The sequence below is a fragment of the Heteronotia binoei genome, chromosome 6 (genome assembly GCF_032191835.1).
Source record: "Heteronotia binoei isolate CCM8104 ecotype False Entrance Well chromosome 6, APGP_CSIRO_Hbin_v1, whole genome shotgun sequence".
Classification (NCBI taxonomy): domain Eukaryota; kingdom Metazoa; phylum Chordata; class Lepidosauria; order Squamata; family Gekkonidae; genus Heteronotia; species Heteronotia binoei.
The window spans coordinates 137,255,064-137,310,808 of NC_083228.1; the positions used below are offsets into that span (position 1 = coordinate 137,255,064).

A 55,745-nucleotide genomic window follows, 5' to 3' on the forward strand; every position below is an offset into this window, starting at 1 on the left:
ATTTTGGTGTCAGTGGTTTTTGAATTACCTTGAACAATGGAACTGTTTCTTCCTGCCAGAAATCCCTCCCTGATGACTTCGCAGAAGCAATGAATCAACAAAGGTTCATTAGTGGCAGGGAATGTAAAACAACAACGCTTCCTCTATGGCAGGGGTGGCTGAACTTCCTAAACATGAGCCACATAGAATAAACGTCAGATGTCTGAGAGACACAAGACATGAACAAATATTTCACACATGTCTTTATTAAAACTCTTAATAAATACTTTCTTTGCACAGAAAGATAATATATATATGCGCTTTACAACACAACCATGCTAGAAGGAGACTTTTTTAAAAAAAAACAAAAGCTGGGAATAACAGTCCCCATAAGACCAGCATAGGGAAAGGTTAGGGAATTATTTTCTGGCCCTAGCAGGAGAAGGAAACACACATGCACCATATAAATCACTGGCCACTATTTGCATCATTATGCATCTCTCTTTGCCTTGACACCAAGATTAGTAAATACAACTCTTACAAGAGCTATGAAGCTAAGGGGGAACCTTGCACAGCTGTCTTTAATTCTGATCCTCCTTCCAGTGGCTCCCTCGGCTCTTGCACTCTCTTTCCCCACTCTAGGTCTCCAGGCAACCTCCATGGTAGAGGAGAAGAGCTTGCAAACCTGCCTATTTGTTCCTCCTTCCCATCTTCACACACAGTGGGAATAGTCACTTACTTATGGGTCAGTGCTCAGAGGCTGACTGATGTCCAAATGCTAAGCATGATTGGTTGTTATAGATTTTCCAGACTGTGTGGCTGTGGTCTTGACTAAGCCTGAAAAATCTACAACAACCAATGGACTCTGGCCGTGAAAGCCTTTGACAGCATACTAAGCACGATTACTTGAGAGCAGGGCTTTTTTTGAGCAGGAACGCACAGGTGTGGCCTAATACGCAAATGAATTCTGCTGGGCTTTTTCTACAAAAAAAGCCCTGTGCAAAACAATGGTGACATCAGGGGGTGTGAGCTAATATGCAAATGAGTCCCTGCTGGGCTTTTTCTGCCAAAAATGCCCTGCTTGAGACTAAGCCTGCATTAAGTTCCTCCTCGACCTCTGGGAGCCACACAATGTGTGTGAAATAGACACATGTGGTTCCTGAGACACAGTTTGGCCACCCGTATTCTACAGAATGTAAAAAGGGTTTGCTGCAGAGGAACAGACAAATCCAGGGCCAAAAGTGATTGGACTCTATAACTTAGTTTAGTTTAGTTTAGTTTATTTGTGATTTATATCCCGCCCTTCCCACCAAGTGGCTCAGGGCGGCTTACAGCATATAAAATCTAACATGAAAATATAAAAATTTAAACAGTTTACACAGTTTACACAGTTAAAACATTAGAAACATACAGCAGTCTTATAAAACTACACTCAGTTTCAAAAGCCGGTTAGTTGTAAGCCAGCCGGAAGAGGACTGTCTTACAGGCCCTGCGGAATTGGGCAAGATCCCGCAGGGCCCTCACCTCTTCCGGCAGCTGGTTCCACCAGGAAGGGGCCATTACGGAGAAGGTCCTATCCCTAGTAGATTTCAAACTTAACAGAAGGGTTCATTTTCCAGACTGCTATGCTTACTGGGCAAAGTGAACCACCGTCTGAAGTGTTTGATCCCCCCCCCCAAAAAAAAAATGATAGCAGGAAGCAGACAGGATCAATGAAGGTCCCAGATAACAGCGGAATAAAAGGCTTTCTGTTTAGAATGTACAAACGGTGGCTTTCCTTTTCTACAGAACATCACCTGGGGTTCCTTCCCTGTCATGTTCTTCGCTTAAAACCAATGTAATGATTAGTGATTAAAAACAATATACATACATACAATGCAGATAGATCCAGGTGGGCAGCCGTGTTGGTCTGAAGCAGTAGAACAAAGCAGGAGTTAAGTATCACCTTTAGGACCAACAAAGTTTTATTCGGAATGTAAGATTTCGTGTGCTCGAAGCACACTTCATCAGACAATAGTATAGAACAGCAAGCAGTCCTTAATATATAGAAAGCGGGCAGTGAGCTAGTACGCAGAGTCAAGGAAATGTTTTTTTAGCAGATTAAAAGAATCATAAATGGAGGTCTGGTGTTTGTTAGTTAGTGTTAACTGGGCTGAAACAACAACAAAAGGTAATTTAAAGTAGATGGACATCAATCTCTTCCAGAGAGCCAGTTTGGTGTAGTGGTTCAGTGCGTGGACTCTTATCTGGGAGAACCGGGTTTGATTCCCCACTCGTCCACTTGCAGCTGCTGGAATGGCCTTGGGTCAGCCATAGCTATTGCAGGAGTTGTCCTTGAAAGAGCAGCTGCTGTGAGAGCCCTCTCAGCCCCACCCACTTCACAGGGTCTGTTGCGGGGGGAGAAGATATAGGAGATTGTAAGCCTCTCTGATTCAGAGAGAAGGGTGGGGTATAAATCTGCAGTCTTCTTCTTCCTCATTCGTGAATCAGTGTGACAGGCAGCTCATCCAGTGGGAGAGAAGGGAAAGCCAGTAACTGCCGGAACTAAGGTTGGTTGCCTTTTACTGACTGAATCAGCTTTGCTAGTTAGCAACAGCCACTCTGGCAGAAGAGAGGAGCGGACTCAACCAATGGTTTGCAAGAACTCTTGACTGATAGTTTGATGGGCCAAACATTGATGCACCACAGTCCCACCCAGTCCCAACCAATCAGGTTGCTCAGAAATCCTCACAGTATTTCTTAGGTAGGGCTATAGTTCAGTATGCAACTCTTTTGCATGTGGAAAGTCCATGCCCCATCTCTGCTGCTTGGCAGTTGTGCGTTCAATGCACTGGTTCTGTGCTACAGTCCCTTCATAAAGCCCCCATCCCAATTTTTAAATCTGAGAGATTCTCTAATTTGAACTAAAATCCTGTGCATTGCTCTACCATTGCCACAGTAGCGCTTGTTCTGCTGGGCTACTATGTTCCTTGCAAGCTAGCACCCTCTGCACAGTTGACTTGACTGCAGAGATTCTCTAGGAGAATCTGACTGCTGCCTGGGGTAGGCTTTCCCATCATAGATGGTGCCCATAGAGTTGAACCTCTGGTCCAATCCTTTTGGAAGTTGGGGGTCCTGCAAATTTGGTGCCTCTCACTTAAACCCCCTTCACTTCCCAAGTCAATTTCCTCACTGTAAGTGATTGATTGCTTTTTTCCCCATCATAGGGGAAGAGGGTCCTATTTGGGTGCCCCTAGAATTGGACCCCCTGGTCCAATCTTTTTAAAACTTGGGTGATCTGTGGGGGGAGAGGCTCCTGCAGCAGTCCTGCAAAGTTGGAGCCTCTACCTCAAACCCCCTGCCTCCCAGCTGCACTTCATTATACCCTATTTTGCAGTGGCCACAGGGTATAATGGAGGAATAGGGGCACCCTCTTTGGGTGCCCCTAGAATTGGACCCCTTCCTCCAATCTCTTTGAAGCTTAGGTGTTATATGGGGGAGAGGCTCCTGAAGCTTCTCGGGAAATTTGGAGTCTCTACCTCAAACCCAGTGCTTCCCAGCCGTACTTCATTATACCCTATTTTGCCATTGACGTCAATGGCCCATAGGGTATAATGGAGCTGAATTGCTGCCGAATTTCGGCGGCAATTCGCGCCTGCTGTATACAGCTCCCGAATCAGATCAGAGAATCTGATTCGGCTCTATATGGAATAAATACAGTCGAAACAGGGGGTGTATTCAGTTCGGCTGTACTGAATGCACACCCCTAATACCGAGTGCAGATACTACTGCCAAGGCAAGTCTCCCCCATCCTATAATTATGGAATAGATTTTTTCCTACCTAAATGCAGAAATTTACATTTATCCTCATTAAAATTCATTTTAATAGTTTTTACCCAGTTTCACAGCTTATTAAGATCTTTCTGTACCCTGTCTCTGTCTTCTACTGCATTTGCTACCACTACCAATTTAGTATCATCGTAAGCATTCCCTCTATTCCTTCATCCAAATCATTTATAAAGATGTTGAGCAAAACAGAACTCAGGACAGATCCCTGAGGTATTCCACTTGTCACTCCTCTTCTAGAGGATGAGAAACCATTCACAGTCACTCTTTGGGTGTGATTTGTGATCCACCCAACAGTAATAGGAACCAAACTACATTTTACCAACTTGTGAACAAGGATAGTATGTGGAACCTTATCAAAAGGCTTACCGAAATCAAGATAAAACAAGATACATACATTTGGACTTGAAAGGCAAAGGGGATGCCCCACGTGTTAAGGAACCTACACACATACACTATAAAAGATTGGTGGGGGGGCACTTCTCTAAGGGACATGTTACTTTTCCTTAAATGAATACAGAAATCTCTCTTACCTTGAATGTCTGGATGATTCCTATGAAGACCAATGACAATTTCATAGCAGTGGCAGCGATTTCTGTTTGTGTAATGAAGTGGTCAAAATACACTGATCCAGGTTCTCTTCATCTGGGATCATTCTCACTCTGTTGTTAGTGAGAGAAGAGAGAGAAAGAATGAGGATTTACAACAAATTCTAGGCATTTTAACTACAGATTTGATTCATGGATAAGACAGGGATGTAAATCATCATCATCATTTTTCATTTCTCTAGCACCCATAGCCAATGCTCTCTGGGTGGTTTACACCAAAATAGTAAAGTACAATAAATGCAATAAAAAGATATTAACGATAAACATTAATATCACATAAGAACGTAATATTAACGATAAACATTAACATTACATAAGAACACTAAAAGAGTAGTAACAGTAAAGAACAATTGACCAAGGCACCAAGCTATTCACAATGGGCCCCTGAATGACCCCAAATGCAAAAATGTATCAAGAACTATCAGACCACTTGGACTAGTTAAGAAGATCTGAGAAGAAAAGGAGAGTTATGACAGCTCTTCTAAGGGTCCCTGCATAAAGTTTAATATTGCCACCTGGAGAAACGATGTTGTCCATATCAGAAGCTGCATTCTACTGGTAGGGTAACAAGGCTATAGATTGGATACAGGTCTGACCTGGTACGTATTTGTTGTTCTACACTAACTCTACAAATTCTGTATCTATTTGTTCTACTTCATGCCAAAGAACAGAAAGTCCCAGGTGAATTTACAATTAGGGAACAAGCCAACAGTGGAGGCTTCCGGGGTCGGAACATGGTGAGCTGACCTGTCACAGGGAGGGACTGTGGCTCAGTGGAAGAGCATCTGCTTGGGAAGCAGAAGGTCCCAGGTTCAATCCCCGGCATCTCCAAAAAAGGGTCCAGGCAAATAGGTGTGGAAAACCTCAGCTTGAGACCCTGGAGAGCCACTGCCAGTCTGAGAAGACAATACTGACTTTGATGGACCGAGGGTCTGATTCAGTATAAGGCAGCTTCATATGTTCATATGTTCACAGAGGGGCAGCACGAGTTCTTTGTTTTGGACATAAAAGGCATTTTAATGCCTGCTGTCTACCTGTTTCCAGTAAAGGAACTTGTCTAGGACATGCTTGTTATCTCGAGGGGAGAGACTTTGACTGACGAGAGACCCCAGGAGGGGTTTTTTTTCCGGCTTTGAAGAACCACGAAGAGAGATTGCATCCCATCATCTACAAAGAATCTCTGGAGTCATTGAATTGACTTAAACTCATCAAGGTTCCAGCCTCCTATAGACTATAATAACTTCTGAAGGAAAACTGGACAGTAGGAGCAAGAACAGATGGCACTAAAGTAAAAGATTCTTATCTATCACTCCGGGAGCAAATTAAGACTGTTTAAAAAAAAGTGCTAAGATCCAGAACTATTTGTCAAAGTAAGAAATTAAGGAGAAGTGGAAAGAGGTAAAGGTGGAATTTTTGGAGCTAAGAGGAAGCAGTAAAGTGCAGAAAAATACTTGCTGTTTGGAATTTTTGTGGCTTTGAAAAAAAACCCAGACATAACAAAGCTGCAGAGTCTCATGACAAAGCAGGAAGTGATGACTCCTTCAAGTATCGTGAGATTTACAACCATAGAGAATGGGACTTCATTGCCAGAGAGTCAGGAAGCAAGTGGCGAAAGAAGAGGAACGTCAAAACATCCGGGTATATTCCAGAACCAGAAACCATAGAGAATCATCGGAGGCCATTATAGAAAGGCCAAAGTTTTATTAAAAATAAACTGGATTTGGACTATAAAAATGTTTAAAACCAACACAAATAATCCTCAAATGGCAAAACAGTTTGGACTATATATTTGGAAATAAAGAGTAAGCCCTAGAAGAAAAAGGAAAACATCGCAGCCGCCATTTTGGGGAATTTAAGAACTTTTAAAAATTAATATCTGGAGCTAGGAGGCTCCTATGACGGCAATTTTGACCTTGCTGGAAAGGGCTGGCTCCAATCTATTGAATGCAACCATTGGATTGTGGATTGGTGAGACCAACTAAGATCCCATTATAAGCAATGGGCAGACAGTAATGTCTGATCAGAAGCTGGGATCTAGGGTTACACGTTTAAGAGCGGCCTCAGTGGGAGAAGGGAAAATGTCTAAACAAGTCTAAGAATAATTGGATGCTATGGAACAAGATTATTAAAGGCAATGAAGGAATTAATAACAGGCAGTGAAAAGAAATTAACTAAAGAAATAACCAAAGAAATCAACTCTAGTGCTGAAGAATTAAAGAAAGAATTTAAGAAGAAGATTGAGGAATTTAGAAAAGAGTCTCAAGCAACAGCAAAAAAACCTGAAGAGATTGAAGTTAAAATGAAAGACCAAGATGCTACTTTCAAGAAATTGCAGGATAAAGCAATATTGCAAGACTGCAAGTTAATGGAGAACATGTTTCGTCTAAGGGGAGTGCCAGAGGCTGACCAAGAGGATTTGAAGAAGTATATGGCTACAATTTTGACTGAATTTCTGGAAAAAGACCCAGTTGAGGTGGAACGTATGTGTGACTATATATATAGGGTCAACTCAGAATTTGCCAGAAAGTGCAAGCTACCCAGGGACGTGGTAGTGAAATTTATTATAAGGGATGTGGTGGGAAGGATCTTAACCAAGCAGTTTAGTAGCCCAATGGTTGTGGAGGAAAGCAGAGCGAGAATCATGAAGGAATTGCCGAGAAAGGTCATCAGTGACAGAAAGCAATTCAAGAAACTGACTGACAAGCTAAGAGAGAAGGGCATAAGATATAGATGGATTTTACCTGAAGGTCTCATCTTTCAGTATAATAGACTGAGTAAAACAATAGTGGACACACAAGGCATGAATGAATTTTTGGTGGACAATAAAGATCTCTTTCCTCTTTCAGTATAAGTGAAATTACAGCTTCTTTCCATGTATTTGGTACCCTCCCCTCTTGCCTGATACAGTTCATCAATTTTTGAAGTTTGGGTACTAATACTTCTGTCAAAACTTTATAAAATTTTGCTGAAATTGGTTTTTTAAAGACAATGAAGGTAGATACATTGCGGTGGAGGTGTTTATTAATGAGATAAAGACCTTGTTGCTGGGACTATATGCCCCTAATGGGGCAAAAGATGCTTTTTTCAAAGACATTTTGCAGCAACTTGACCAAATGACTTATGAGCATGTAATGTTAATAGGAGACTTTAATGGAACTATTAAGAACTCTTTGGACAGATCTGGAAATAAAAAGAATAAAGATGGCAAGTTGCCAAAGTCTTTTTTAAAAAAAAAAATTAGGAAAGCAAGAAAGTTTGGAAGATATTTGGAGAGAGTTCAGTCCTAAGGTATGAGATTATACTTTTTTCTAAACAAGGCATGACACTTTCTCGAGAATTGATATGATATGGTCTATGAAGGACCTGGGACTTATTACTAATAAAATAGAGATTCTTCTGAAAATAGGTGCAGATCCATTACTGTGGTTAGCAAAAGGAGTGAAAAAGTGTAGAAGATGGAGACTAAATGAAGATTTGTTGCAAAAAGTTGAAGCAGTGAAATCTCTGGAAAAAGAAACTAAAGCTTTCTTCCAGATGAATGAAGATCAAGATGTTAAAATTCAGACCGTATGGGACGCATACAAAGCTGTTATGAGAGGAATACTAATTTCACTGAATAATAAAGATAAAAGAGCCAAAGAAAAACAAATGAAGGACTTACAAATAGAAATAGGCAGAAAAGAAAATGACCTGAAGAAAAGACCGGGGAAGAAAAAGATATTGCGAGAGATTACAATTCTACAGAACCAACTGAGACACCTATTGAATAAGGAAGTGGAGTGGAACTTAAAAACTATAGACCGATTTCACTTCTGAATAATGATTATAAAATATTTGCTAGAATTCTAGCAGAACGACTCAAACAGCATTTGAACATTTCTATTCAACAGGAAAAAGCAGGATTTCTCCCCAGAAGGCAAATAAGAGATAATATTAGAACAGTTATAGACATTGTAGAGTACTATGAAAAACACCCAGAAAAAGAGGTGGCTTTATTTTTTGCGGATGCAGAAAAAGCCTTTGATAATCTTAATTGGGATTTTATGTTTGCAGTGATGAAAAAATGGAATTAGGAGCCGATTTTATAAGGATGATTAAAGCAATGATTTGACTGAACAAATGATAATCAGCAAAGGTACAAGACAAGGCTGCTCTCTATCTCCACTGTTGTTTATAATGACCCTAGAGGTCCTACTGACTCAAATTGATGAAGATAATGAGACAGAGGGTCTGAAGTTGAAAGGTTTTTCCTACAAATATAGGGCATTTGTGGATGACATGATGTTTATCAATGAAAATCCATTACAAGTAACACCTTTGTTGTTGAAAAAAAATTAAGAGTTTGGTGAGCTAGCAGGCTTCTATATTAACAATGAAAAATCTAAAATCCGTAGTAAAAATCTGTCATCATGTAAACAGAAGGAGTTACAAAATGCTACTGGTTGTGAAGTTGTGTCAAAACAAAGTATTTGCGTGTGGAGATTACGATGAGGAACATTGATCTATACAAGAACAATTATGAAAAGCTCTGGCATAAAATTGAAGGGGATATGCTAAAGTGGAATAAATTGAATTTATCCATGTTGGGGAGGATATCTGCAGTTAAAATGAATGTTTTACCAAGAATTATGTTTTTCTTTCAGACTATTCCAATAGTGAAAGATAAGAAACAATTCCATCTCTGGCAAAGAAAGATTTCAGAATTTATTTGGGTGGGTAAAAAACCAAGAATTAAGATGAAAATTCTGACAGATGCGAAAGAAAGAGGAGGCCTTCAAGTACATGATTTATTGTTGTACCATGATGCAGTTTGTTTGGTTTGGATTAAGGACTGGATGACTTTGATTAACAAAAAGCTATTGGCATTAGTGTCAAGTCTGTTTATAACTCTGCCTCAGTCAAAGAGCATTCTGGGTAGAACCAAAGTATAATCAAATGCTGCTAGCTCATACTCTCCCTACCCCCTCCTTTCCTGTAGAGGGTAGCTTTGCTTTGAAATGGAAATATGTGAAAGTCTTATCTGTGCCTTCTCAGGCCTGGCTCACGGAAGGGAGTCAGGAGCCCACTACGATCAAGGCCATGCAAGCCTGGGAACGAATTGGTAACATCAATGTGTGAATGTTCCCTGCATAATCCCCCCCCTTAGGAATTCCTTTGAAGTATCCCTTATATGCAATGTATCTACAGTATGTTCTTTAATCTTTTCAATGCTTGGCTCAGGCCTCAAGTATCAGTATCAATAAAGTGGTTTCTTTGTATCAACAACGACTCATTATTGAATCTGCCGACTTGACATTTTGAAAAGACTACCGATCCGAAGCTCAACCGCCCTGGCAACTTTGTAACCAGATGGCCGAAAAGATTCCAGGAGATGGGGAGCTTCCCAATGAGGAAGGAGAGCCGGAGGCCCCTTGGCACATCTTGGACACCAGGAGAGCTGCCGCCTCCCCTCCACAGTTCCACCTCGTGATCACCCCCCGGCAGTACCAGCCGCAGACCTCGACCACCACCATGGATGAGGCGCCGGCCTGCTGGGACGCCATCATGACCCGCCACATGAGGAGGGTGCGGATGACCGAACCAGAGCCCACCAACCCGAGCACCATCGAGCCGGGCGAGGTGGACAGCATCGTCGTTGTTCCGGTGCCGGAGGACGATCCAGAATGCATGGAGGAGGGAGAAGGGGAACCACTGCCGAGGGACATGCACGAGGAGGACGCCTGCATGTTCCGAGCCATGGTTCGAAAGGTCGATGGGGCGATCAAGGGGATGAAGGACGAGATGCAAGCGATGACCGCCCAACTCTCCCACGCCCTGGGTTTGGCGGGGTCCCGGAGGTCCCAACCGGCCCCTCAGGCTCGGGCCCCTGCAGCTCCGCCGCCGGTGCCAGCGGCTCCCCCAGCGAGAGGGCCGATGCCGTGACAAGTGGGCCCAGCAGCCCTGAGAGACAGGGGACGAGGCAGAGAGCTGGAAGTCACCTTCGACAAGGACCCGGAGGAGGTGGGCTACTTTGCCATCCAAGCGAATAGCTACATGTACTACTGGGGAAACACCTTCCCCAACGAGTTCAGCAGGGTGGATTACTTAGGCTCGAAACTGAGAGGGGCCGCGAAGAGGTGGTACGTAAGCCTATACGAGGCCATGAGCCCCGAACTGGACTATGTGAAAACTTTCCTCCAGGCTTTGATGGCCCAATACGAGGACCCCCTTCAGGAGATGCGCGCACTGGCGGCCCTGAGGGACATGCAGCAAGGGTCCTGATTCATCAACTGAATATAGCACCTTAACTTAATTTTAGCTGTAACCTAATATAACTGTTTTAAATGTATGTATTAATCGTATTTTAAAATTGTTTTATAAATCATGGTATACCATGTCGTGTTAGCCGCCCTGAGCCTGCTCTGGCGGGAAGGGCGGGATATAAATAAAAGTTTATTATTATTATTATTATTATTCGAGAATACGCCGCAGAATTCCGGGCAAACACCGCCAAGGTCCGGGGATGGAGTGAGCTGATGAAGATCGAGCACTTCACCCGGGGCCTGAACACCAGTGTACTGGATCGGGCCCTTACCCAAGGCAGGCCCACCACACTAGTGGGCTGGATACAACTAGCGGGGGAAGTCGAGACCAACATGAAGCGCGTGGCGATGCAGCGCCAGCACCAGTTTGGGAAGGGCCCGCAGAAACCTCTCCCCCCCCCCAAGGCAGAGCCTAAGAAGCCCGCAGGGGGAGGAGGAGCAGCCGCAGAGCCACGTAAATGCTTCAGGTGTGGCGACCCGAACCACCTGGCCTCCAACTGTCCTACTCCCCCCAAAACCCCACAAGGAAGGGTGAAGAAAAGGAAGATGGTCGTTGATTGTGCTGATTGTTCTGTGGAATGTGCTGGTTGTTCTGTGAATTTCTGCAATTTATAGTCTGTAGGGTGTTTTGCAAAGCTGGATACCAAGATTGGTGGATGGAAATGCCTTCTTCCTTTCTGTTAAAGTTGTGCAGGTGTTTGTAAATCTCAATAGCTTCTCTGTTCAGGTGGGTATGATAATGTGAGGCCGTAGAAAGGACTTCAGTTCTTTCAAAGTGGATGACGTGGTCTCCTTCTTGAAGTGCATGTTCAGCTACAGCTGAATTTTCTGGCTGAAACAACCGACAGTGTCTCCTGTGTTCGGTGAGGCGGGTGTTGATACTGCATTGGGTAGTGCCAATGTAGACTGCACCACAGGAGCAGGGTATTTTGTAGACTCCAGGGGTTGAAAGTGGATCTCTCATATCTTTGGCCGAGCGCAGCAAGTGGCGGATCTGTTGTGTGGGTTTGAAGACTGTGTCAACATTGTGGCGTTTGAGAATTTTGCCAATGCGGTCGGTGACAGATTTTATGTAGGGCAGGAAGGCTGTACCTACATTTGTGTGTGGCTCGGGATTTGGAGTGGATGGTCTCTTGGGATGGAGGGCTCTTCTAATTTCTTGTAGGGAGTATCCATTGGCCTGCAGTGATTGGTTGAGGTGGTGTAGTTCCTGCTGGAGTTGGCTTGGTTCACAGATGCGTGATGCTCGGTGGATGAGGATTTTTACAACTGTACGTTTTTGGCGAGAATGATGATTGGAATTCTTATTTAGATAGCGGTGGTGTGCGTGGGTTTCCTGAATACAGTGTGGCCGAGTTTTCCGTCATCTTTCCTGGTTATGAGGACGTCAAGAAAGGCAAGTTGACCATTCTTTTCTTTTTCCATGGTAAACTGGATACGAGGATGGACTGAATTCAGATGAAGGAGAAAGTTATTCAAAGCAGCCTCTCCATGACTCCAGATGGCAAAAACATCATCCACATATTGGAGCCAGCAACGTGGTTTTAGGAGGGCAGATCTTAGTGCTGTATCTTCGAAGGTTTCCATGTAAAAGTTAGCGATGACAGGGCTAAGGGGGCTTCCCATGGCAACTCCATCGATCTGTTCATAAAAGTTATTGTTCCATTGGAAGTAGGTAGTGGTGAGCACGTGGTGGAATAGGGCAGTGATGTCATCAGGAAAGATGTGTTGTAGTTGAACAAGGGTTTCTTTGATGGGAACCATGGTGAACAACGAGACGACATCGAAGCTTACTAAAAGATCGCTGGGTTGGAGTTTTAGGGGTTTGATTTTTTCCAAAAAATGTGATGAGTCCCTGATGTAAGAGGTAGTGTTGCCCACAAGGGGTTAAAGAAGGCCGGTCAAGTGTTTGGCTATGGCGTAGATAGGTGAGCCGATGGCGTTGACTATCGGTCGAAGAGGAACATTGGGTTTGTGGATCTTAGGGAGGCCATACAGTCTGGGGGGGCAGAGCTTCAGACTTTCTGAGCAGGCGTTGATCCTCAATCGGTATTGAAGAGCCTCTGATGAGCAGATTTGTTTTCCGAAGTATTCTTGTGGCGGAGTCGCAGTGAAGTAAGTAATGAGTAAAAGAATAAGAATAATAGTTATATTGGAGTTAAGATAAAGTTAAGTGAATAATCACTTTTAGCTAAGATTCTATATATGTGAATTTTTACTTTTAAAAGGTTTTTAATTTGTTTTGTATACCGGCGGAGGTCACAATTTGGAGGGTGGGAGGGGTAGGAAATTGTGTAACGTATTGATGAACTATATTTAGATTTTGGTAGTAGATTACTTTTCAATATATTGCAAAATAAAAAAAAATTGTTCACTACAATTAGGGAACAAACCAAGGCCACTGGGTGTGAGAACTGGGGGTACAAAATTCAGGTGGCACAAGTAGCTCAAGGACCTGTGAAGCCATTGTTATGCTGTATTCAGCAATATTTCTAACTTTGGTGCTTTCCACACTAGCCGTGTGGAGGCTCCAGGATGGCTCTTTTTAAGCCGTCCGGATTCAGAAGGCCTCCAAGCCACCCCAGAACGCCCATCTCTTCTCAGCCATTGAGTACTTTTTGCATTTGAAATGTCTAATTGGTAACTTAGAAGTCTCCTCCGCCTCCTTATAAAAATTTGATCGTACTAGCATTTCCCTAAGTGTCCTACCTCTTTTCCATCCTATGACAGGCACATTGCAACACCCAGGTAAGCTGGCGATCATATGCCAATGCTTATTTATTATGGCTCTAATTGGCTCAGTCTACTGGGATATTGAAAAGCACATGCATTCATGTTCTTCTGTTTCCTCTCCTTATCATCCAATATCTCCCTTGTGTAATGAAAACAAAAGATCTCCAGCACATAAATAAGAATTTACTAAATATCTCCAGCACATAAATAAGAATTTACTAAATATCTCCAGCACATAAATAACAATGTACTAAATATCTCCAGCACATAAATAATACACAAAACATTAGTATTACTTATGAGAAAAATACAAAATACACACACTGTTGCCAATAAATACAATTCAGAATAACACAAACCAAGCCACCAAGTTACATTACAGTTCCAGGCTTCCAAGGAATATGTAAAGACTTATACAACACTCAAAGGTGATAAAAATATATTCTCCACCTGTGCATAAAGTATGTTCCCAATCGAATTTCGATCGTTATGTTTCCCGTTTTGATTAATATCTTTGTCAAGAGATGCACACACAAATAACTAAAAGCCTTTACTCTGATGCTCTCTAAACCATATGTCAGCTTCAAAATATTAATTTTAATATTGCATATCTCTGGAGCCTTAATAATAATACTTTTATTTATATCCCGCCCTCCCTGCCGGGGCAGGCTCAGGGCGGCTCACAACACATAACTACAATGTACAATGAAAAACCATACATGATAATTACAATTACAATTATATAAAATCATCATTAAATCATTAAAACAACTTTTATTAAAATTAACATTGTGGTGCTATAACTTAGGTCTTCTATAAAATTCAGTGATCAAAACATATCCAGTGAAACTTTCTTGGCTCGGTATTAAGTGAAGGCTATTTTGAAGAGGTAGGTCTTGCAGGCCCTGCGGAATTGGTCTAAACATCGCAGGGCCCGCACCTCCTCCGGGAGTTGATTCCACAGTAGTGGAGCTGTAATGGAGAAGGCCCGGTCCCACGTAGTCTTCAATCTGGCCTCCCTTGGCCCAGGGATATTCAGCTGGTTCTTTCCAGCTGACCTCAGCGCTCTCTGGGGTTCATATGGGGAGAGACGGTCCCTCAAGTAGGCAGGTCCTCGGCCATATAGGGCTTTAAAGGTAATAACCAGCACTTTGTAACGAACTCGGTACACCACTGGCAGCCAGTGCAGTCCGCGCAGCCCCAGCTGTATGTGCTCCCATCTTGGGAGTCCCAACAACAGCCTAGCCGCCATGTTCTGCACTAGCTGCAGCCGCCGGGTTTGGCACAAGGCAGCCCCATGTAGAGGGCGTTACAGTAGTCCATTCTCGAGGTGACCGTAGCATGGATCACCGTTGCTAGGTCTCGGCGCTCAAGGAAGGGGGCCAACTGCTTCGCCCGCCGAAGATGAAAAAACGCGGACTTGGCAGTGGCCTCTATCTGTGCCTCCATTGATAATGAAGGCTCCAGAAGAACCCCCAAGCTCTTGATCCTATGGGCCGCTTTCAGCGGCACACCGTCAAAAACCGGAAGGGGGATTTCCCTTCCCGGTGCACTGCGGCACAAGCAAAGGACCTCTGGATTCAACTTCACCCCACTCAGCCTGAGCCAACCTGCCACGGCCTGCAATGCTAGGTCCAGGTTTTCTGGGACACAGTCAGGCCGGCCGTCCATTAGTAGATAGAGCTGGGTGTCATCTGCATATTGGTGGCACCCAAGCCCAAACCTCCAAGCAATCTGGGCAAGGGAGCGCATGTAGATGTTAAATAACATCGGAGAGAGAACTGCACCTTGTGGCACCCCACACACTAGTGGGTGCCTCTAGGACAGCTCTCCCCCAATTGCCACCCTTTGTCCCCTTCCGTCAAGGAAGGAGGAAAGCCACTGTAAGGCCGACCCCCTAATCCCTGCATCGGCAAGCCAGCAGGCCAGTAGCCAATGGTCGACCATGTCAAACGCAGCCGACAGGTCTAACAACATCAGCACCACCACGCCGCCTCAATCTAGATGCCGCTGGAGGTCATCCACCAAGGCGACCAGCACTGTCTCCATCCCATGACCCGGACGAAAGCCGGACTGGTGGAAGTCTAAGGTGGAAGTGTCATTCAAAAAACTCTGCAACTGTAGCGCCACTGCCCTCTCAATAACTTTACCTAAAAATGGTAAGTTCGAGACCGGTCGGTAATTCGCCAATTCGGCCGGATCTGCTGTACTTTTTTTCAAGAGGGGGCGGACCATAGCCTCTTTTAAGGATGTTGGAAATTGCCCTTCCAAGAGGGATCTATTTATGATATCCCGTACAGGATATCTAAGCTCCCTCTGGCAAGATTTAATTAGCCAGGAGGGGCATGGGTCAAGATCGCAAGTTGTAGGGCGCACAGTAGAGAGAATTCCGTCGACTTCCCCTAGGCTGAGTGCGTCGAAGTGGTCCAAGATAAAATCAGAAGACAGGCACGGAGCCTCGGGTTCTTGTACTGTATCCAATGTGGCGGGAAGGCCCTGGCGGAGTGACGAGATTTTATCTGCAAAAAATTTCGCAAAAGCCTCGCAGCTTATTTCCAATTCTCTCGCATTTGGTCTGCCTTGAGGCAGAATAGTCAAATTCTCAATTATCTTAAATAATTGTGCTGGGCGCGAATTTGCAGACGCAATCCTAGCCGCAAAGTAATCTTTCTTTGCGGCCTTGACTGCCATCTCATAAGACTTCATAAACGTTCTGTAGGATGTTCTCGTCGCTTCGTCACGAGTATGCCACCACCGTCTCTCTAGTCGTCTGAGTCCCTGTTTCAGCTGCCGTAGCTCCAAGGTGTACCATGAAGCCAGCCTATTACGGGGATGCAGAGGACGCCGGGGTGCGATCTCGTTGATGGCCCTGGATAGCCTGTCGTGCCAAGTCTCTACCAGGCCATCAAGGGAATCGCTAGGGGGCCAGGGATCCCGCAGAGCCATTTGGAACCGCTCAGGGTCCATCAGACTCCGCGGGCGAGCCAAAATAGGCTTGCCGCCCGTACAGGGTTGGGTTGGCACACGCACACGAGCCTTGAGGGCTAGGTGATCCAACCTTACAGCCTCTGTAATACTAATGACTCAGTGGTACATATTTTATGCTGGGCCATTAGCTCTCAATGAAAGAGAGCATAAAGTACGGTATGTACCTATTCAGGCAAGAAGTTTCTGCCAAACAGTCAAGTCTTTCTATTGGCTCCTTGGATGTTATAACACCCAGTGGTGTTTTGTGTGCCTCCTTTGAATTCATAAAATCACAGAATCATAGAGCTGGAAGGGATCTCCAGGGTCATCTAGTCCAACTCCCTGCACAATGCAGGAAACTCATAAATACTTCCTCCTAAATTCATAGGATCTTCATTGCTATCAGATGGCCATCTAAGCATGTTTAAAAATCTCCAAGGCCCCCCCCACTGGTTTTTAGCTTGGAGAGGAGGCGGCTGATATGATCACAATCTTCAAGCCCTTGAAGGGCTATGTAGAGGATGGTATGGAATTGTTTTTTTGTGGCCCCAGAAGGTAGAACTAGAACCAATGGGTTGAAATTAAATCAAAAGAGTTTAAGGCTCAACATTAGGAAGAACTTCCTGACCGTTAGAGCGGTTCCTCAGTGGAACAGGTTTCCTCGGGAGGTGGTGGGCTCTCCTTCCTTGGAGGTTTTTAAACAGAGGCTAGATGGCCATCTGACAGCAGTGCTGATCCTGTGAATTTAGGGGGAGGTATTTGTGGATTTCCTGCATCGTGCAGGGGATTGGACTAGATGACCCTGGAGGTCCCTTCCAGCTCTATGATTCTAATCTTGCATGAGACAGAGCTCCCCCCTTCAGTTAAAATGAGAATACATTCTTTGCATTCTCTGTGAAGAAATGAACTTTTGCCTCATGAAAGCGCACAGTGGTATAAATGCTGTTAGAGTTAGAGCATTGTGTTTGTCTCTTTTATACTCAGCTGCAGGTCTTTTTTTTTTTTAGCAGGATCACACAGGAACGCAGTTGCGGCTGTCTTGGTGTGAGAGGGTGTGGCCTAATATGAAAATGAGTCTGGCTGGGCCTTATCTTTTAAAAAAGCCCTGTGTGAAACAATGGTGATGTCAGGGGTGTGTGGCTCAATATGCAAATGAGTTCCTGCTGGGCTTTTTCTACAAAAAAAAGCCCTGCTCAGTGATTTAAGGCAGGGGCGGCCAATGGTAGCTCTCTGGATGTTTTTTGCCTACAACTCCCATCAGCTCCAGCCATTGGCCATGCTGGCTGGGGCTGATGAGAGTTGTAGGCAAAAAAAACATCTGTTAGCCGCCATGTTAAAACATGTTGTTAGCCGCCCTGAGCCTGCCTAGGTGGGGAGGGCGGGATATAAATAAAAATTATTATTATTATTATTAATTATCTGGAGAGCTACTGTAGGCCACCCCTGATTTAGACTGCTCACAGCGAATGTAAATGTAGCTATTATACTTGCTTTTTTCCCTCAGAGAGATTTTCCCCTCTAATAGTTAACACGTTGCTCCTATCTGGCTGCATTCCAAACCATGATGCAAGAGCGTCAGTTGAAAGCTGATTTAACAACAGTCAGCTAGAAAAAAACAGCAAGGGAGGGAGCAGTTCACCCATCTAGCTGACAGATACAAAGAGAAAGAGAAAAGAGGCAAGGGCAATGCTGAGGTTATGGACCCTGTTGGTTGCTGTGTTGATGTTTCTCCTGATCCTCCACTTCCTGAAACTGTCGCAATCGTGCAAGGCCTACCCTCCTGGGCCTCTTCGGCTTCCTTTCATTGGAAACGTTTGGAAAATAGGATCAACGTTTTCTCAAGATATGTTGATTAAGGTATGTCAATCTAAATGGCAGAGCCGGCGCGTCCATTAGGCAGCAGGAGGCGGCTGCCTGGAGCACGGCTCGGGGGGGGGGCACTCGTTTCGGCGCGCCTGCCCACCCTTGCTTCCTCAGTGAGCTCGGCTGCAGATGCGAGGGGCAGAGCGACAGCATGCGTGCATGCCTGCTGAGGCCAGAAGGAGGGATGGTGGCTCAGTGGTAGAGCATCTGCTTGGTAAGCAAAAGGTCCCAGGTTCAATCCCTGGCATCTCCAAAAAAGGGTCCAGGCAAATAGGCGTGAAAAACCTCAGCTTGAGACCCTGGAGAGCTGCTGCCAGTCTGAGTAGACAATACTGACTTTGACGGACCAAGGGTCTGATTCAGTATAAGGCAGCTTCAAATGTCTCTATGTCCCCACTATGGTCGCCTCCAAGCTCGCCCTCGCCAAGGAAGTGAGGGGTGGTGGGGGTCATCTGGCTTGGGGCACCAGCCTGGCACCAGCTCCCAGCGTTGGCACCGGTAAATGGTATCCATCAATGAATCAAGAGATAAGAACATGGGGGGTTTTAGCTTTTTTTCCTGCTGTGGTTAGTCGATGGCATGGCATTCTGTCTCAGGTGTGTATTCTGCACTGCAGAGCACACGTTGAGAGTATTCATCAATGAATCAAGAGATAAGAACATGGGGGTTTTTAGCTCCTGGCTCTGCCCCCAATGTCTCCAGGCTCCATCCCCAAAGTCCCCAGATATTTCTTGAATTGGACTTGGCAACCTTACACGATCACAAATGATTCCTATGAGAAGGAAAAATGGGAGGAGCCTAAAGAAACCAAGGTTGTTCCATAAACAACTCTCTAAATACTTGAGAAATAAAAAATACTCATTTAGGAAATGGAAGGAGAGCCTTATAACCAAGGATGAATATAAGCAAATAGCCACAACAGACGCCCTGTGAGGTAGATGAAGATATTGGATTTATATCCCGCCCTCCACTCCGAAGAGTCTCAGAGCGGTTCACAATCTCCATTCCCTTCATCCCCCACAACAGACACCCTGTGAAGTGGGTGGGACAGGACAGGGCTCTCCCAGCAGCTGCCCTTTCAAGGACAACCTCTGCCAGAGCTATGGCTGATGTAAGGCCATGCTAGCAGGTGCAAGTGGAGGAGTGGGGAATCAAACCCGGTTCTCCCAGATAAGAGTCCTTACACTTAACCACTACACCAAATTGGCTCTCCAAGAAGAAGACTGATTGATACCCCGTCCTTCTCTCTGAATCAGTCTCAGAGCGGCTCACAATCTCCTATATCTTCTCCCCCCACAACAGACATCCTGTGAGGTGGGTGAGGCTGAGAGAGCTCTGACAGAAGCTGCCCTTCCAAGGACAACTCCTGTGAAAGCTATGGCTGACCCAAGGCCATTCCAGCAGCTGCAAGTAGAGGAGTGGGGAATCAAGTGGAGGAGTGGGGAATCTGCACACTTCACCACTACACCAAACTGGCTCTCCAGTTTGGATTAGTGTGATTTGAGTTTCTTTTGTTCCTTACATTTTTTTTAGTGGCCATGCACTCATGCTCCCATGCGCCTGGGGCAGTTTTTTTTTTTTTTTAAACAATACTGCTGAGCACCTAGAGTGGATTGACAGGTTAAAGCCACCAAACCACGTCACGCGCTCTCTGGCATTCAGAAGCTTGGAAAGGTGGATAGCATGTGGGAAAAGAATTTGCTACCATTTCCTAAGATGTGTACATTTGAGCTTGATTTTTTTAATCCATTTGCAAGCCATCCCTATGTCAGCTTAAACTGCCCATCTGGACCCAGTCTTTTTGGTGCAGGGGAGAGGGGAGAAAAAAGAAAGCTTTCTTAGAAAACAGCTGCTCATGGAGATAAGGTCCATTTATTGCGATGCGGTGGCTAAAAAGGCAAATGCAATTTTGGGCTGTATCAACAGAAGTCCAGTGTCCAGATCACGTGAAGTGATGGTATCACTTTACTCTGCTCTGGTAAGAGCTCACCTGGAGTATTGTGTTCAGTTTGGGGCACCACATTTTAAGAAGTATATAGATAAGCTGGAACGGGTCCAGAGGAGGGCGATGAAAATAGTGCAGTTCCACAAGGCCTGCAAGACTGTCCTCTTCTGGCTCAGGGGTCCCAACCCTCCCGCTCTAGCGGGGGACCCCAGGTTTCCGAGCCTCTTCCCCCGCTCCCCGCAAAAACGGAAGCGGGGGAGAAGCGGCGTCCTCCTGCTGCTGCTGGCGGCGTTGGGGGCTGCCGGGGAGGATGCTGGGGGTGAACAGCATCACCAGCGGGGGTTGAGGGGGCCGCCTGCGCTCGCGCTCCATGTGCTCCTCATCGGCTGCTGTGCTGCTGGAGGCGGCTGACCACGCGGTCGGTGTAAAGGACGGGCTTGAGGGTGCGCGAGCGCTGTGGCCAGCCGTAGCAGAAGGTCTCCACGCCCCGCCCGTTGCGCCCGTAGCACTCGCGCACCCTCAAGCCCGTCCTTTACACCGACCGTGTGGTCAGCTGCCTCTAGCAGCACAGCCGCCGCCACCCCCCCCCCCAAGTCCCAGCAACCCCAGGTGAGTAAGCGCCCTGCCCTGCCCTGCCCCGCAGCGGCACGGGATGGAGGGAGGCCAGGGGGATGGAGCTGCCGAGGCCCGGTGGGTTGTCCTTGCCGCCCTCCCTTCTCTGCTGCCTTCGCGGCTTCCCCGAGACGGGGCGGGCGGCTTCTGCGGCCCCACACCCTCCTCGGAGGTCCAGTTGCCCAGCGGTGTTTCCTGCAGAAACTGCCGGAAGAGCAGGGCCGCCTCTTCTCGGCTTCATTTTAGCTGCTCCTCCGAGATGGGCTCAGCCTGAGCCCATCTCGGAGGAGCAGCTACAGTGAGCGGAGAACAGGCGGCGGCGGCAGCCGTCCCCCCCCCCAGCTCCACCCCAGTGTCTCCTGGCTCCACCCCCAAAGTCCCCAGATATTTCCGAAATTGGACTTGGCAACCCTATCTGGCTGGCATACAATTGACTGGCACCGGTATTTAAGAGCTGTGGAAGAAGGCCATTGCCATCAGAATAGCACCAATTTAATAGCCTGTTTTTTCTGTTTTAACTGTTTTAATCATTGTTATTTATTACCGAATATGTATTTTTAATACTTATTAATTTTATTGTTTCTGGAATTTTATGCCGTAAGCCTCCCTGAGCCTGCTTCGACGTGGAGGGTGGGGTATAAATCAAATAAATAAATAATAAATGGTGAGGGGTGTGAAGACCAAGTCCTATGAAGAAAGGTTGAAGGAGCTGGGGATATTTAGCCTGGAGAGGAGGCAGCTGAGAGATTATATGATCACCATCTTCAAGTACTTGAAGGGCTGTCATAGAGAGGATGGTGTGGAATTGTTTTCTGCTGAATAAACAATTTTATTAGTAACATATGGTAGTAGAACTATAACTACAACTTATAAAAAGCTTAATATATATTAAGAAAAAGACCATCATTCTACCCCACATCTTACTTTCTCCCACCCCTCCCCCAATTACTTGACCCCCGCCAGTGTTATTTTCTTTAAAAAAACAGATATTAAAGGTACCCTTAACTATCAAGAAAAAAAATGAAACAAAAAAGAAACATAGGGAAGAAGAACCCCCTTCAAGAGTTATATTGTTATCTTAAAAATCTTAATCCTCAAAAATTGTCCAATGTCCTTTTATTTTCCACTCTTTCTCTACATATCTTCTGAATTTCTTCCACTCTTGGTTAAAAAGTTCTAAATCACAGTCTCTTAATTTTCTTGTTAATTTGTCCATTTCACTCCATGACATAACTTTCATAATCCAGTCCCATTTTTCTGGTATTTTTTCTTGCTTCCACAACTGCGCATACAATGTCCTAGCAGCTGAGAGCAAGTACCATATTAATGTTCTATCTTCTTTTGGAAATTTTTCCATTTGTTATATATCCTTTCAAATCATCATTCTCTTCCTCAGGTACTCCTCTCAAACGTAGCTGATTTTCCATTAATTTGCAGTCGTGAATCGTCACTTTTTCTTGTACTTTCAGCAAGGTGGTATCATGTGTTTTAACTTTCTCCTCCACCTCCTGTACTTTCTTGTCTATTTTCCCAATTTGGTTTTTGAGGTCATCCACTTCTTTTTTAATCACTGTAGTAAGTTCTTCCTTCAACTCTTCCATCATTTTCTTAACTCCTTTCATAATCCTGGCTTCCATAGCCTCCATTTGGTCTTGCATTTTTTCTAATGAAAGGGCTCTTGTTCGGAGCTGCCTGGGCTCTGACATTTAAGCAAAGAGCAAGGGGGATGCAATTAAAATACCAAAAATTTCCGTCGCACAATTTGCAAGTTTGACTACCAAGTTCAGAAGGTCTAAATTTTCTCTCTCAATTAAACTTTGTTCTGTTTTCTTCTGAGCTTCCCAGGCCCAGATATAAATTTTTGAAGAATTTTTCCCCTTTAAAAAAATGACGAAATTTTTGACCTCACCAATTTAAAATCTGACAGTCAGGTTCAATAGAGCAGGGCTTGCCCTTTCCAGCAAGCCCAATTTCGCTGGTTTCTGAGCCCCCAAAGCAAAGATATTTAACAAAAAAGTCTTTAAAAAATCCAAAATGGCGGCCGCGATTTTTTCTCCTTTTAAAGATTTTTTTTCCCCTTTTAAAATCACCCCAGGAGCCCACCAATAATGTAGTCAATAGTTCTTATCTTCTTACCCTTTTCCCTGTCGTTTCTGTCACTTTTTAAAGTCCCAAATCTTTTTAAAACGATGTTTTAAATTGGACCTCCCAGCAATGGCTGCCGATGTTTCTCTATGATGTAGAGTAGGCTTTTTTCTTTACTGCTTCCTGTCTCTGTCACCTTCAACCTTATAGATTGCTTGACGCACTTCCTGTCTTGCTCAGTAGAGTTAGAGGACTGTTCCAGTATATTCCTGCGCAGTATGGTTGTTTACATTCCACAAATCGTAAGTAGACACAACAATGATTTCTCTTCAATTTTTAGCAGTTTTTAACACTGTCTTTTATGTCAAAATAATCCAAACTTCACCCTTCCCTTCTTCTACTTGCAAGTTTTATATTTTCCCCTTATTTCCACCTTTAAAACGTCTCTTTAGTCTGTAAATAGCTCCGGAGTGAAAGAAGAGTTTCTGTACCTTTTTTCCTCTGTTTATCCAAGTTCCACTGGTCTTCCAAGACTTTAGTTGTTTAAAAATGTCCCAGAAGGTTAGGATCGTGACGAGCTTATGCCAAATCGATGGCTCTGAGAGATCTTGCAGACGATAATTTTGCAAACTTCTGAGACTCCTCAAAGCCTCAAAGGACCCTTCTCCAAAGCTCCTTTTCAGCCAAGGTAAATCTCTTCTAAAGTTTTTAGTGCAAGTCTTGGACCTTTCTCTCACTGAGAAAGGTAGGCAGTGGGCTTTGGTTTGCCCTCCACTACCCCGAACAAGACCTTCAGCTTGCTCCCGTTACGAGAGACAACTCAGCTCGCCATTTTCCTCCCCGGAAGCCGGTGTGGAATTGTTTTCTGTAGCCCTGGAAGGTAGGACCAGAACCAATGGGTTGAAATTAAATCAAAAGAGTTTTTGGCTCAACATTAGGAAGAACTTCCTGACCGTTAAAGCGGTTCCTCAGTGGAACAGGCTTCCTCAGGACGTGGTGGGCTTTCCTTCCTTGGAGGTTTTTCAACAGAGGCTAGATGGCCATCTGACAGCAATGAAGATCCTGTGAATTTAGGGGGAGGTGTTTGTGGGTTTCCTGCATTGTGCAGAGGGATGGAATGGAGGTCCCATCCAACTCTATGATTTATTTATTTACTTTGAACTTATATCCCGCCCTCTCCACGACAGGACTCAGGGCGGCTAACAACCACCAAGGAGTATATTAAATCAATAAAACCACAGAATGCTAAAACTATACAATTATGAATATTACAGAATGGTGCTATTCACAACTTCTTGTGGCAATTCATGGTTTCCTCAGTGGGCCAATTTAATTTCTGTTAATTTCATAGATGGTTTATCGTCAATGGTCTTTGAGAAATTATCTAATTTATCACAGCTGGTATTCACTCAGTTATAAGGGTGGCAGCCATCTCCATTCAGATGTCGTAGGCTAATAGGAATAATTCTGTTTTACAGGCCCTGTGGAATTGGGAGAGATCCAGCAGGGCCCATATAGCCTCGGGGAGGGTGTTCCACAACATTGGTACTGCCACCGAGAAGGCTCTGGCTCTTGTGGAGCTCAGTTTGACCTCTCTTTGTTCGGGGATGGAGGGAAGACTTTGGCCTCCCAAATGCAGTGCTCTCTAGGGGACATGTGGGGAAAGGCAGCCCCATAGATAGACAGGCCCGCAGCGATGTAGGGCTTTATAGGTCAATACCAGCACTTTGAAGCAAATTCGGAATGCAATGGGCAGCCAGTGCAGCTCTTTTGGCACTGGTTGAATGTGTTCCTGTCAAGGGAGCCCCATTAACAACCGTGCTGCAGCATTTTGCACCAGCTGCAGCTTCCGAGTCACAGTCAAGGGCAGCCCCTTGTAGAGGGCATTACAGTAGACCACTCTCGAGATGACCATAGCATGAATCACCATCACTAAGTCGCTACATTCCAGGAAATGGACCAGCTGCCATACCTGCCACAGATGAAAGAAGGTGGATTTAGCAGTGGCTGCTATCTGGGCCTCTATAGAGAGGACTCCAGGTGCACTCCCAGACTCTTGACCTTTGGTGCTCGTAACAATGGCACTCTGCCAAAAGCCAGCAATGGGGTCTCCCTTCCCGGGCCGCCACGACTCATTGGAGCTTATTAGTTTGGTGTAATGGTTAGTGTGCAGTTTGGTGTAGTGGTGAAGTGTGCGGACTCTTATCTGGGAGAACCAGGTTTGATTCCCCACTCCTCCACTTGCAGCTGCTGGAATGGCCTTGGGTCAGTTTGGTGGAGTGGTTAAGTGTGCGGACTCTTATCTGGGAGAACCGGGTTTGATTCCCCACTCCTCCACTTGCACCTGCTGGAATGGCCTTGGGTGAGCCATATCTCTGGCAGAGGTTGTCCTTGAAAGGGCAGCTGCTGTGAGAGCCCTCTCAGCCCCACACACCTCACAGGGTGTCTGTTGTGGGGAAGGAAGGTAAAGGAGCTTGTGAGCCACTCTGAGACTCTGAGATTCGGAGTGGAGAGCGGGATATAAATCCAATATCTTCTTCTTCTTCTTATTGTCTATGAAAGTAAATTTGGGCAAGGAAAAAGAAGTGAAAATCAGGTTTGGAAAGGTTGGGTTATAAGAGAACTGGCTGAGAGAAGAGCTTCATGTGGCCAGGAATGAAAGAAGTAAAGAAAGGTGAAGGGGACAGGTTTTACTGAAGAACACATGTTACAAAAGCTCAGCAAGTCTGACTTTTTATCTTGTCTCTTCTGTTGCAAATGGCAGCTTGCAAAACAATACGGAAACATTTACAGTCTGTGGCTCGGATCTATGCCTGTGGTTGTAGTGTCTGGATTTGAAGGAGTGAAAGAGGTGTTGATCAAACATTCAGAAGACTTTGTCGACCGCCCAGTTTCCCCTGTCATTACCCTTTTGGTAAAAAATAAGGGTAAGTCGCTGGGAAGAATGAAAGACTGCCTTTGTCTTCTTTGCAGGATTACAATCGACTTCCAGGTGACAGATCAGTTCACCTGGAGAAAATGGCTGCTTTGGAAGGTGGACTCTATGGCATTACACAGCAATGAAGTCCCACCCCTCCCCAAACCATACCCTCCACCCCCCAAAATATCCAGGTATTTCCCAACCTGGAGTCAGCAACTCTACAGATACAAAAGAAGAAGAAGAAGAAGAAGACTGTAGATTTATACCCCACTCCTCTCTGAATCAGAATCTCAGAGTGGCTTATAATCTCCTTTTTCTTCCTCCCCTGTGAGGTGGGTGGGGCCCAGAGAACTCTCACAGCAGCTGCCCCCCCTTTTTTTTAAGATTTCAATTTTTTAATTAGGTTTCAGTATAAAGGGGGGGGGGAATAATGCAGGGATACAGAAGCAAAAAAAAGGGTAATTGGGGAGATCATAAGACAAAGAAACATTAATCAAAAAAGAAAAAGAGAAGCAGTAAACATAACTATTAAATTTCTACCTTTCAAACCTAATATATAACTTTTTCTACCTGTAAGTCTTAAATTTTAACTCAATACAACCATTGCATCCTACAGTCTTATTGTTTTATTATATATATTTTAAATGTTTATTGCTTATGGTATAAATCTAAACTATTCATTTTAATACCAACTAATGAGAAAAGCAAAAAAGTCAGCCACTAAATAATACACAGCAGCTGCCCTTTCAAGGACAACTCTGTGAGAACTATGGCTATCCCAAGGCCATTCCAGCAGCTGCAAGTGGAGGAGTGGGGAATCAAACCTAGTTCTCCCAGATAAGAGTCCACGCACCTAACCACTACACCAAACTAGCTCTCAGGCCAAAAAGCAGCCGGTTTTAAAAAGCCCCATCAAATTCCTGTTCAGCCTCCAAAATGGCCAGCCAATCACACACTGTTATGCAAGCAGGAGGAAGGGGGGTCGAATGTGCAGGGGGACTTCAGTTTCCCCTCTGTATACTGTATTCAGCAGAATGGCAATTTGCTTCCTTCATTAGTAAATAGTTGATGTGGGTGGACTCTTATCTGGGAGAACCGGGTTTGATTCCCCACTCCTCCACTTGCAGCTGCTGGAATGGCCTTGGGTCAGCCATAGCTCTGGCAGAGGTTGTCCTTGAAAGGGCAGCCGCTGTGAGAGCCCTCTCAGCTCCACCCACCTCACAGGGTGTCAGTTGTGGGGGGAGAAGATATAAGCTGCTCTGAGTGTCTGATCCAGAGAGAAGGATGGGGTATAAATCTGCAATTCTTATTATTATTATTTTAAAAGGGGTGGGTGCAAAAGAAGGGTCCCATTCTAAAGGTGGGAACTGGTCTTGAGTCAGCTGTTACATAAAGGAGAGTCTAAAGTAGATTAGAAATCTGAATTCCATTTTCACACACTAACATTTCAAGTTATAATTGTTCATCATTTACCCATGAAAGTCACCTGAGTCATAAAACTTGGCTTTCTACAGCTTCCTCACCTTCCTTCAGGGCTGGGATGATCCAGTTTTTCTCCCCCCCCCCCCCTTCTCTGTCTCCTTCTCATCTAATTGTATATCCTCCCTTTCCTTCTTCATCTCTGACTCAGTGCAGCAAAACAAAACAAAGTGAACAAACTAAGGAAAAACAGTCTCCTACAGTGTGTGACTGCAGCAAAAAAGGCCAATGCTATGCTGGGAATTATTAGGATGGGAACTGGAAACAAATTAGCCAGTATCATAATGCCCCTGTATAAATCAATGGTACAGCCTCTTTTGGAGTACTGTGTACAATTCTGGTCACAGCATCTCAAAAAAGATATTATAGCATTGGAAAAAGTGCAGAAAAGGGCAGCTAGAATGATTAAAGGGTTGGAACACTTTCCCTATGAAGAAAGGTTAAAAAGCTTGGGGCTCTTTAGCTTGGAGAAACGTCAGCTGAGGGGTGACATGATAGACGTTGACAAGATTATGCATGGGATGGAGAAGGTAGAGAAAGAAGTCTATACGAGAATATGAGAACAATACGAGAACTCGTGGGCATTCAATGAAATTGCTGAGCAGTCGGGTTAGAACGGATAAAAGGAAGTCCTTCTTCACCCAAAGGGTGATTAGCATGTGAAATTCACTGCCACAGGAGGTAGTGATGGCTACAGGCATAGCCAGCTTCAAGAGGGGATTGGATAAACATATGGAGCAGAGGCCCATCAGTGGCTTTTAGCCACAGAGTATAGATGGAACTCTCTGACTGATGCAGTAATGCTCTGTATTCTTGGCGCTGGGGAGGAGGGCAACAGTGGGAGGGCTTCTAGTGTCCTGGCCCTACTGATGGACCTCCTGTTGGCACCTGAGTTTTTTGGCCACTGTGTGACACAGAGTGTTGGACTGGATGGGCCATTGGCCTGATCCAATACGGCTTCTCTTATGTGCTTATAAGTGTTTTTGCCATATGTAAAAGGAATCACTGATCAGATGTGAAAACTCAACCTACAAACAGTATTCAGACCCACCAGAAAAATACAACAGATGCTATCATCAGTGTGGCAGAACCGGCCCGATTCTACCTTCAGACCCGGTCCCGTCAGCTCCCTATGGAGTCGCCAACTCCTGGAGGGAGCTATTTCTCCTCCTGCCCCTTGGGCTCGCTGCCACCACCTGCTCAGTCCCGGGGTTCAGATTGAGAGGAACAGGACTCCCAATCCCCCTCTCCAGCTGTGAGGCCAGGCCTCCAGGTCCTCTGCCACCCTGCACTTGGGTTTCACAGAGACCTCAGTGCTTCTTTGGGGCACCCCTGGAGGATTGGCACCTTATCCAACTGCATGCCTTCCCCCTTCCCCGGGGCCCCCTTCTCCACACAGCGTGGTCTAGAAAGACAGAAGAGGCCCCCTCACTTCTACAGGAGTATACCACATACCCTGCAACTGTGGACAGGTTTACATCAGCACCACACATAGCCTAACTCAAACAGGACACAGTATCTTATTCCAAGACACTATAATGCTGGACAACACGTCCAGGTACCAGGTCAGATTACTCAGGGAAGCCATTGAAATCCACAAATATAAACACAATTTCACAATCTCCTTTATCTTTCTCCCCCAGAACAGGCACCCGGTGAGGTGGGTGGGGCTGGAGAGGGCTCTTCCAGCAGCTGCCCTCTCAAGGACAACCGCTGCCAGAGCTGTGGCTGACCCAAGGCCATTCCAGCAGCTGCAAGTGGAGGAGTGGGGAATCAAACCCGGTCCTCCCAGATAAGATTCCGCACACTTAACCACTACACCAAACTGGCTCTTAAGAAAGAAACTGGCTTCTTAAGAAAGAAAGAGCACAATAAAATGTAGAGGTTCTGGAGTTCCGCTCCTATGAGGTCCTGCCCGAAATGAGACCTGATTGTATCAGACAGGAATCGCTTCTGCATTGGGACTGAGGTTCTATGGCTTTTTAAAAAACTGGGTTGCCTTTCAACTCATAGGCACAGGGCTTTTTTTGTAGCAGGAACTCCTTTGCATATTAGGCCACACACCCCTGATGGAGCCAATCCTCCTGGAGCTTACAGTAGGCCCTGTAATAAAAACCCTGTAAGCTCTTGCAGGATTGGCTACATCAAGGGTGTGTGGCCTAATATGCAAAGGAGTTCCTGCTACAAAAAAAAAAGCCCTGGGCTTATACATAAGTTTAGCGTTTGGTGTTTTCAACGTTGGCAATGCGAACCATTTTCTACAGTAATGTGCTGAACTAATTTCTCGTTCCTTCTTTTTGGCCTCAGGTATTATACTGTCAAACGGCCACAACTGGAAGCAACAGAGGAAGTTCGGGCTGGTCACCATGCGGAAACTGGGACTGGGGAAGAAAGGCGTGGAGCACCAAATACAAGAGGAGGCCCATGAGCTTGTTGAAATTTTGGCACGTGCAAAAGGTATGTGGTTTTGGGAAACGGAACTGGTTCATGTTCTCTGTGGCCTTCCTGCTTGCCATAGCTCAGTGAATGCTTGAATTAATTTACCTGTGCACTGGACAATAGAGATTCCCCCCCCCCCCAACCCCGGTCATGTACGCAGAGCACTGAATTTACGTCTCCTCGTCCATCTGCATTGCCTCCCCCTGACATGCTGCCTGGTGTTCACACTATTTGTTATGTGTTTGCTGTGTTATGTATTGCATCTCACTGGGTTATTATTGCCCGAGCTTGAGACAGGCACTCCTTGCAAACCAGGATCCTGAAGCCTGGAAGAACTGGCCAATCAGGATGCCAGGCATGTATCAACTTGTAACAAAGAGATGCAGAAGAAGGTATTCTGGAGTGAGCCAATAGGAGTAACTGTTGCCTGCTAAAGGGGGCATGCTTAACTCAATCATGGTGTGTATGATTAATGAAGTGCCTGTGCTGTGTGTGACTGTTTCTTCTTGTAATAAAGTGTTCTTGGTAGGCTTCCCAATCCCCAGGTCCCAGCGGGGGATCCCCCGGTTTTACAGGCTTCCCCCCTCCCCCAGCCAGTTGGCCGGCGGGGGAAGCCCCACCTCCACAGCCATTATGCACCTCCATGAACAATTCCCATAAGGAATTATGGGGAATTGATCTGCGGGTATCGGGGGCTCTGGGGGGGCTGTTTTTTGAGGTAGAGGTGCCAAATTTTCAGTATAGCATCCAGTGCCTCTTCCCAAAATTCCCCCCAAGTTTCAAAAGTATTGGACCAGGGGGTCCAATTCTACGAGCCCCAAAAGAAGGTGCCCCTATCCTTCATTATTTTCTATGGAAGGAAGGCATTTTAAAAGGTGTGCTGTCCCTTTAAATGTGATGGCCAGAACTCCCTTGGAGTTCAATTCTGCTTGTCACACCCGTGCTCCTGGCTCCGCCCCCATGTCTCCTGGCTCCACCCCCCAAGGTCTCCTGGCCCCACCCCCAAAGTCCCCAGATATTTCTTGAATTGGACTTGGCAACCCTAGTTCTTGGTTAATTCAGAGCAGGCTGAACTCACTTTATTTCACTGTTCAATTTTAAAAAGCCACAAAAGTTGATTACGTTTTGTTATTTTGAAAAAAAAAAAAAAAGGATAGATTGCTAAAAGAATGGATCAATAGAGCTCGGTAGTTCTGCATTGAGAATAGAGCCAGCTATTAGCTCATGTACAGGATGAGTTAGCTAGTGAAATGAGATGACCTGAAAGTCAATTAAACTGTTTTCAGGCTGACAGTAGGTGGGACAGGGCTGGAGATTCTGTCTAGGGATATGATTAGGTTTTGCAGGTAAGAAATGGAGCTGAAGCGGAGGTTGGCTCTCTAGGGTTGCCAATCCCCAGCTGGAGCAACCACAGAAATAAAACACCATGTAAGCTGACTTCTATTGGTGCGTTCTTGTATTATTCTCACACTACACACTCGTACAATATATCTATCAAGCATTAGCATAACACTTTCCAAGTTTACAGTAAGCCGTCTGAACACTAACAGCGAAAGTCCATATGCGACTTCAGTCAGTTTCAAGGATGTTATTCCAGCGCTGCTTTATAGCTAACTCTGCTATGAAATCTCACTGCTGCAATTCACAGGAGAGGTAGAACTAATGTGGTGACCTTGTAAACACCTTTATTTTCAGGGCAGCCGCTCGACCCTTCCTTGCACATCAAAAACTCAGTCTCCAACGTGGTCTCTGCTTTGGCTTTTGGGCACCGTTTCTCTGTCGACGATAAAGAATTCATCATGCTGATTGACATCATTGACAAGTTAATAAACTATCCGGGCACCTTCTTTAATTATGTAAGTAATCTATTCGTTTCCTGCTGGGTCCAACAGGTCTCCTCTCCCAGAGTTTTTGTCTCTCCAAGCTTTGAGATCAACAAGGGATGCAAGAAAAAATTCACGTGGCAATTGATTCAGGTGGGTAGCCACGTCGGTCTGAAGTAGGGTTGCCAAGTCCACTGCGTACTATCAAGTTTTCCCTCCCAAATGGCTAGAGCGTCCGGGAAAACCATAGAGTTTTCCTGGAAACCCCTAGAGCGGCCGTGCAGGAAAGTCGCCTGTGTGCTGATGTCAATTCTGGGTGACGTAATCACGCCAGCGATGAAGGGGGGAGTTGCCCCCGCCGGCCTAATGTGGGCCAGTGGGTTGGGAACCTCCCAGATGGGGGAACCCGCACCCAGACCAGGGGCTTAGCAGCCCTAGTCTGAAGCAGCAGAACAAAGTCTGAGTCCAGTGGCACCATTAAGACCAGTAAAGTTTAATTCCAGGTAGAAGCCTTCATGTACCAAGGTGTGCATGCACACAAAAGTTCAGGACTTTTCTTTTTGTAGCAGAAACTCCTTTGCATATTTGGCCACACACCTCTGATACAGCCAATCCTCCTGGAGCTTATAGTAGGCTCTGTACGAAGAGCCCTGTAAACTCCAGGAGGATCGACTACATCAGGGGTGTGTGGCCTCATATGCAAAGGAGTTTCTGCTACCCAAAAAGCCCTGCAAAGGCTTATATTTAGACTTAAAACGTATCAATTGGGTTCTTTTAAAATGAGGAAGCAAATGGACTTTTCTGACAAACTCTGGAAGACAATATACCATCATCATCATCATCCCTTTTATTGGCATAACGTGCAATAAGGATAGACAAGATATACAGTCTAAGATTAAGAACAATTAGTTAATAAAATTTATAGTGAAACATGCCCCGCATAAATTTTAATAGACTTCTCAGGAAGTTTGGTGCAGTGGCTAAGTGTGCGGACTCTTATCTAGGAGAGCCAGGTTTGATTCCCCACTCCTCCACTTGCACCTGCTAGCATGGCCTTGGGTCAGCCTTATCTCTGGTAGGAGTTGTCCTTGAAAGGGCAGCTGCTGTGAGAGCCCTCTCCAGCCCCACCCACCTCACAGGGTGTCTGTTGTGGGGGAGGAAGGTAAAGGAGATTGTGAACCGCTCTGAGACTCTTCGGAGTGGAGGGCGGGATATAAATCCAATATCTTCATCTACCTCACAGGGTGTCTGTTGTGGGGGAGGAAGGTGAAGGAGATTGTGAGCCGCTCTGAGACTCTTCGGAGTGGAGGGCGGGATATAAATCCAATATCTTCATCTACCTCACAGGGTGTCTGTTGCGGAGGAGGGAGGGAAAGAAGATTGTGAGCCGCTCTGAGACTCTTCGGAGTGGAGGGCGGGATATAAATCCAATATCTTCATCTACCTCACAGGGTGTCTGTTGTGGGGGAGGGAGGTAAAGGAGATTGTGAGCCGCTCTGAGACTCTTCGGAGTGGAGGGCGGGATATAGATCTAATATCTTCATCTACCTCACAGGGTGTCTGTTGTGGGGGAGGAAGGTAAAGGAGATTGTGAGCTGCTCTGAGACTCTTCGGAGTGGAGGGCGGGATATAAATCCAATATCTTCATCTACCTCTCAGGGTGTCTGTTGTGGGGGAGGAAGGTAAAGGAGATTGTGAGCCGCTCTGAGACTCTTCGGAGTGGAGGGCGGGATATAAATCCAATATCTTCATCTACCTCTCAGGGTGTCTGTTGTGGGGGAGGAAGGTAAAGGAGATTGTGAGCCGCTCTGAGACTCTTCGGAGTGGAGGGCAGGATATAAATCCAATATCTTCATCTACCTCACACAGGGTGTCTGTTGTGGGGGAGGAAGGGAAAGGAGATTGTGAGCTGCTCTGAGACTCTTCGGAGTGGAGGGCAGGATATAAATCCAATATCTTCATCTACCTCACAGGGTGTCTGTTGTGGGGGAGGGAGGGAAAGGAGATTGTGAGCTGCTCTGAGACTCTTTGGAGTGGAGGGCGGGATATAAATCCAATATCTTCATCTACCTCACAGGGTGTCTGTTGTGGGGGAGGGAGGTAAAGGAGATTGTGAGCCGCTCTGAGACTCTTCGGAGTGGTGTCGATGCGCTTAGAGTCCAAGAGGGTGATTCTTAGCGACGCAAGAATGAAGGTTGTACACAGTAGCTGTAAAACCGCTATATACATTTATTTACACACCACTCACTCTTCTCTCCGACAGTATGCTCTGCTGCAACTCCAACTCCATTAACCCACACACACCATAGTGACTCTGTACATTTATACATAGACCAGCCAATCAGCAACTTGCTATGTCATGCTGACTGTGCTGGCTGATGCAATACCTCTGGCACCCAGCCACCTGCTGTCATCTAGATCATCTAGCTTCCAGATCTAGTTTCACTTTTACAGCATGTGCTATAAGCTGTCACTTCTCTTATATACAAGCAACAAGTGGAGGGCGGGATATAAATCCAATATCTTCTTCTTCATCATCTTCTACTAACAGCCCTTGTGATTTCTATTTCATTCTCGTAGGCGGTGGTAATCAATCCCATTCACTAAGTTACAGGGAAGGAGAGAAAGATTGCCAAACAGTTCTCTCCGGGGATTAGAATATAACTGACAGTCCAGCAATATATGCTGGATGGGATCTGGGCTGTTCACCCCACAAAATACTTACTATTCTACCTAGGGCTTTTTTTTTTGGAGCAGGAACGCACAGGAACGCAGTTCCGGCTGGCTTAGCATCAGGGGGTGTGGCCTAATATGCAAATCAGCCTCTGCTGGGCTTTTTCTACAAAAGAGCCCTATGTGAAACAATGGTGATGTCAGGGGTGTGAGGCCTGACATGTAAATGAGTTCCTGCTGGGCTTTTTCTACCAACAAAGCCCTGATTATACCTATTGTTCAGAGGCTTGGGATTAAGTAGCATCTTTCAAATTCTGCCTCTGCTGGTTTTATTATTGATTTCTTGAAAAAGAGCAAGACGCCAGTAGTCCAATGGTACCTTAAGGTCTAACAAAATTTGTGATGGTTATTCGCGACTCACTGCTCACTTCTTCAGATACCTGGACACTCGCTCTTTTCTACCGTTGCAGACAGACTAACATGACTATCCATCTAGATTTCCTGAAGTTTTCGGTATGAGCCTGAGTCCTATGTTGCCCCAATGAACCATGCAGAATCAGGGGCGAGGTAGAGATGTTACATTTTACGCAAGTTTACCATGTGGACTTGAAACCATAATGTACCTGCAAGTCATCAAAGATTTCAGGTTTTCATGGCTGGTAACATCATTAGGGTTTGTAGAATCTTTCGGTCTCAAGTGCCGTGTTCTACTGGAGAAAGTTTTCCTTCCAGACGTTTCCTTCTCAGCTGCGGAGAACATCCTCAGTGGCGTTGCAGCCGGAGCAGGCGCTCAGACCTTCTTGGCTGCTGTGCATTGAGTGGGGCCAGGGCTGCTGGAGAGCTGCTATTTGTAGGCTGGAGGGGGTGTGATGAAAGGGCAATTAGTTTGTGGATGTGCCCATTGTTTGGTGGGGCTTCCTGGAAGGGTAGTGATAAGGAAACTGGCTGTTGAATGTGACCATTGTTCCGTGATAATTGCTGGGAAGGATGGAAGGGGTTTGAAGATAAGGAAGATGGTTGTTGACTGTGCTGATTGTTCTGTGGAATTTGCTGGTTGTTCTGAGACTTTCTGCAATTTATAGTCTGTAGGGTGTTTTGCAGAGCTGGGTACCAAGATTGGTGGATGAAAATGCCTTCTTCCTTTCTGTTAAAATTGTGCTGAAACATCTGGAAGGAAAACTTTCTCCAGTAGAACACGGCACTTGATCCTGAAAGATTCTACAAACCCTAATACCTGCAAGAGCCTTGTGGAAATTCCATTACAAGCACCACAGGGTCACGGTCTGATTCAGTGAGGTAGAGGTGCTCTTACCTTCTACCCTGGCCCGTTTTCATAAGCCAAAAGGCAGCCAAAAAAGGCCTACAGATAGCAAATAACAGAGAAGAAGGGAAGGAGATTGTAAGCTGCTCTGAGACTCTGAGTGACGGGCAGGGTATAAATCCAACTCTTCTTCTTCCATCAAAATGTATGGCAGCATAAGCTTTTATGACTCAGAGCTCACTCCGCCGGTTGTATTGAAGCGTGTCCACAATTTGCAGCAGAAGCTTATGCCAGAAAAAAGGGGCATTGATCTTTAAGATAACTTGGTGGTTCCGTGTGAACTTGCTGCAACTGACTACCACAGCTACCCATCCCCCACCCCCAGAAGTAGTAACACTAAAGGTAAAGGGGAGGGACAGTGGCTCAGTGGCAGAGCATCTGCTTGGTAAGCAGAAGGTCCCAGGTTCAATCCCCGGCATCTCCAACTAAAAAGGGTTCAGGCAAAAAGGCATGAAAAACCTCAGCTTGAGACCCTGGAGAGCTGCTGCCCGTCTGAGTAGACAATACTGACTTTGATGGACCGAGGGTCTGATTCAGTATAAGGCAGCTTCATGTGTTCATATGTAAAGGTAATTCTGTGCAAGCACCAGTTGTTTTCGACTCTGGGGTGGCGGCAGACTTTTTACTGAGTTGTTTGCCATTGCCTTCCTCGGTCATCTACGCTTTCCTCCCAGCAAGCTGGGTACTCATTTGACCGACCTCGGAAGGAGGGAAGGCTGAGTCAACCTTGAGCTGGCTGCCTGAGCCCAGCTTCCGCTGGGATCGAACTCAGGTTGTGAGCAGAGAGCTCGGACTGCGGTACTGCAGGTTTACCCCTCTGCACCATGGGTAACGCAAAGCATTCAGCAAAAGCTGCGACTGACTCTGTGAAGCAATTCACAGAAGACATGTGACAATCTTCTGACTATTGGTTGATTAATGAAGAGCAATTTGGGGAACTTTAAACAAAAGGACAAAAGGGACCCAGCGGGTTCCTTAGCTCTTCCCATTCCAGCCAGTTCTGCCATTGGTCCTACTTCTCACTTACTGATGGGAAAGCTAATTGGTGTAATTCAGACCATGATGCTGATGTGGGAACTCAAAGGAGTTGTTCTATTACCAACTTCACTGAATTGTCTCATGAAAATTACAGGAATTTGCCTTCATCTTCCCCATAGTTGGCTGAAATCTTCCCTCAGGTCATGCAATATCTCCCGGGGCCTCACAAGAAGATGTTAGCAAATGCAGAGATTGCACGGTCATTTGCAAGGAAGGAGATAGAAAAACATAAGGAGTATCAGGCCATGCATGACCCTCAAGATTTCATTGATTTCTATCTGCTTCAGATGGAGAAAGTAAGTAGCCATACTCAGGCCCAGGGCTAGGGGTGCCTGTGCCCCTAGGCTGAACCATTTAACTTCGCCCCCCCAACTGTCAAGCCGAGCTGGCAGCAGGCAGGGGATGGCGGTGGGTGCGGTGGGCAGGGAGGCAAACGGCAGCCACAGGGAAGGGGGGGCAGGGAGGCGAATGGCGGCCATGGGCAGGGGACGGGGTGGAGAGGGGATGGCGGCGGGGGTGGGGAGGGGACGGCAGCTGGCCCGGCAGGCGGGGAGGTGGCCGACAGCTGTAGGGAGGGGACGGGGTGCGGGACGGCGGCAGGCATGGGGGGAGGGGATAGCACGGCAGCTGGCAGAGGTGCGAGGAGGCAAACGGCAGCAGGCAGCCATGGGGAGGGGACAGTGGTGGCTGTGGGGAGTGGGGGCACTTCATGGCACCCCTAGGCCAAGTGCTGCCCAAGGCAGCCGCCTACTTGGTCTACTCCCACACACCAGGCCTGGCCATACTTTATGTGAGATGAGAGCAATTCATTTTTAAAAAATGAAATTAAATGGAATCTATTGTCAGAGAACACTACCTGTACCAACCAATACTCCCTCTAAGTTGTGGAGACCTGTGAGCAAAAATTCTACTTCGTGAGCTACTGGCATTAAAGTTGTGATCCAGTTGCAAAATGCACTGAAAGCGATTGAAAGTGTGTTATTTAGGCTGCGGTCAGACTGGCAGGTTGGTGCAGTTTGGGCGTGCCCCTAATTTTGTGACGGGGATTTTTGAGCAGACTCCCATCCTGATCCAGCTGCACTGCACACTTCTTCTGTGATTGACTGTTCAGATTAGGGCTGCACATCAACCGCAGAGCATAAAGTCTAGTCTTTTTTTTTTTAAAGACATTTCTTGGATGTGCATGTGCACCCATGCTCCCATGTACCTATGCTCTACCATTTTAAAAAAACAGACCAGCAAAACTGAGAGCCAGTTTGGTGTAGTGGCTAAGTGCGCGGACTCTTATCTGGGAGAATAGCATTTGATTCCCCACTCCTCCACTTGCACCTGCTGGAATGGCCTTGGATCAGCCATAGCTCTGGCAGAGGTTGTCCTTGAAAGGGCAGCTTCTGTGTGAGCTCTTTCACCCCACCTACCTCACAGGGTGTCTGTTGTGGGGGAGGAAGATAAAGGAGATTGTGAGCAGCTCTGAGACTCTAAGATTCGGAGTGGAAGGTGGGATATAAATCCAATATCATCATCAACTAAAGGTTCACACTTCTGAACTAGTTTGAGTGCCCACTGGGGGAATTCAGGCATCCAACAATGCAGGATGAATGCACAGAAGTATGAAAGCCCTGGAATGCATCTGCTGTCTATTTACTCCATCTCCAACACATCTTACAATTCAGCGTGTAGACTGGGGAATGGCTGCCAGATGTGAGTATGTGAATGAGCCCGTTTAATCTATTAGATTAAAGTAATTATATCAGGCCAAACTGCCAGTCTGATCGCAGCCTTAGTGTGTGTGAAAGCACAATATAGGGAATAGCATGGGTTTCTATGTGTGTTAATATATTTCACACAATTCAAATAACCCTTATTATATCTCGTTTCCTTGCCTCAGATCTTGATTGCTATCTCCTTAGCTGGTCCCAAGCGGTCTGACAGTTCTTTGGTACATTTTGTAGAGCTTTGTCTCCATTTCTAACCCACAGACCAAATCCATAGTCAAAATATCTAGACCAGGGGTGTCGAACTCATTAGTTACGAGGGCTGGATCTGACATAAATGAGACCTTGATGGGCCAGGCCGGGCCATGTCAGACCAGGCCATATGAGTACCTATTTAAGATTAGGTAGCTAAGATATGGACAGACAAACACAATTAAAACATGCTTAAAATGCTAGCATTCAGTCTTAAAGGTACTTTCTTTATATTTCTCCCATGGGAACTGGGCAAAGGAAGCTCTGACTCTTTCCTCACTCCCTCAGGGGACTGGGGGGGGGGGAGGAGCCTCAGCCAATAGAAGGAAGAGATGCTTGCCTTAGTAGCTCTGTTGTGCAATTGAGAGAGTCTATAAAAACAAGCTCTGGCTCCTGCCCTTCCTCCCCAAGGGAGGAGCCTCAGCCAATGGAGAAAATAGAGGTTTTGCTCTGTAGCTCCTGTGCAATTGAGCAAGCCTTGCAAAGCAAACTGTTATGCAGAAGGAAGCAAGAAATAGGGAGTAGGAAGCAGATGACAGCCAGTTACTCGGGGGCCTGACTTGGCCCCTGGACCACATGTTTGACACCCCTGATCTAGGCTTTGTTTTATATCCCCTCTTTCAAGTGCGAAGAACTCCTGTATACTTTTGTTGTTGGCTTGACATTAGTTCTTTTTTAAATAGTATAATATTTTATCTGTCTTTATTGCATGCGGATTGTGCTTATTTGAATATATTCATATCGGCTATGGGCTGCAATATTAATAAAATCTGAAATTTGAACCATCCCCTGTCTCTTTTCTTTCTAACGACAGAGTAAGAATGACCTCAGCTCTACATACAATGAAGAAAACCTGGCTCAGGATATTTTTGACTTTTTCATTGCAGGAACAGAAACTAGCGCCACTGCCTTACAGTGGGCATTGCTCCTCATGGCAAATCATCCAGACATTCAACGTAAGGGAAACTCCTCCATTGATTCAAGGAAGAGCCATGTTATTCCTGTAGGGAACGTCTTTCTTTCTTTGCTCATTTGCTCAGGATTTCCAGCTCTGGGTTGGGAAATTCCTGGAGTTTTGGGGATGGATCCTGGACAGAGTGTGTGTTGGGGTGGGGGTGGGGAGAGACCAAAGTAGGGTTGCCAAGTCCAATTTAAGAAATATCTGGGGACTTTGGGGGTGGAGCCAGGAGACTTTGGGGGTGGAGCCAGGAGACATTGGGGGTGGAGCCAAGATCAAGGCTGTGACAAGCATAATTGAACTCCAAAGAGAGTTCTGGCCATCACATTTAAAGGGACGGCACACCTTTTCAATGCCTTCCTTCCATAGGAAATAATGAAGGATAGGGGCACCTTCTTTTGGGGCTCATAGAATTGGACCCCCTGGTCCAATCTTTTTGAAACTTGGGGGGTATTTTGGGGAGAGGTACTAGATGCTATATGGAAATTCGGTGCCTCTACCTCAAAAAACAGCCCCCCCCCCCGAGCCCCAGATACCCGCAGATCAATTCTCCATTATTTTCTATGGGAATAAATCTCCCTAGGGAATAGTAGAGTTCCCAGAAGACATTTCCCTCCCCTCCCCCCGCTTTCTGACGACCCTGAAGCGGGGGGAGGGCCTCCAAACCGGGGGATTCCCTGCCCCCACCTGGGGATTGGCAACCCTAGACTAAAGTGGGATACGATGTCTTAGAGTTTGCCTTCCAAAACAACAGCCCTTTTATCCATTGGAACTGATCCTAGTTTCTGGTGATCAATTGCAAATCCAGGAGATATCTGGGGCCATTTGGAGGTTGATTAACCACAAAAAAGGAAACCACGGTCTAGGTTGGCAACCCTGCGTGATCAGCAAGCTGACATATTTAAATGGTATTTGCAACTCTAGGGAAATGTGTATGCCTCACGGAGTGCTTTTTCGTTTCCTTTACAAACAAGTCAAACAAAGCACTACTTCTCCCATCTATTTTAGTGCCGTTGAAGCTTGCAGGAAAACATCTATCTCCTCGGTAGTCTGTAAAAACAGATGCCTCAAATCGTTTCAGTGGTTGCCAGGATAGCCACAGTTTAAGGAAGGACACAGTCACAGAGGCTGCGATGACACACATTAAATGATGCACTTTCAATCCACTTTCAATGTACTTTCCAACTGGATCTTGCCAGTCCACAGTGAAATCCAGTTGGAAAGTGCATTGAACGTGGATTGAAAGCACACTACTTTCAATAACTTTCATTGAAAGTGCATTACTAAGGTGTGTGTGATCGCAGACAGGGCTGGCCCAGCCCCTAAGAAAACTAGGCAATTGCCTAGGGGTGCCAGCCTTGTAGCCCAATTCAGCGCCCCACGTGACTCACTGCAAAGGGGGGCACCAGAAGTTAGCTTTGCATAGGGTGCCTCACCAGCCCTAGGATTATGACATCACACATGAAACTGACTTTCATGGAAGCCTTCTGGGTTTGCCTCTTGAAGGGGGAATACACAGAAGGGATCATTGTCTTTCAGCAACCTGGCCATATCTGCCCACCATTATTGTGCAACCTGACCCTTCTGATGTAAATTCAGGCTGGGTTATCTGGCTGTACAGGTTTGCTGAGCCACCACTCATTGGCAGGGAAGGAAACATATGCAAATGAAAAGGGACAGGTAGCCCATCATACAGGAATGATCTGACCAGAAGTGGTAAAGAGGTCTCTCTCTCCAGCAGTCCCTATCAGAATTCCCAGGCTACCAGTGGGAGACTGGGGTGGAGGGGACATGAGTGGATGCTTTTGGCAATGGCATGATGCCGCTTGTTTTTCCAGGAAGTGATATTGCACCTCTCTAGAAATTAATGGAAACTCTATGGTTTCTGGCGATTCCTAGAGAGGACTGATATCATTTCTAATGTCATTTCCAATACTGTTTTTTTTAAATTATGCCTCTCATTCTCTGTGCAACAGAGACATCTGAATCTATGCTTTTATGCACCCTGAGGTTTTCCTTTCCTTGCACACCTGCAAGTTAATGTTACCTAGTATATGTGCCACTCCCTGCAAAATTTTAGTGGTCTTTTCTCCAGTAATTGGCATCAAACTAGGCTTTCAATTATTGTCTCATTCCCCCATACAATTTAGTTTAAAGCCCTCCTTATTAGGTTAGCAAGGCTCTTACCAAACACCTTTTTTCCTACCATCGTGGGGGGCAAGCCATCCCCTGATAGAAGAGCTTCATAACCCATGGTCCAGAAATCCAAACCTTTCCTGATGGCACCATCTACTTAGCCAGTTGTTTATTTACAGTATTCTTCTTTCCCATCCTAAGCCACAGCCTTCGCACCTCTAAGTTATCACATCTCTCTAGAAATTACTGGAAACTCTACGGTTTCTGGTGATACCTAGAGAGGACTGATGTGACTTTCAATACTGATTTTTCCAGGAAGTGACATCACACCACTCTAGAAATTACTGGAAACTTTATTGTTTCTGGTGATTCCTAGAGAGGACTGATGTCACTTTCAATACTGATTTTTCCAGGAAGTGACATCACACCACTCTAGAAATTACTGGAAACTTTATTGTTTCTGGTGATTCCTAGAGAGGACTGATGTCACTTTCAATACTGATTTTTCCAGGAAGTGACATCGCACCGCCCTAGAAATTACTGGAAACTCTATGGTTTCTGGTGATTCCTAGAGAGGACTGATGTCTCTTTCAATACCGATTTTTCCAGGAAGTGACATCACACCGCTCTAGAAATTACTGGAAACTCTATGGTTTCTGGTGATTCCTAGAGATGACTGATGTCACTTCCAAGAAACTGGACAAGAAACAGGAGCCAGAGACAGGGGTGTTCTGCTCCCATCAGGGGCTCAGCAACCGCTCTGATCCATGACGGGGGAAGACTCCTGGCCAAACAACCAGACCAGGAAGCAAGCATCATTTCTATGCATTTGTAAAAAAAATTTACATTTCCCCCCTTTCATATTTTTTGTGTACTGCTGTAGAGAACAAATAAATCACCCTTATAGGCTTCCCAGCTCTGGCTTGGGAAATTCATGGAGATTTGAGGATAGTGCCTGAAGAAGGTGGAACTTGGAGAGGGCAAGGCGTTCAGCAGGGATATGATATCAGTTTCAGCAGGGATATGATATCAGTTTCTATGACAGGAGTGGCCAAACTGTGGCTCGGAAGCCACGTGTGACTCTTTCACACATAGTGTGTGGCTCTCAAAGCCCCCACTACTCTGTTGGTTGAGTTGAAGAAGGTATTTGTCTCTTAAAATCACTTCTCCAAGTCAAGTCAGGTGGCAGAGATTACATTTAAAGTTAAAGCTGCTTTCTTTCCACCTCTCTCTCCTTCCTCTATTTTCCTTCCTTCCATCCATTCACCCATCTCTCAAACTTCTGACGTTCATGTCTCATGACTCTCAAACATCTGACATTTATTGCATGCAGTTCTTACATTAAGCAAATTTGGCCCCCCCTGCTCTATGACATTTCCTCCAATCAGATGATCTGGAGAATTGCAGAAGATCTCTTGGCCCGGCCTGGAAGCTGGGAAGGATGCATCCTTAACATTCGGAGATGCATCAGCATGCCTGCCATTCTCTTTGGGTTCCTTGAGCAAAATCCCATGGAATGTTTTCAGTGGGACGCTGCCATTGTAGAAATACGGTGCCTAAGATAAAGCTTCATTTTTAAAATATTGTTTTCTTAGAGAAAGTTCAAAAGGAGATGGACGATGTCTTCGGTTCCTCTCATTTACTCAGCTATCAGGATCGAAAAAGATTGCCTTATACCAGCGCTGTGATTCACGAGACCTTGCGTGCCCACTATGTCTTGTTAGCTGGGATCCACCGACAAAGTGTGAAGGATGTGAACATATTTGGCTTACTTATCCCTAAGGTACTGAAGACTGTTACTGTTGCACTCCTGATTTTGAAGAGGGATGTATATCACAGGCAGTGGTCTGAGGGATGTAACTGTAGAAAAGCTACCTCTAAGCTCTTCCTTTCTTCCTTTCTTCCTTTCTTCCTTTCTTCCTTCCTTCCTTCCTTTCTTTCTTCCTTCATTCCTTCCTTCCTTCCTTCCTTCCTCTTTCTTTTTCGTGATTCCTTTTGCACCTGGAAGTCACGGTGGCTTCTGGTGACTTCCTAGTGAAGCTAGGGCATTTCAGAGAGGTGGCTTGATATTGCCTGCCTCTGCATCCCAACCCTGGTATTCCTTGAAGGTCTCCCATCCAAGTACTTGCCGAGGTCAGCTCTGCTTAGGTTCCAAGAGCTGATGAGCTCAGTCTTGCCTGGACTCTCCAGGTCAGGGTGCAATTTCTGAAGGGTAAAGAATCCTCTCTTGTTATCGAGCAAGGTCAGATCCCGTTTTAGGAGAGTTGGACTTGCCAACCCTAATTGCAAGGCTGCATTATAATGGAATCAATTCAGTTGGGCAGCCGTGCTGGTCTGAAGCAAGAGAACAAAGTTGGCATCCAGAGGCACCTTGAAGACCAACAAGGTTTACTTCTGAGTATAAACGTCCATGTGCATGCACAATTCTTCGGATACATTGGAAAAGACTTCACTAACCGTTACTTAGTTCAGGAAAGTGCTTTAAAAAAAAAAAAAAAAAGGAAATGGCTCGGTGACAGGGTGGCCAAGTCCAATTCAAGAAATATCTGGGGACTTTGGGGGTGGAGCCAGGAGACTTTGGGGGTGGAGCCAGGAGACATTGGGGGTGGAGCCAGGAGACATTGGGGCGGAGCCAGGAGACTTTGGGGCGGGGCCAGGAGACTTTGGGGGCAGAGCCAGGAGACTTTGGGGCGGAGCCAGGAGACATTGGGGGCGGAGCCAGGAGACATTGGGGGCGGAGCCAGGAGACATTGGGGCGGAGCCAGGAGACATTGGGGGTGGAGCCAGGAGACATTGGGGGTGGAGCCAGGAGACATTGGGTGGAGCCAGGAAACTTTGGGGGTGGAGCCAGGAGACTTTGAGGGTGGAGCCAGGAGACATTGGGGGCGGAGCCAGGAGCAAGGGTATGACAAGCATAATTGAACTTCAAGGGAGTTCTGGCCATCACATTTAAAGGGACCACAAATCCCTTCCCTCCATAGGAAATAATGAAGGATAGGGGCACCTTCTTTGGGGGCTCATAGAATTGGACCCCCTAGTCCAATCTTTTTTGAAACTTGGGGGGTATTCTGAGGAGAGGTACTGGATGCTATGCTGCAAATCTGGTGCCTCAACCTCAAAACACAGCCCCCCCCCCACCAGAGCCCCAGATACCCACGGATCAATTCTCCATGATTTCCTATGAGAATAAGTCTCCATAGGGAATAATAGAGTTCCCTCCCCTCCCCCCGTTTTCTCTCTCTCACTCACACACACGCTTAACTGTCTCTGGTGCAAGTGGGCAGCCGTGTTGGTCTGAAGCAGTAGAACAAAGCAGGGATCTCTGGTGCCTCCACAACGAGGTCTGGAAAGTACAGGGGCTACGGTGCTCTTTTACACACACCCTCACTTGTCCAAAAGGAAAGCAAAACAAACAGAGCGGCTGCACTCTCACGAGGTCTGCTGTTGGTAACCCTTCCCCATGAAGTACTTCCTGCTCCAATTTAAAGGCACACACACATTTTAAAACCAGACCTGTTTGCAAGTCCTGCCCAAGATGTAGAGGTACAGGTTGGCTGTGGGGAGAGGGGAAGCCTGTAAAACCGGGGGATCCCCCACTGGGACCTGGGGATTGGGAAGCCTAGTCGGTGAACAGGCCACTTTTCATCTGTCAGCTGAAGATACTGTCCTGCTCTCACTGCATTGTTTTCTACTTATGTAATACCATATTCTTCATTGTTTAAATATTTCTTATGCGCTCTGCTTTGTTTCAGATTTCTGCAATCCTAGCCCTCTTGCACGGTTTCTTAAACGTTTTCTCATATTGATTGCCCTGATTTAAACTTTCAGGGGACGGCTGTCGTTCCAGATCTCCGCTCTGTTCTTCTTGACCCTAAGCAATGGGAGACACCTCAGAAATTCAACCCAAATCATTTTTTGGACAAGGATGGGAATTTTGTGGAAAGAGAAGCGTTTCTTCCATTCGGTGCAGGTAAAGGCAGAGCTTTGGACTTCTGTACGACTGATAACTGTATTTATGGCGGTTTGAAGCAGGAGGGGTAATGAAATATTCCCACCGGCGCTAGGGCTTCAGTCACCCCAGGCCAGCACCTGCCCTGCACCCCATCTGCCCCGCTGCCGACACACCCCTGCCTGTGGGGAGGGAGGGCGCAGTGGGGACTGCAAGCGAGCTGAGCTATGCTCTCTGGGTAGGGTTGCCAAGTCCAATTCAAGAAATATCTGGGGACTTTGGGGGCGGAGCCAGGAGACTTTGGGGTGGAGCCAGGAGACATTAGGGGTGGAGCCAAGATCAAGGCTGTGACAAGCATAATTGAACTCCAAAGGGAGTTCTGGCCATCACATTTAAAGGGACGGCACACCTTTTCAATGCCTTCCTTCCATAGGAAATAATGAAGGATGGGACACCTTCTTTTGGGGCTCATAGAATTGGACCCTCTGGTCCAATCTTTTTGAAACTTGGGGGGTATTTTGGGGAGAGGGACTAGATGCTATACTGAAAATTTGGTGCCTCTACCCCAAAAAACAGCCCCCCCAGAGCCCCAGATACCCGCAGATCAATTCTCCATGATTTTCTATGGGAATAAATCTCCATAGGGAATAATAGAGACATTTCCCTCCCCTCCCCCGGCTTTCTGACGACCCTGAAGCGGGGGGAGGGCCTCCAAACCAGGGGATCCCCTGCCCCCACCTGGGGATTGGCAACCCTATCTCTGGGGCCCTCGAGACCGCTCTTCTTAGGGCAGTTTCGAGTGCCTCGGAGAGCATAGGCGCAGCTTGCTTGAAGTCCCCACTCTCAGCCTTCTTAGGGCCGTCCCGGAGTGCCTCTGAGAGCACACTGCGAAGGCAGACCCAAGAAGGCCAAGAGCGGGAACTGCAGGTGAGTGGTCCCGTGTGACTCTCTTTTTGGTTGCCTAATATAAGCAATTGGAGGCAGGGGATCTCCTGGTTTGGAGGCCTTCCCCCCCCACACACACTTCAGAGTCATCAGAAAGTGGGGAGGGAAATGTCTGCTGGACCCTCCATTATTTCCTATGGAGACCGATTTCCATAGGGTATAATGGAGAATTGACCCATGGGTATCTGGGGTTCTGGGGGGCTATTTTTTTGAGATAGAGGCACCATATTTACAGCATAGCATCTAATGCCTCCCCTCAAAATACCCTCTAAGTTTCAAAACGATTGGACCAGGGGGTCCAATTCTATGAGCCCCAAAAGAAGGTGCCCCTATCCTTCATTATTTCCATAGGAGGGAAGGCATTTAAAAGGTGTGCAGTCCCTTTAAAGGGGATGGCCAGAACTCCCTTTGGAGTTCAATGATGCTTGTCACAACCTTGCTCCACCCCCAATGTCTCCTGGCTCCAGCCTCAAAGTCCCCAGATATTTCTTGAATTGGACGAGGCAACCCTATTTAATGGCCTGGAATCGTGTGCTGTAAAACTTATTCCAAAATCATTAATCTGACTCCATTAGGTGTCGACATTAAATATAGTCCTAGTCTTGCACTAGTTATCTTTTGTTTTAGAGGTCAGAGGAAATAAGAGCCAAATTGGATCCCCGGTTCTAGCAATAAGAGATTGTGATGGGCCGCTGGAAGGAAGCCTTGGCCCACTAGCTCCTTTATCACGCTCCAAGCTGGCATTCAGCGAGGGGATACATACATTCAGGGAGGGACAGTGGCTCATGGTAGAGCATCTGCTCGGTATGCAGAAGGTCCCAGGTTCAATCCCCGGCATCTCCAACTAAAAAGGGTCCAGGCAAGTAGATGTGAATAACCTCAGCTGAAGACCCTGGAGAGCCATGAATGGGGCTGTGGTTCAGTGGTAGAGCATCTGCTTGGTAAGCAGAAGGTCCCAGGTTCAATCCCCGGCATCTCCAACTAAAAAAAGGGTCCAGGCAAATAGGCATGAAAAACCTCCGCTTGAGACCCTGGAGAGCCGCTGCCAGTCTGAGTAGACAAGACTGACGGATGGAGCAAGGGTTGGATTCAGTATAAGGCAGCTTCATATGCTGGGGAGGAACGGTGGCTCAGTGGTAGAGCATCTGCTTGGGAAGCAGAAGGTCCCAGGTTCAATCCCCGGCATCTCCAAAAAGGGTCCAGGCAAGTAGGCATGAAAAACCTCCGCTTGAGACCCTGGAGAGCCGCTGCCAGTCTGAGTAGACAATACTGACTTTGATGGACCGAGCGTCTGATTCAGTAGAAGGCAGCTTCATATATGTTCAACATGGCAAGGGATTAACTCACTTATTTCTGTCGCAGGAGCCCGTGTGTGCCTGGGAAAAGAGCTGGCAAATATCGAGCTCTTCATCTTCTTTACCAGCCTGCTGAGGGCGTTGACTTTTCAGCTGCAAGAAGGAGTGAAAGAACTCAGCAAGGAACCTATTGTAGCGACATCAGTTCGCCCCCGTCCATATAAACTATGCGCCATTCCCCGCTGCCATGCATAATAAACTGTACACTGCAATTCTAAGAAGATATTCTTCAGATTATGAGTAAGATGCTAGATGCCTTGCTTAGGATGGCATGAAAAAGAAGAAGATATTGGATTTATGTCATGCCCTGTGCTCTGAATCTCAGAGCGGCCACAATCTCCTTTACCTTCGCATCCCCCCTCCCACAACAGACACCCTGTGAGGTAGGTGGGGCTGAGAGAGCTCTTATAGTTTAGCTTAGTTTAGTTTATTCGATTTGTATCCTGCCCTCCCTGCCGAAGCAGGCACAGGGCGGCTCACAATGCACAGTAAAATTGCAATAAAGCAGTTCAATTAAACATTAAATAAAGACAGTTAAAGCTTTGAAAGAAGGTGGATGTAGCAGTGGCTGCTACCTGGGCCTCCATAGAGAGGACTCCAGGTGCACTCCCAGGCTCTTGACCTTTGGTGCTGGTAACAATGGCACTCTGCCGAAAGCCAGCAATGGGGTCTCCCTTCCTGGGCTGCCACGGCTCATTGGAGCTTATTAGTTTGGTGTAACGGTTAAGTGTGCACTTTGGTGTAGTGGTGAAGTGTGCGGACTCTTATCTGGGAGAACCAGGTTTGATTCCCCACTCCTCCACTTGCAGCTGCTGGAATGGCCTTGGGTCAGTTTGGTGTAGTGGTGAAGTGTGCGGACTCTTATCTGGGAGAACCGGGTTTGATTCCCCACTCCTCCACTTGCAGCTGCTGGAATGGCCTTGGGTCAGCCATAGCTGTTGCAGAGGTTGTCCTTGAAAGGGCAGCTGCTGTGAGAGTCCTCTCAGCCCCACCTACCTCACAGGGTGTTTGTTGTGGGGTGGGGGGGGAAGGTAGAGAAGATTGTGGCCGCTCTGAGACTCTTCGGAGCGGAGGGCAGGATATAAATCCAAAAAAAAAATCATCAATTTAAACAATTCGGTGCACATCACGATTTGGTTACAGATGATGCTCAGTATTCTTGGGCATCCTTTAGAGCTTATATACCAGCAATTTCAGATGAAAGCTAACTGGAATAATATTGTCTTGCAGGTTTGCAGAACTGGGCAAGGTCCCACAAGGCTCTGATCTCCTCAGGCAGTTGGTTCCACCAATGGGGGGGCAGCGATTGAGAAGGCTCTTTCCCTAGTTGTTTTCAGTCTTGCCTCCCTTGGCCTGGGGATCAATAGTAAATTTTGTGTTCCAATTCTGAGTACCCTCTGGGGAATATGTGGGGGGAGACGGTCCCTAAGGTAGGCAGGTTCATGGCTATATAGGGCTTTAAAGGTATTAACCAACACCTTGGAGTAAATCCGGTACACCGCTGGCAGCCAGCGCAGCTCCCACAGCCCCGGCTGTGTGTGCTCCTGCAATAACAGCCTGGCTGCCACATTCTGCACCAGATGTAGTTTCTGGATTCAGGACAAGGACAGCCCCATGCAGAGGGCATTACAGTAGTCCAATCACAAGGTGACAGTAGCACGGATCGCAGTGTGCAGGTCGCCGCGCTTGAGGAAGGGAACCAACTGCCTTACACACCTGAGATGGTAAATGGTGGATTTGGCAGTGGCTGCTATCTGGGCTATTGTCTGAGACAATAGCTGCTATCTGCTATTGTCAGAGAAGGCTCCAGTAGCACCCCCAAGCTTCTGATCCTGGGTGCTGTTGTAAGCGGCACACCGTCAAAAGCCGATAGGGGAATTTCCCTGCCAGGACCACTGTGACCAATGTGGCCAAGTGCAAAGTAATGCACATTGGGGCCAAGAATCCCAGCTACAAATACAAGTTGATGGGGTGTGAACTGGCAGAGATTGACCAAGAGAGAGATCTTGAGGTCGTGGTAGATAACTCACTGAAAATGTCAAGACAGTGTGCATTTGCAATAAAAAAGGCCAACGCCATGCTGGGAATTATTAGGAAGGGAATTGAAAACAAATCAGCCAGTATCATAATGCCCCTGTATAAATCGATGGTGCAGTCTCATTTGGAGTACTGTGTGCAGTTCTGGTCGCCGCACCCCAAAAAGGATATTATAGCATTGGAGAAAGTCCAGAAAAGGACAACTAGAATGATTAAAGGGCTGGAACACTTTCCCTATGACGAAAGGTTGAAACGCTTGGGGCTCTTTAGCTTGGAGAAACGTCGACTGCGGGGTGACATGATAGAGGTTTACAAGATAATGCATGGGATGGAGAAAGTAGAGAAAGAAGTACTTTTCTCCCTTTCTCACAATACAAGAACTCGTGGGCATTCGATGAAATTGCTGAGCAGTTGGGTTAAAACGGATAAAAGGAAGTCCTTCTTCACCCAAAGGGTGATTAACATGTGGAATTCACTGCCACAGGAGGTGGTGGCGGCCACAAGCATAGCCACCTTCAAGAGGGGTTTAGATAAAAATATGGAGCAGAGGTCCATCAGTGGCTATTAGCCATAGTGTAAGTGTATATATAAAAATTTTTGCCACTGTGTGACACAGAGTGTTGGACTGGATGGGCCGTTGGCCTGATCCAACTTGGCTTCCCTTATGTTCTTATGACTTAGGCAAAGGACCTCTGTCTTCATCGGATTCAGCTTCAGTCGACTCAGTCTTAGCCATCCTGCTATGGCTTGCAGCTGTAGGTCCAGGTTTTCTGGGATGCAGTCAGATTGGCCATCCATCAGAAGATACTGGATGTCATCTGCATACTGATGGCAACCCAGCCCATACCTCTGGGCCATCTGGGCAAGGGGACGCATGTTCAAGGACAACTCCTACGAGAGCTACGGCTGACCCAAGGCCATTCCAGCAGTTGCAAGTGGAGGAATGGGGAATCATATGAACATGTGAAGCTGCCTTATACCGAATCAGACCTCTGATCCATCAAAGTCGGTATTGTCTACTCAGACTGGCAGCGGCTCTCCAAGGTCTCAGGCTGAGGTCTTGCACAACATCTACGGCTAAATCTGTTAACTGGAGATACCAGGGATTGAACTCTGAAGAAGATGATGATACTGGATTTATATCCCGCCCTCCACTCCAAAGAGTCTCAGAGCGGCTCACAATCTCCTTTACATTCCTCCCTCACAACAGACACCCTGTGAGGTGGGTGGGGCTGGAGAGGGCTCTCACAGCAGCTGCCCTTTCAAGGACAACTTCTGCCAGAGCTATGGCTGACCCAAGGCCATTCCAGCAGGTGCAAGTGGAGGAGTGGGGAATCAAACCCGGTTCTCCCAGATAAGAGTCCGCACACTAACCACTACACCAAACTGGTTCTCTGCAGGCTGGGGAACAATTAAAACAAGTACATCCATTATGTCAGTTAAAATAAATGCAAAAGCGATATAATAAATAGCCAACATTGCAAAAACATATAAAATATTAACGTGTGCAAACCATCTAACCCCCTCCCTGAAACCATAAAAATAGTCTTAAATGGGTTATTTTTAAACAAGACCATAACACAGGAAGAGGAGTAAAATCCAATCGGTCATCTTCTTTATGCATTTATTTCTTTTTAAAAAAATGTTCCTATCCTACTTTTCTCCCGTAAAGCAGGATGTAAGGCAACTTATACTAAATAAGAAAGCAGAGGGAAATCCCATTCATAAAACATATATATGAGTTTCTGGCTGAACGTGAGGAAGAACTTGCTGACAGTTAGAGCGGTTCCTCAGTGGAACAGGCTTCCTCAGGAGGTGGTGGGCTCTCCTTCCTTCGACTGTACACAGCGCTGCCCAAAGATGGTAGACCACAGTGCATGGAGATTGAGGAAGACGAAGCACCTGGGAACAGGGGTCATGGGAGGTATGGGAGGGGGAAGTATTTGTAGAAGATGATATTGGATTTATATCCCGCCCTCCACTCTGAAGAGTCTCAGAGTGGCTCACAATCTCCTTTCCCTTCCTCCCCCACAACAGACACCCTGTGAGGTAGATGAAGATACCATACCATACCATACCAAACCTTTAATGGCATAATAGATTCAGATAAAAATACACAGAATATAAAAATTTAAACATTGGAGATAAAATCAAAATAAAACCGAGCTTACAGATACATTCAAACATGGTCAGAATTAAATTTAAGGATGTCAGCCAGAAATTTTGCCACAGCCTCACTAACCACCCCCTCAGTATCACTCAATAAATAATAACAGGGTGGCAGAATAGACAAATCTGGAGAAAAAGAAAGCTTGCCAAATAAATCTTTACGGAGGTTATGGTAAAAAGAACAATCAAGCAATATATGCTGGATTGAGTCAGGGGTATTCGCTCCACAGGAGCAAAGTCTGTCGGCTAAAGGGACTCGCTGATATCTCCCTTGTAAAACTTTGGAGGGAAACGCGTTTAGTCTGGCCAACATAAATGCCCTGCGATGACTTGGAGTGGTTAGGTCTGATAGATAATTGGGCATTTTGCCACAAAAAGCATAAAGACCTAAGGAAGCTGGAGAGCAAGTATAAGGGAGAGTTGGCCGTAATTTCGTTTCCTCCAATTCCCACAGTCTCAGTTTAATACATCTGAAGATATATGACTCTTCAGAGGTAGAAAAATCAGGTAGATGAAGATATTGGATTTATATCCCGCCCTCCACTCCGAAGAGTCTCAGAGTGGCTCACAATCTCCTTTCCCTTCCTCCCCCACAACAGACACCCTGTGAGGTAGATGAAGATATTGGATTTATATCCCGCCCTCCACTCTGAAGAGTCTCAGAGTGGCTCACAATCTCCTTTACCTTCCTCCCCCACAACAGACACCCTGTGAGGTAGATGGAGATATTGGATTTATATCCCGCCCTCCACTCCGAAGAGTCTCAGAGCAGCTCACAATCTCCTTTACCTTCCTCCCCCACAACAGACACCCTGTGAGGTGGGTGGGGCTGGAGAGGGCTCCCACAGCAGCTGCCCTTTCAAGGACAACCTCTGCCAGAGCTATGGCTGACCCAAGGCCATGCTAGCAGGTGCAAGTGGAGGAGTGGAGAATCAAACCCGGTTCTCCCAGATAAGAGTCCGCACACTTAACCACTACACCAAACTGGCTCTCCAGTAAATTTCCTGCATTGTGCAGGGGATTGAACTAGATCGGTGGTCCCCAACTCCCAGGCTGTGGGCTCTTCTTTGTCCATGACCTGTTAGCAACTGGGTCATGAGTTGTATAAATATTTTATTAAAAATTAAAATTTAGTAATAATAATAAGATGACGACGCTGGATTAATATCCTGCCCTCCACTGTGAATTTCAGAGCCTCAGATCGGCTCACCATCTCCTCTACCTTCCTCCCCCACAGCAGACACCCTGCGAGGTGGGCGGAGCTGGGAAATCTCTCGCAGCAGCTGGCCTTTCAAGGACAGCTTTGCAAGAGCTATGGCTGACCCAAGGCCATTCCAGCAGCTGCAAGCGGAGCAGTGGGGAATCAAACCCGGTTCTCCCAGATAAGCGTCCCTAAGCTTAACCATCACACCGAACTAATAGAAAAAGTGCACAATTGTATCTTCCTGAATCCAATCACCCTCTCCCCTGTCCATGGAGAAATTGTCTTCCACAAAACCGGTCCCTAGTGCCAAAAAGGTTGGGGATCACTGGACTAGATGACCCTGGAGGTCTCTTCCAACTCTATGGTTTTATGGGAGGCCAAAGCTGGAGTCCACAATATGTCACCACCATACCACCACCCTCATGGGGTTTGATAGTGGGCTAGGTATGTGGCTGGCTGAAGTAGGGACTGGCGTTCCTGCAATGATGCCAAATCTGAAGTGCTTCTGCTGAAATAAATTTGTCCTTTCCAACACAAGGATGTGCCAGGTTGCCAAGGCTTCTTTCAGGAGTGCCAGTTTGGTGTAGTGGTGAAGTGCGCGGACTCTTATCTGGGAGAACCGGGTTTGATTCCCCGCTCCTCCACTTGCAGCTGCTGGAATGGCCTTGGGTCAGCCATAGCTCTGGCAGAGGTTGTCCTTGAAAGGGCAGCTGCTGGGAGAGCCCTCTCAGCCCCACCCACCTCACAGGGTGTCTGTTGTGGGGGAGGAAGATAAAGGAGATTGTAAGTCGCTCTGAGTCTCTGATTCAGAGAGAAGAGCGGGGTATAAACCTTCAATTCTTCTTCATTTCCTGCTGACTCTTCAGTGGCCCTTTTCTAGCAGAATAGAAGGTCCTTCTGCGACTGCAAAGGCTTCACAAGCATCCTCCTCAGGGTGAGGGAGGAGAGGGGACTACCCATTTCTTTCTTTTTTAGAAAAGTTCCAAAACATATTAATATCTTGAAGGTTTTGCAATTCGTATAGCGTAATACGACTGGGAGAGCGTTGGAAAGGGTAGGCAACAGAGCCTGATATCAAAAAAGATAAAATATTCTAATGTTACAGTACCTAGTAGAGTCTTACAAATGGTTAAACTGCACTCTAGATGTTGTGGTGGTGAATCAAGTCATATTGCATATTTCCAGCAGACCGGGGGTTGTTTTGTAGAAAAAAGGTGGTGGAGCTCATTAGCATAACTCATTAGCATATGCCGCTCCCCCACCCTCCAAAAGCAACCCGACACAAGAAAGAAGAGCCCCAGGCAAGTGAGGCCTGCTTGGGCTGTCTAGAGATTCAACCAGCTCAAACAGGTCTTGCTTGCCTGGGGCTCTCCTGAGCCACCCCCACCCCCCCCCCCACACACACACAGTCAAAAGGCCAGCAAGGTACCCACTGCCCAAAATCACATAAGAAGTGGAGAAAGGGTGGTGCGGGCTTTTCCAGAGATTCATGAGGGCTGCTGGGGGTGTGGCAAAGCTCCTGGTGGCTGGCTGGCTGCCCACTCTCCTAATCCAGGGATTGTTATGCAGCTGCACCTACTATTCAATGGACAAGGTAGGGGGGGAGGAGGAGTCTGAATTCTCAGAAAGGTTTAGGATCTGAGCTCCTGTGAGCTCCTGTTGAATTCAAGGCCTGCAGTGGACTACCAATGTCTTTATTCATTTTACAAAAATTATACCCCATCTTCTGCCCTCAACTGCTCAGAGTCATTTTAGTTTCCCAGTCTACCCCAGAATTTGTGATAAACTGAATTGCACTTGAGGGGTAGTGCATTTGAACTGACCTGGAGGCCATGAATTAGGACAGCACAAACACACAGCTTTTTTCATAGAGAAAATCCAGCAGGAACTCATTTACATATTAGACCATACCCCCTGATGCCAAGCCAATAGGAACTGTGCTCCTGTGCGTTCTGTTTTTTAAAAAGCCCTGCACACAAACATGGATTCATACTCAGAAGTCAAAGCTTTGCACAGGCACACATTTGGACACTAAACTTTTAACATCAGAACTGAACGGTTGTCCTTCCTGCAGGTAATTTCTTTCCTGCTCTAGACTCTGATTGCAGGTGGTCAGAAGGACTATATAATACAAGTTCCATAAATATTGCCCTTATGGCCTAATAAAGGAACTCCTTTGTATATTAGGCCACACACCCCTGATATAGCCAATTCTCCAAGAGCTTACAATAGACCCTGTACTAAGAACCATATAAGCTAAGAACATAAGAGAAGCCATGTTGGATCAGGCCAATGGCCCCTCCAGTCCAACGCTCTGTGTCACAGTGGCCAAAAACCCAAGTGCCATCAAGAGGTCCACCAGTGGGGCCTTGGAGGATTGGCTACATCAGCTCTTGGCGGATTGGCTACATCA

General features: G+C 46.3%; 1 protein-coding gene across 1 annotated transcript; it reads left to right on the forward strand.

Moving 5' to 3' along the window:
• The first annotated feature begins 18,021 nt into the window (after positions 1-18,021).
• Positions 18,022-48,134, forward strand: LOC132574455 (cytochrome P450 2J5-like). The gene is made up of 9 exons (XM_060242809.1): positions 18,022-18,271; positions 25,684-25,846; positions 29,626-29,775; positions 31,453-31,613; positions 36,732-36,908; positions 39,394-39,535; positions 43,269-43,456; positions 45,502-45,643; positions 47,930-48,134. The coding sequence occupies exons 1-9, from the start codon at positions 18,101-18,103 to the stop codon at positions 48,115-48,117; spliced, it is 1,482 nt and encodes a 493-aa protein (XP_060098792.1). The 5' UTR covers positions 18,022-18,100; the 3' UTR covers positions 48,118-48,134.
• The last annotated feature ends 7,611 nt before the right edge of the window (positions 48,135-55,745 follow it).

Excerpts from the sequence above, each read along its gene's own strand:
- LOC132574455 (XM_060242809.1), top strand. The coding sequence starts at position 18,101 with ATGCTGAGGTTATGGACCCTGTTGGTTGCTGTGTTGATGTTTCTCCTG. Across the intron at positions 39,536-43,268 it reads AAATCATCCAGACATTCAAC|AGAAAGTTCAAAAGGAGATG; the intron begins GTAAGGGAAACT and ends TTGTTTTCTTAG. Across the intron at positions 45,644-47,929 it reads GTTTCTTCCATTCGGTGCAG|GAGCCCGTGTGTGCCTGGGA; the intron begins GTAAAGGCAGAG and ends TTTCTGTCGCAG.